The sequence below is a fragment of the Lithobates pipiens genome, unplaced genomic scaffold, assembly GCF_037356315.1.
Source record: "Lithobates pipiens isolate NorthernLeopardFrog02 unplaced genomic scaffold, aLitPip1_a1.2 Scaffold_22, whole genome shotgun sequence".
Lineage (NCBI taxonomy): Eukaryota > Metazoa > Chordata > Amphibia > Anura > Ranidae > Lithobates > Lithobates pipiens.
In genome coordinates this window covers 172,378,167-172,450,255 of record NW_027507784.1, presented here as the reverse complement: position 1 = coordinate 172,450,255, position 72,089 = coordinate 172,378,167, and the positions used below count along the sequence as shown (strand labels likewise).

At 46.6% G+C, this 72,089-nt stretch overlaps 1 protein-coding gene across 1 annotated transcript; it reads left to right on the top strand.

Annotated features, from left to right (window-relative positions):
- The first annotated feature begins 42,956 nt into the window (after positions 1–42,956).
- On the top strand, positions 42,957–60,541 carry CUNH2orf69 (chromosome unknown C2orf69 homolog). The gene is made up of 2 exons (XM_077448651.1): positions 42,957–43,233; positions 52,868–60,541. The coding sequence occupies exons 1-2, from the start codon at positions 42,997–42,999 to the stop codon at positions 53,696–53,698; spliced, it is 1,068 nt and encodes a 355-aa protein (XP_077304777.1). The 5' UTR covers positions 42,957–42,996; the 3' UTR covers positions 53,699–60,541.
- Positions 60,542–72,089: the final 11,548 nt, after the last annotated feature.

The following is a 72,089-nucleotide window of genomic DNA, read 5'->3' as shown; positions in this document are numbered from 1 at the left end:
AGGGCAGGAGCAACAGGCTTGAGCCAAAGTGGGAAGTTGCAGAAGGTGCGTTCAATTACTTTAAAGGATGCACCAGACTTGGTTGAGTGGCTCGCTCAGCCTTACTCTTCTGCACCCTCCTCATCCTCTCGATCTGCACCCTCTTCTTCACTCTCTGCTATGTGCACCCCCAAAGACACTACCACCAACAACACGACCACCACCACCACCACCACATACCTTCCGCTTGAGTCACTGGAATTATTTTCCGATCCATATCAAGAGGACATTTCTGATGCGCAGCCACTCTTGGTATTGGATCAGGAAGAGGAGGTAGCAACAAGCGCTACTCAGCAGTCTGACGCCAGTACCCAGATCAGCCCAAGGAGGAGGTTGGTCCCCGGTGTTGCTGCCTACTCCGAGATCTCTACTTATAGCGGTGGGGAAGGTGACGTTGATGATGACGTGTCTAGTGATGTCACGTGGGTGCCCACAAGAGAGGAAGAGGAGGGGAGTTCAGAGGGAGATATGGACCAGCAGATAGGGAGGAGAAGCAGCAATGACTTACATTGCACAGCAGGGACAAAGCAGACTGCAAATGTATCAGGAGCGAGTCATCGACCATGTACGGTCACATCTGGCGCTCCCAGGACACCGGCACATGGCTCCGCAGTGTGGGCTTTTTTTAACGTGTCCGCTGCTGACAATAGCGTTGCCATCTGCAATCTTTGCAGTCAACGCGTTAGTCGCGGTAAGCCCAATACTCACCTAGGGACGACCGCCTTAAGAAGGCACATGAGCAGCCATCACCGAGCCCAGTGGGAGCAACGGAACACACAAAGCCACACTGCAGGCTCTCACCGTCCAGCCTCGTCTTCTACTTCTCCTTCTCCTCTCTCCTCACAATTGTCCTCCACTCCACCTTCCATCACGCCAAGCTCACATTTTTCTGCAAAAAGGCAGGCTTCCGTGGGCCTAATGTTTGAGCGTAAAAAAATGATGATGCCGGATAACCCTCTTGCCCAACGGTTGGCGGCTGGCTTGTCAGAACTCATAGCCCGCCAACTACTGCCATATAAACTGGTGGACTCGGAGGCCTTTCGCAAATTTGTGGCCATTGGAACACCACAATGGAAGGTCCCAGGAAGGAAGTATTTCTCAGAGAAGGGCATCCCAGAGCTATATGGCCATGTTCAGCGGCAAGTGAATGTATCTCTGGCACACAGTGTCGGTGCCAAGATACATCTGACCACAGACACGTGGTCTAGCAAACACGGGCAGGGAAGGTATATCAGTTTTACTGCCCACTGGGTGAACCTTCTGACGGCCGTCAAGCATGTAACCCGTGGCACCCGTGTAGATTTGGTTTTACCGCCACGGATTGCATGCAGGCCTGACTCTTCTTCTCCTCCTCCTACTCCATCCTCCTCCCTCTCCTCCTCAGCTGCCTCCTCCTTTTCCGCTGCTAGCGTCTCTTCCACTGCACCGCCCAAGCTCCCCAGAACCTATTCCACATGCCAGGTGAGATGTTGCCATGCCGTGCTGCGTCTGTTGTGCCTGGAAGCAAAGAGCCACACTGGCCCGGCACTCCTTTCAGCTTTGCGTTCACAGGCAGATGAGTGGCTAACACCGCTCAATTTGACAGTTGGTAAAGTGGTGTGTGACAACGGTGCCAATCTGCTTAGCGCATTGAAACAGGGCAAAATCACGCACGTGCCGTGCATGGCACACGTCTTAAACTTGGTCGTGCAGCGATTCCTTGTCAAATACCCTGGGGTCCAGGACATCTTGCGGCAGGCAAGGAAAATCTCGGCCCATTTCAGAAGATCTTACACGGCCATGGCTCGCCTTGCTGACATTCAGCGGCGACACCATCTGCCGGTCAGACGTCTTATTTGCGATTGCCCGACGCGATGGAACTCAACCTTCTATATGCTTGATAGGCTGCTCCAGCAGAAACGTGCAGTTAACGTCTACCTGTATGAACTCTGCGAAAGAAACGGTTCTGGGGAGCTGGGTTTTTTTTCACCGCGCCAGTGGCTGCTCATGCGCGACACATGCAGACTTCTGCGGCCATTTGAGGAGATCACCAAACTGGTCAGTCGCAGCCATGGCGCCATCAGTGACATGGTACCTTATGCCTTCTTTCTGGAGCGTGCATTGCGTCGTGTCATTGATCAGGCTGTGGAGGAGCAGGAGCGGGAAGATGAGGAAGTCGCAATGCTGGATGAATTCCCAGGGGGGGCTACTCTATCTGAGACAAGTCAACAACAGGAGTCTGATGAGGAGTCAGAGGAGGATGGTGCCGGGGCGGATGAGCAGGAGCAAGAAGAGCATGCTTTAAACCTTTCTGGGATCCCTGTTGTGCGAGGATGGGGAGAGGAGAATGAAGAGGACGACATTATCCTGGATGATGAGCAGGAGCCAGGCCACCACACCGCTTCCACTTTAGTGCAAATGGGGGCCTTCATGCTCCAGTGTTTTAATAGGGACCCCCGTATAAAAAGCATGAGGGTCAAGGACCAGTACTGGGTGGCAACGTACTTAGACCCCCGGTACAAACACAAAATGGCGGAAATGTTACCGCCGTCGCAGAGGGCTGTCAGAATGCAGCACTTCCAGGCCTTGCTTCGAGAAATGCTGCATTCTGCTTTTGCGTGCGCTGGCAGAGGAGCAATTCCCACTCCCAGAGAAGGATTTGCGGGTACCAATCCAACAGCGCCTGCAAGAAGAGGCCGGTTTGAAGATGTGTTGGTGACTTCGGATATGAGGTCATTCTTTCAGCCGACCCATCGACAGGTGTCATCCGGATCCAGCATCAGGGAACGCCTAGACCGTCAGGTGTCCGACTACATTGGGTTAACGGCCGATGTGGACGCTCTGAGGAGTGATGAACCCCTAGACTACTGGGTGGGCAGGCTTGACCTCTGGCCAGAGCTTGCCCAATTTGCAATCGAACTGTTGGCTTGCCCCTCATCCAGTGTCCTGTCCGAAAGGACGTTCAGCGCAGCAGGGGGGATTGTGACCGATAAGCGTACTCGCCTAGCTCACCACAGTGTTAACTACCTCACATTTCTAAAAATGAATGAGGCATGGATCTCGGAGGAATTCAACACATGTGACCAGTAGACCATGTATATGTCTATAAACTATTTTTTTAATCAAGCACACAGACCTTCTTAATTCATTTGGCTCACTTCCTTGACCCAAAAAAGCACACCGTACTATATGCCCCTACCCTCCTCTTTGAAGAGGTTGAGCGGTGTCATATTTCTACTGGGGCTGCTTATGATATCCCTGTGCTGTGCTGACTTCCTCCTGGGGGTTCTTATTATGAGGGGATCACACCATCCCTGTGCTGTGCTGACTTCCTCCTGGGGCTGCTTACGGTGCTGCTGTCAGTGCTGTATGTCACGGTGCTGCTGTCAGCGCTGTATGTCACGGTGCTGCTGTCAGCGCTGTATGTCACGGTGCTGCTGTCAGCGCTGTATGTCACGGTGCTGCTGTCAGCGCTGTATGTCACGGTGCTGCTGTCAGCGCTGTATGTCACGGTGCTGCTGTCAGCGCTGTATGTCACGGTGCTGCTGTCAGCGCTGTATGTCACGGTGCTGCTGTCAGCGCTGTATGTCACGGTGCTGCTGTCAGCGCTGTATGTCACGGTGCTGCTGTCAGCGCTGTATGTCACGGTGCTGCTGTCAGTGCTCTGTATTACGGTGCTGCTGTCAGATGCCTCTATCACGGTGCATGTGTCATTCCGGTATGTCACGCTGCTGGTGATCATCTCCTGCACCCTCTTCTTTGCCTACCCTGGTCCCTGACCTTCCCTCTCCTCCATTGCCTTCATTAGCTCCATAGTCCTGAATTGTTAGAACAATTTCCCAAATAAAATAAAAATGCTTGTAGTTATCGATCCCAAATTCACCTCATACATGTATTATGTCATTGTCCAGATGGTGGGACTACGTTTTACCCCCTAATAATTACCACGTGGCCGCAAATTCGACATGAAGGTTTGCAAAGTTCGCCTCCCATTGAAGTCAATGGGGCCCGCGGCGAACGTTCGGTTTCGCGAACGTTTGGGTCCGTTCGCATTTCGCGTTCGCGAAACGTCCCGTCGGAAGTTCGTCCATCACTAGCGCCCAGCCGGGCTAGGACTTTTATTTTTGTTGTACTTAGAAAGCACGGTGTTGCTGTATATTTTGTTTGCTGGACTGTTTGTACCACGAATAAACGCCAAGATCTGCTTTATAAATTCCAAGTCTGCTGTGAACTGTCTCCAAACACACCCTACCCCGGGAAGATCCCTTACAATATATATATATATATATATATATATATATATATATATATATATATATATATATATATATATATATACACACACACACACACACACACACACACAGTCAGTCTCGTATATATATATATATATATATCTCCAGTGTCTTCAAGGGATCCCACATCCATAGAAAATCAAGCAGTTACACCAGCATCAGGTGCTTGATAGCTGCTGCTGATCCAAGACTGATTCATTTTTATGAATGTGAGCCTATCAAGGGAGTCTGTGGACAGGCGCACTCTATGATCCGTTTCAAACCCTCCAGAAGCACTGAATGTGCGTTCAGAAAGAACGCTGCATGCAGGACAGGCCAGTAGATCAACTGCATATTGAGCTAGTTCTGGCCAGTTTTCCATCCTCAAGACTCAGTAACCCAGTGAAAGATCTCTAAGTCTGCTCATGCCCCTAGATAATCCTGCACCATGTAATGCAGACGCTGGCGATGGTTGCTTGAACTGATCAGACCTTGGTGCAGAGGACTGAAAAATTGTCTAAAGGCATCGGTCAGCCGGCCACCTTCTCCACTGCTCTTCCTCTGACTGAACAAAGCTGTCATGGTTATGCAGTAATCTTTGTCTGCTAACTTACCTCTCCTCCATGTGTTCACCTTTAGAGGCCAGCCACTCTCACCTGGATACTCAATCTCTCCTCAAAGCATGGCTCCACCACAGCCCCTATAAGGGAACTCTATATTAACTTGTTCACTGCAAGCCTGCCTTGCTGATCAACCTTTGCGTGTTTAGCTTTCGTGTGCATCTTGCTGTGTCTTCTACGTCATTCCAGTTACCGATCTTGGCTAGTTCTGGACTATCCCTGCGTGCTTGTGACCCTGATCTTTGGCGTGTTCTATGTTTATCCCTGTCTGCTACTGCTAGTCACCCCAACCTTTGGCTTATTCCCTTACTATCTCTGTCCTCGTGTAGCCTACAGTGGTTGTGAGCTGGGAGACCCTGGGGGTCGCGACCTGGAGCCAGTTGCAGCCCAGTCCATCCTCACCACTAGAGGCTCTGGTGATCACCTGCTGGCTCTTAGACTCCACGTACTAGGGAATATAATGCTCTCGCCCCTGTGGGATCCGTGTCTGTGTTCCAGTGGACCTGCCTTCCTTAACCACTTAGACTCCCATCTGCAGCAGTCAGCCATAGGGTCCACTACCTTTGAGGTGCACTCCTGACCCCAACAGTGTGCATCTGTCACCTGGCCTCAGGTGACCTGACAGAAGCCTCAGCAACACGTTGTCCAGCACCAGGAAATTGTAACATCACAGGGTCTGGAATTGCATTGCATAAACCTTTCTTCAAGGCCTCCTGAAGATGTTTCATCTTCTGCTCCCTCTGCAAAGGCAGGATGAGTGGATGAGTTCTGCAACCTTACCCTTGTAACATGGATCAAGAACGGTTGCCAGCCAGTAATGATTCCTTCTCTTTGATACCACAAATCCGAGGGTCCTTACACTGCATGGCCTCCCTGATTCTGCAAAGCCTGCAAAAGTTTCCAGAGGCATTCGATTCTGAGTCCTCTGGGTCAGTAAGGATCACATGATCCTTAACAACCTCCTTCCAGCCACGTACAACTCCTTGGATTTCTGGGGACTGAAAACCATCCCTTGATGACTGCTGCTGAGTGTTATCCTCCACGTCCAAGCTGACACAATCCTCCTCCTCCTCCTCTTCTTGCTGTGTGTTTGGCGGGCCTGCAGGAATAATATATGGATAAAGGGGGGCTTGAGAGGTAAGGAAGTCCTCCTCTTCCTCACACTGTTCTGCCTCAAGTGCCCTGTCCATTATTCCATGAAGCATGTACTCCAACAGGAAGACAAGAGGGACAATATCACTGATGCATGCATTGTCGCTGCTCAGTGTGCTCACCATCCTCGTGGCCTCATCAAATGGTGACAGGAAAGTGCATGCATCCTTGTTCAGTAGCCAAGCTCCCATGACCCTTTCCTAGTGCCATACTCACACAGGTACTCATTGAGGGCCCTCTGCTGTGTCTACAGCCGCTTCAGCATTGCCAACATTGACTTCCACCTGGTGGACATGTCACAAATGAGGCGGTTGGTGGGCAGGATGCATTCCCTTTCAATGTCAGCCAGCCAAGTACTGGCATTGTATGACCATTGGAAATTACCACAGACTTTTCTGGCTTGCCTCAGGAGATCTTGTCTGGGTACCTGCTCAAGAACCGCTGCACCACCAAATTCAGGATGTGTGCCAAACATGGAACATGGGTCAAGTGTCCCTGTCGGAGGGCAGAGACAAGGTTGGTGCCATTGTCGCATACAACCATTCCTGGCTGAAGCTGGCGTGGCGTCAATCACCTCTGAGCCTGCCCTTGCAGAGTTGACAGAATCTCTGCCCCAGTGTGGCTCCTGTCCCCTAAGCAGTGGTTTAACCTTAAACTACATAGAGGTAAGAGTGGCAAGGATGTGGAATTCCCTTCCACAGGCGGCAGGGGGCATTGATAGTTTCAAGAAAATATTAGATGAGCACTTGAATAACTGCAACATATATACAATGTAATACTGACATATAATCACGTACATAGGTTGGACTTGTGTCTTTTTTCAAACTCACCTACCATGTAACTATGTAACTCATGCACCGTATGGCATCTTTTTGCCTGAGTGCTTGCATAGCCCCTTGAACGCTTACAGAGCACCACTGGTTCAGAGAAGAAATCTGCAGAAGAGGCAATAGAGGAAGAAGAAGAGGAGGGGGTGAAGGAGAGAGCTGTGGCAGAATCATCGCTAGCATTTTAGAGGCGTGGTGGCGTAACAAGCTCCAACAATACTTAACCCTGTCCTGCATCCTTCCCAGCTGCCAGTAGAGTTACCCAGTGCACCGTGAAGGAAAGACATCCCTGCCGATGCTTGCTAGACCATAAGTCTGCAGTAATATACACCTTACTGCAGACCGTCCTGTCCAACAAGACAAAACATTGCCCTCCACATGCCGGTAGAGAGCTAGAATGGCCTTCCATGAAAAGAAAGTAAGTTTTGGTACCTGCAACTGAGGTATAGCACATTCTACAAAGGGGGCAGAGTCTACCAGCTGAAAAGGCAGTAGTTGCAGTGCTAGCAATTTGACCAAGCTGGCATTCAAGCGAGCATTCAGAAGGTGAGCATGTGAATGGCTAGAACCGAATTTCTTTTTAATGTTTAGGGTAGGAAAATTTCCCTGCTAAATTCAGATGGTAGTGTACTACTAGCAGATTGGCTGCAAGTACTTGGGACACCTATTGCTAGACCTTCATTTTTCTCAGTGCAGGTTTTCCAGTGGAATGGAGTAGGGTTGGAGATCCCAGATGAGGAGCAAGGAGAAGTCTGCATTTTTCTTTGATGTGTGTCTTTGGAAGTGCTGCTGCCGTAAGATATTGTAATTATGAATATAGTTCATTTATATTTATTTATATTTAATTAATATATTTAATGTATATTTATATTTAATGTATTTATATTTAACCACTTGGTGCCCACACTACGTCTATTGACGTCATGGGCTTTCAGTGGTTATACAGTGCCTTGCGAAAGTATTTGGCCCCCTTGAACTTTTCAAGCTTTTGCCAAATTTCAGGCTTCAAACATAAAGATATAAAATTTTTATTTTTTGTGAAGAATCACCAACAAGTGGGACACAATTGTGAAGTGGAACAAAATCTATTGGATTTTTGAAACTTTTTTAACTAATAAAAAAATGAAAAGTGGGGCGTGCAAAATTATTCGGCCCCCTTGCGTTAATACTTTGTAGAGCCACCTTTTTCTGCGATTACAGCTGCAAGTCGCTTGGGGTATGTCTCTATCAGTTTTGCACATCGAAAGACTGAAATTCTTGCCCATTCTTCCTTGCAAAACAGCTAGAGCTCAGTGAGGTTGGATGGAGAGCGTTTGTGAACAGCAGTTTTCAGCTCTTTCCACAGATTCTCGATTGGATTCAGGTCTGGACTTTGACTTGGCCATTCTAACACCTGGATATGTTTATTTGTGAACCATTCCTTTGTAGATTTTGCTGTATGTTTGGGATCATTGTCTTGTTGGAAGATAAATCTCCGTTCCAGTTTCAGGTCTTTTGCAGACTCCAACAGGTTTTCATCCAGAATGGTCCTGTATTTGGCTGCATCCATCTTCCCCTCAATTTTAACCATCTTCCCTGTCCCTGCTGAAGAAAAGCAGGCCCAAACCATGATGCTGCCACCACCATGTTTGACAGTGGGGATGGTGTGTTGAGGGTGATGAGCTGTGTTGCTTTTACGCCAAACATATCGTTTTGCATTTCGGGCAAAAAGTTCGATTTTGGTTTCATCTGACCAGGTCACCTTCTTCCACGTGTTTGGTGTATCTCCCAGGTGGCTTGTGGCAAACTTTAGACTAGACTTTTTATGGATATCTTTGAGAAATGGCTTTCTTCTTGCCACTCTTCCATAAAGGCCAGATTTGTGCAGTGTACGACTGATTGTTGTCCTATGGACAGACTCTCCCACCTCAGCTGTAGTTCTCTGCAGTTCATCCAGAGTGATCATGGGCCTCTTGGCTGCATCTCTGATCAGTCTTCTCCTCGTCTGAGCTGAAAGTTTAGAGGGACGGCCAGGTCTTGGTAGATTTGCAGTTGTCTGATACTCCTTCCATTTCAAAATGATCGCTTGCACAGTGCTCCTTGGGATGTTTAAAGCCTGGGAAATCTTTTTGTATCCAAATCCGGCTTTAAACTTCTCCATAACAGTATTATGGACCTGCCTGGTGTGTTCCTTGGTCTTCATGATGCTCTCTGCGCTTTCAACAGAACCCTGAGACTATCACAGAGCAGGTGCATTTATACAGAGACTTGATTACACACAGGTGGATTCTATTTATCACCATCAGTCATTTAGGACAACATTGGATCATTCAGAGATCCTTGCTGAACTTCTGGAGTGAGTTTGCTGCACTGAAAGTAAAGGGGCCGAATAATTTTGCATGCACCACTTTTCAGTTTTTTATTTGCTAAAAAAGTTTCAAAAATCCAATAGATTTCGTTCCACTTCACAATTGTGTCCCACTTGTTGGTGATTCTTCCCCAAAAATTTAAATTTTATATCTTTATGTTTGAAGCCTGAAATGTGGCAAAAGATTGAAAAGTTCAAGGAGGCCGAATACTTTCGCAAGGCACTGTATCTAAATGATGCCTGAGGCCACAGACATCATTCAGATATTGCCGTTTTCAGCCGACGTTTCCCTGCACCATAAGAATGATCATAGCGGCTGTTCCGCTGCTTGATCGTTCTTGCGGGCGGCGTGAGGGGACGCCCCCCCCTCCCGCCGCCCTCCGGTGCTTCTACCGACTCACCGTTTCCATCGGTGAGTCGGTCACAGGATCCGCCGGCCCCAGCAAGTAACCATAGAGACTTCCAGCGGACTAGATTGTCCCCGGAGTCTCTATGATCGTTCGGAGGCCGGGCGCGATGTTATGACGTCTGTTGGAATCAGACAGGAATTATTATTATACATCTACACCGCTGTTTGTACAGCCGAACTCAGCCATGTTGATGTTTGCATGACACATGTTTAGAATGTGTAGAGGAATGTGGCAGAATCTGCATATCAAAGGAGTTACCTTCAGCCCAAATGGTGAACACAAGCTTCAAAGAGATTGATGACAAAGACGGCCCAGGGCACATCAGATGGGACTGGCCACAAAGCCAAATATGGCAGAACAGTCAGTGATATTAGGAGGGCTGTCATGTGAACACTGATTGGTCCAAACCAAATGGGACTGGCAGTAGGGTGTGGTATGGGTGAGGTATGTTTAACAAAAAGGTTCGCAACCATGAGGTCTCTCTCTGTCCCTCTTTATTCCATCAGAAGACCCAGTCACGAGGATCGATAAGTATAAGGCTTAGATTGCACTGTGATTGTATGCTATGTATTATTGTAACTTCTATTAATACCTTATGCACGCTGTATTATTCCCTTGGGAAATAAATAAGATTTAATTGACCTTAAACGTGTATTGATTTCATAGCCAAGGGTGATAGCATTGTGATAGTAACAATAACATGTGCTTGGCATATTGATTGATAGCTAAACTATAGGGACTAAACAAAGGAATACATAACTGATAATAATAAGAATAGAGGGAATTGATCAGTTACTTCATTTGGCACCCCAGAAGGCGTGTAAAACGTATTTTTACACAGAATCCACAAAAATCTAAGGTATTTTTGTTTGAGTCCCTGTAAGCACAGATGCTCAAAGCCACCCAGAACTGGAAGTCATCTTTAGTGTGGACAAGATTAGCGCTGGCTCGCGAATTCTGAAACCACGCTTGGATGAGCAGGAGGATTCTGGGAGATATTCCACTGGTAGAACGGACGCGTAAAACCTGGTGAGAATTGTGACTGATATATATATATATATATGTACATTATTGTTGTGTTTGCTGCAGAAACTGTAACCAGAGGGCAAATTGGCGCACTGGCGAGATAAGGGACTGATCATCCCTGGTTATGTGATATAACCGCAGATTGACAGGATAAATCATACAATTTTGAGGGAAAAGTGGAAATATCCACGTGATTGTGAAAAAGCGGTCTGTCCCAATAGAAATTCCCTATGACCTGCTATCGGGTAGAAGAGCATTGAATAAGAGTGTGTTCTCCTACAGAAATTCGTGGGTAAACGGATTTGTATTTGTTGTTGTTGTTTTTTTTTTTTTTTGGAGTGGGACTACAGGTCAAAGCTAGCTTCTAAACAGCTTCCTCTATGTCGTTGTGTGCTTGGTATCTGATTGTTTAGTGTATTGCTAATGCACAGTGTTGGTTAGAGAGTGGCAGGAATTACCATACATCTTTGAGGAAAAAGTGGGAGAAGTATAGGTTTTTTATTTCTACACACGTGAGAGTGAAATAGCTCTGGTCCAATAGAAGACCAAGGCATTGATTAAGAGTGTGCCTTGTGTCTTGTATGCTGTAGAACCACAAGTCACTGGAAATTTAAACGGTTCGTATTTTTTTTTTTTTGTTGTCCATTTGTTATCTGTTTTCTTTTGTCTAAGCAAGATTGCTCAACCAGTTGGTGTGGATAGGCTAATTAGCATATCAATGGAAGCCATTGAAGGTTTCGTTAGCAAGCATGGTGGGATTAGATTTCAAATTACTCACAAAGGTAAATTAACATATCAGTTTAATGAACTTTTAAAACAATGTGATACACATAACAGTCGCATATTTAATACATCAAAAAAAGGCAGGAAACAGAGAATGGCCAATGCCTTATGCATGCTAATGAGAATGAAAGAAATTGCGGAACAAAAAGAATTAGAATGGTTTGCTGATAGAGAAAAAGTGATGGAACAGGTAAGGGATATATCAATCAGGATTGAAAAGGCTGATGCGGATGCTTGTAGTCGGATTAAACAATTAGTGGCTGAGAAATGTGTATTGCAACAGAGATTTGATGAATTAGAACAAACGTGTAAATTGAGAGAAAATTGCATTGCCTCTTTGAATCAAAGGGAGGCTGAGAATTTGCAGGTTATCACAAGGCTTAAGGCACAAGCAGCCATAATGGAATTATCCTCCAAGTGTGCAATAGTGGAGGTACCCTCCACACATGCTCAGTGTATAGAAAAGCCAGAAGTGAAATATGAAGAAAACCCGTATGCTATTATCACTGCAAATGATAGTAATGTGATGGGAATCGATGTGGAAGAAGCAAATAAAGGTGGGATAACTGCACTTGAAATTGACTCAGGAGTTGACACTTCGGATGACTCCTCAGACAACGAAAGTGTAAAGTCTGTGCATTCCAATCGCAGTAATATTATCCAGCAATGTGGATTTCCAGCGCCATATGCTAAAAAAATGGCCTATGCAGGGAAACCAGAACTAAAATGTTTTTTGTGTAAAAGGGGGGGTCACACTTCAAAATATTGTCGGGCGGCGAATAATGATATCAAAAGGAAATTATACCCGAAAACGACCCCAAGGCATCATGTGTGTTATTCAGCCAGGTGGGGTAGCCATCCACAGCACGGAACCAATAGTAATCAAACCCATTTCCTGTGTAAAACGCAAATGCGGGGTCTAGAAACTAAAAAGCAATATGTAGGACAGTTGTGTAGAGTCAAAATGGAGATAGACGCATGGTTACTCAAATATAGCACTGGGGGAAACAATGTTAGCAGAACTTAGTGAGCTGCAAGCATGGTAAGAATATTCTGGTCAATGTTTCCCGGCTATGAAAAAGGTTTGATGTAAGTTTCAAGTTCAGAATATGATAGAGGACCTGGATATAGATATACATTTTTTTTTTTTTTTTTTTTTGTTTTGTACTTTTAGGGATAAACCCCTGAATTGGTATTGTGGTTTTTCTTTTGTGTGGTTAAAAGATGTTTCTGTTATGAGGTTTTTTTTTAATCTTATGTTTCTTTACTCTTCTCTTATTGTCAGTCTTTGTAAACTTTTCCTGAGTATCCAATACTGCTGATTAACATAAGAATTGGGTGTAATCACTTGTGTGTTCCTTTTTCCAGAGACCAGGAAGGAGTTAAACTGGTTCGTATACAGACATTTGCATTTGTTTGCAGGTCTCTCAAAGTGAGAACAATGGGAAAATATAGCAGAACATGGGTTAGGTTATTGTAAATGCATAATCGATTATCACATGGTACCATGAGCTCATTAGTTAGTAATTGTTTGCAAACAATGAAAAATAAATAGTACTAAAAAGAGTTACAAATGAAGCTAAAATGTTGTGATGATACATATGCTTTGTTTTGTTTTTGTTTTCCCCATTAACTAATTGTATTTCAGATTGGAATAAGCACTCTTTGCAGGAGAAAAGTCCATGGATGGTGTTAACTAAAAGTTGAGTGTTTGTCATTGTTTTATGATGGTTGTCTTGTCATGTTGTTTGTGTGATCATGGCCAGATTTTTTTTTTTTTTTTTTTTAATTTATTTTTATTTTCATTTTTATTTTTTATTTTTTTTTTATTTTTATTTTTTTTTTATTTTTTTTTTCTTCTAAAAAATTTTTTGTTGATATTGGTTTAGTCCTCTATGTTAGTTATATTTTTATTCAGGTGGAAAAGTAGTAGGTCTAATCCACCTGAAAGGGGGGGAATTGACAATGCCTTCAGTTAGAACCAGTCACCTGAAAAGGGGTAGTGCATACATCGTAAAGATACAGATAGATGCATTGTTTTTTTTTAGTTGTAAAATTTGAAGTTTTTGAGAAGCAACACTGACGTTCAGTTTTAAACGTTTTTTGATCATACCATGGGGATCCATTTTACAGTGGGTGTAGCCTAAAGAGGTCATGGTTGTTTGGATAGTTTGGTCAGAGTTGCAGAAGCCAGGAATACTGAGGTCCTGGGCTCCAAGGAGGGAACTATAAGTAAACATGGTAAGCGATCAGATATTGTGGATAAGAATTTGATACTGCTCTTGTTTTTCACTTCCAGAATCCAAGTGGAGCGAGAATTGGAGAGGCTTCTGGAAGATGGATGACAGATGATCATCTGGCTGGCAGTTTGTCTGTGCCACACCATACCATAAATTAGTTCCAATACACGTCAGGAGAGAAGGAAAACTGAAAGATTCAGATTAATACCTGTTTCTTTCGTATGGACAATTTGGTGCTAATGCTGAATCTGAAAGACTGTGCCTAGCAAGAGAACTTGTGAAATATTTTTGCTGAAGTCTCTCCTGATGAATGCAAACATGTTATTTATACATGTGCAATGGGTTGGAGGTTGGGGAAGAGTTATGACACATCCAATCCGTCAAAACATGAAAATTTAAAATATGTGTTTTTTTGTTGGAAGGAGGAATTGAAAGAAGAAAGGTTTTAATGTATTACATGTATTGGTGTAACGGAGTTAATATGGTGCAGGTACCCAGGAGGCATACTGGCGCTTATGCATAATAAGGTAGCTGTGGATCAGACTAAAGGGTGCCAGGTGACACATCAATGGGGGAAAACTTCCTCGTAGGGGTGGTGTCTCAATCCTAGTGGTCCTAGAGAGAAGCTTTCGGTTACAGGACATGCGGGACACCAGAACTAGACACGAGGAAGATACGCCCGGTTGGTGTCTCACTTGAGAGGTTGAAACCCTGCACAGATAATGCCAGTAAATACACACAGGAGCATGCTCCGTTAAAATAAAGGAAATAAACGCTGGCTACCAGGGTACAGTAGGACTTCACCACATGGTGCTGCAACATCTCATGGTGGTTGACAAAACCTATCACCCTATATGTGCTGAGTATACACTGAATCAGGTGCGGTTATTGTACCAGTGACTTACTCCCAGAGATGAGAATGAGGTCCATGCAGGATGCTTATTTCTGAGGAGTAACCCGAAAGAGGAGGGATGTATTCAGCACTATATTGGGGGGGAACAATAGCTGGGATGGGTGTTGTTAATGGAGGGGACATCAGCCTCCTGAGGAACAAACTCACAGCCATAGCTTCAGAGAAGGAGCGTGACTTTGTTACCCCGGGAGATTGGTGGTATCCTTGATAACATTCAATGAAATCACAGAAGCACTCAGGTTAGAGTGGCTCCGGATTTTGTCAACCATGTTGAGAGGTTGGTAGGGAAGACAGAAACCTGTCATTGGCTCTGGCGCGCACTCTGTGGCAGGTGGAAATATCAGCCAACATCAAGCTGATTATACCGTCTCTGTATGAGGGGCAGTGGCCTGATGAGTTAGCGTCACCGCTCAGTAAGATTTTGCCAAAACACATTGCTTACACTAATCCAAAATAGTGGTCGAATGCCTGTATGGGTGGTACTAAGTTGGATTGTGAAAGGAGTTATGCTGTATGTTCTCATATACAGAAGTGCAGACTTGGTCTGTATATTTGGTGGCAGCAATGGGCTTACTGACTGGGGACTCTATCTTGTTGCATTTGAGGCTATATCACACATGTGATCAGAGAAGATGAACGCTGGAGGCAGGTTGATATTTCCCTTTGTCGGAAGCATGACCATGATGTCCTTGGTAGGCCAGGTCAATACATGGGGATGAACGAATAATGTTGGGAAGTTATTTCTCTCTGTATTCTGGATGGAGAGGTCATTGCTGGGAAGAAGGCACCCAGGTATTATTTAGGACATAGGCGAGTTTTTGTTTCTTTGTCCTAAAGAATACCGGTGTAGTGTTAGTCAAGGGACTAGAGGGTTCCTTGAACCTAACCGTAGGTAGAGGTGCATGGTACAATGGGCATGATCTCTGAAATCCAGGCACAGGGGTGGAATTGTGTGGGTTTGGTAATTGTTGTAAACTTATATGTGTAGTTAAGCGATATTTATCTAGAAGGGTCTCCCAGTTGTCTATGCAAGTTGAGGGACGATTTGACAGTGAGCTCTCTGTGTACAAATTGGAGACGTTGCTGCCAAGTCAGAGCCCTGCAACGCCGCTGCGAGCAAGCCTGCCTAATCCCGACCCGTATTTACAGTAAAAGGTTATAGGAGGTTGGGAGCGGGGTGCGGAATACATATATAAGTATATATTATGGTAATGAGTTGATTTATGTTTGTGGTAGAGTATGACCTATGGGTATTGTAGGCTAGTAATATGGGCAAGAAGGCCCTCCTCAAGACTCTGGGTCTGAAAGCTGGGTGATATGTTGCTCTGAATGGGTACTGGTGAATGGTGAATGAATGGGCACCCCTTGCCTGTACTGCCGTCCTGAAGATACCCAAGATACAGAATGGTGACATGGAAGCTGTCGCTGAAGAATGGTGGAGATGTGTCACTCAGTGGCAAAGCGGCACGTGTTGGGAAACATCACGTGGTAAAACAATTATGGACTGCTCCATAGGACCTGTTTCTGCACACGTTGAAAACACAGCGTGGTAAGACACTTGTGTACTGTTCCATAAGAGATGTCTCTGGAGCGCTCGTTGGAAACAACCACGCGTTACACAAGCTAAGGACTGTGCCACAGGTGCTGGTTCGGAAGCACATGTTGGGGAACCACACACGTTAAGACAGTTATGGACTGTTCAAAAGGAGCCGTGTCTGAAGAAGGGTGGTATGCGCCTTTTAGGCGCAAAGCGGCATATGTTGGAATCAGACAGGAATTATTATTATACATCTACACCGCTGTTTGTACAGCCGAACTCAGCCATGTTGATGTTTGCATGACACATGTTTAGAATGTGTAGAGGAATGTGGCAGAATCTGCATATCAAAGGAGTTACCTTCAGCCCAAATGGTGAACACAAGCTTCAAAGAGATTGATGACAAAGACGGCCCAGGGCACATCAAATGGGACTGGCCACAAAGCCAAATATGGCAGAACAGTCAGTGATATTAGGAGGGCTGTCATGTGAACACTGATTGGTCCAAACCAAATGGGACTGGCAGTAGGGTGTGGTATGGGTGAGGTATGTTTAACAAAAAGGTTCGCAACCATGAGGTCTCTCTCTGTCCCTCTTTATTCCATCAGAAGACCCAGTCACGAGGATCGATAAGTATAAGGCTTAGATTGCACTGTGATTGTATGCTATGTATTATTGTAACTTCTATTAATACCTTATGCACGCTGTATTATTCCCTTGGGAAATAAATAAGATTTAATTGACCTTAAACGTGTATTGATTTCATAGCCAAGGGTGATAGCATTGTGATAGTAACAATAACATGTGCTTGGCATATTGATTGATAGCTAAACTATAGGGACTAAACAAAGGAATACATAACTGATAATAATAAGAATAGAGGGAATTGATCAGTTACTTCAACGTCACGCCCGGCCTCAGTATTAAAATTAACGGTGCCGATCTGGCTAGGAAGCCAGGATCGTTTTTTTTTTATTCTTCCCAGCCTAGAGGTGAGATATGTCTTATTGACCCCATATCTCACTGTAAATATGTCCGATCATGCCATATTCCTATTACAAGGGATGTTTACATTCCTTGTAATAGGAATAAAAGTCATCAATTTTATTATTTTTTTTAAGTGTAAAACTAAAAAATAAAAATAAAATTAATAAAAAAACAAAAAAATGTAAAGCGCCCCTGGCCCCGTGAGCTCGCACACAGAAGCAAACGCATACGTAAGTCCCGCCCACATATGAAAACAGTGTTCAAACCACACGTGAGGTATTGCTGCGAACATTAGAGCGAGAGTAATAATTCTAGCCCTAGACCTCCTCTGTAACCCAAAATATGTAACCAGTAAAAAAATTTAAAGCGTTGCCTATGGGGATTTTTAAATACCAAAGTTTGGCGCCATTCCACGAGCGCGTGCAATTTTGAAGAGTGACATGTTGGGTATCTATTTACTCAGCGTATCCTCCTCTTTCACATTATGCAAAAAAATTGGGCTAACTTTACTGGTTTGTTTTTTTTTAAGCATGAAACAGTTTTTTTTCTGAAAAAAACGTGTTCGAAAAATTGCTGCGCAAATACCGTGCGAGATAAAAAGTTGCAACGGGTGCCATTGTATTCTCTAGGGTCTTTGCTAAAAAAACATATATAATGTTTGGGGGTTCTATGTAATTTTCTAGCATAAAAATTTGGAATTTTACATGTAGGAGAGAAATGTCAGAATTGGCCTGGATGCGAAGTGGTTAATGAATATATTTAATTTAACTTGTAGCTATGTAGGGTGGAACATAATATCTTCACAGGAATCTGTGGTAGACCAGACAATTTGGTGCCTAGGCTTGTATATACAAACAATGGGATCCAAACCTCATTGTTTTACACATACTCACTTCAAAGGATCCCATGCTGGGATATGCAATAAAGGGATACCAACTCGTAATCAATACTTAAATTCCCAGGAAAATTCGAGTTAAGCTCCTGCTCAGAACAGTCACAAGGATTTGCATTAAAGGGGGCTGACTTATGCAAAGTATAAGGATTGAAGATGTAGCCAGTCCTTAATCACGAATAGGGAAGCTCACCAATCAGAGCCACGCTATGCCAACCAATGAGGCATCAGCATGTGATGATATACACAGACTAGATGGGAGGGAAACACACACTTTTATGGGAGAGCAACCATCAGAATGGATGGAACCTTGGTGCAAAGGGTAATTATGGGAAAGGTCTGCATTTTACTTGTAAGCAACTAAATATGTTTGCAGATTAATGTTTTCAGGAATATACTCTGTATTCCTTCATGTAATTCTCTTATTTTAACCTAATATTTTCTTCCTTGCTGTGGACTATAGATAGATGGTTGTGTATTAGATTAGGCTTTCCACTACTCACCAATAAATGTTGTAATTGTGTTAAAGCTTTAACTCATGGTCTCTCATTTATGGGAGGTAGTCATATGTCTGGTCAAGCATGTGGTGCCCAAGTTGCTGCTGTTGTGGCCACTCTTCATCCGCTTCAGACATAGGTTGCAAACAGCAATGGTGTGATCTGCTGAACACGTGTCCAAAAAGTCCCACACCAAGGAACATTTCAAAATCAGCAGGGAGTCAGCAGCGCCCTGCACCTGCAGAGCTCTGCAGTGTGATGCAGTAGGGTGGCTTCCCCCCCGAGGACATCCTGCCTCATTGGAGTTGTGCCTCCTCCTCTATTCTATCAGGCACCCAATGTCAGGGTTGGCTTAAGCCCTTCCTTCTCTGGGCTGGCTGCTCAGCTGTCGGCTAATTGCCAGCTCTCATCTCTCTCCACAGTTACCAGCTGGTCCTGATCATGCTCATCTGACCTGCCTACTTAAAGCTGTCCAGCTCACTTCACCTCTGCCTTCGCTTGGTCACATCACAAGAAACCATCTCCTGCGGCTTTGTTTAATGACTGGCTTGCTGACATCCTTTCTGGCTCCTTATCCTGCTTGCTGTTGCTCTACTTGGATCCCTGACTTCTGGCCTGACTGATTACCCGATCTGGTTATTGAACTCTGGCCTGGCTGACTACTCTATCCGGTTACTGGACTCTGGCTATGCTTTGACTATGCTTTTTCTATTTACCTTTTTGTTTTTATTTAATAAACAAGTGTGATTTAATTGTACTTCTGTCTCCATCTGATTTTTGGTTTCTGTCACCCAAGTAGAATTAGTGACCTCATCATCCCCTCCCTCCTCGTCACTGGAGCAAACTTGGCACTATACTGCAGCTGGGGGAACATGACTGTCAGTTTCTTGGCCTTCTTGGGCACCCCCTCTCTCTAGGCTCACATATCTCCCTTCCTCAACCTGGGAACCAACATCGGAGCCTTCAAATCGCTTCGCTTCCTCCAGCAGCATGTACCCGAAACTGTGGTCAAATAGTTCGGGGGACTCTGCATGATGGTTGGGCTATGGAAGGAGTGACTGTGGACAAGGAGCCGGTGGAATAGGCCGCTTTGGCAGCTGCATAGGAGGGAAAACTACTCTGAGCCTGGGTGACAGAGGATGAGGAGGATGAGGACAGCTTTGTTATCCACTCCACCAACTCTTCTGCATGTTCTGGCTCAATAACATGGCCAGCAGAAGACCGTCCCCAAACACTTTTTAGGGACAATAACTTGCATATCAACCTTTAAAATTAGCAATTTTGATTTCTCCCATAGACTTTTAAAGGGTGTTCCGCAGCTTTCGAATTTGCCGCAAACAACCCAAATTGTTCGCTAATCGGCGAACAGATGAACAGCCAATGTTCGAGTCAAACTCATGTTTGACCTGAACATAAAGCTCATCCCTATTTATCACCAATCCTTGTTTCTACAACAACCCAACATTTTCAAAATCCAATTCTCATTGGGACAGGAAGTGAGGTGAAATCTTCTGAACAGGGGCACAGACAGCAAAACAAATGTTACAGGGGTGATGATAACCCTTTCCTATGTTATCCAAAAAGATTTTAAATAGGTTTTTTGGCTGGAGCTACACTTAGAAAATGTACCTGTTCCAAATTACAAACAGATTCAACTTAAAGGGGTGTTGCACAGAAAAAAAAAAACATTAAAAATCCTAAAAAAAGAAAAAAAGAAATTTGGAAAAAATACATTTTTTAACTCCCCTCTAAATGCCTGTTGCTAGGCGGTCCCTCGTAGTCTGCCTCCTTCAGTGCCTGAGCTGGTGACATCACTTTCCCTCGGCGCAGGAAGGGCTCAGCTCTGCCCCTTCCCTCCTGTCAGTCATCTGGGACACGTGACAGGTCCCAGATGACTGAGCGGCCTATCACGGCACGCAGCACCACTTGTGCATGTGCAGCGGGTGCCCGCCTGTGAAGCCACAGCCGGGTGCCCACAGTTGCAATGCCGGCGCTGCCGAGCAGAGGGGGGGGTCAAGCGGGGCTTCGATCCCCCGCATTGCTGCACCCTGGGACAGGTAAGCGTGCAATTATTAAAAGTCAGCAGCTGCAGTAATTGTAGCTGCTGACTTTTAATTTTTTCTTATGGAAACTCCTCTTTAAGAACAAACCTACAGTCCCTATTTTGTTTGTAACCCGGGGACCGCACATATACTGCTGCTGTTCAGCATATATAGGGCCTGGGGGCCCCACGCCTTTTTTTTAAATTTGGGTGTGGGGTTCACCTTAATATCCATACCAGACCCAAAGGGCCCATTAATGGGCTGGGGGGGCACATTACATTACAGCCGCAAGCAGGTTTAAATGACTTTTTTTCTTTTATAAATGTAATTTTGTGCAGGGACTGTTCTAAACACAGGAAACACGTGCCACTTTACAGGCATACTATAAACACCCCCCAGGTATGATATTTAAAGGAATATTTCACTTTTATTTTTTTCACTTTAAGCATTAATAAAATCACTGCTCCAGAAAAAAACGCAGTTTTTGCATTGATACATGTCCCCTGGGGCTGGACCCAGGTCCCCAAACACTTTTTAGGGCAATAACTTGCATATTAGCCTTTAAAATTCACACTCTCTCTTTCTCACGTTTTAGTCCCATAGACTTTAAAGGGGGTTCACGTGTTCGCACAAATTTTGGTATGTTCGCATGTTCTGCCACTAACCGAACTGGGGGGGGGGGGGGGGGGTGTTCGGCTCATCCTTATAGCAAAAAGTACAAAATATTGTGTTTTTTTTTAAATTGTTTTTTTTTATATAGCAAAAAATTAAAACCACAGAGATGATTAAATACCACCAAAAGAAAGCTCTATTTGTGGGAAAAAGGGATGTCAAATTTGTTTGGGTACAATGTCTCACGACTATGCAACTGTCAGTTAAAATGACGCAGTGTCGTATCGCAAAAAAATGGCCTGGTCAATGAGCAGCCAAATCTTCTGGGGCTGAAGTGGTTAAAGTGGAAGTATGCCCTAATACTTAAAATTCCCCCCTGCAATCATTATTGTGAGCTAAGTTCAGTCTTATGTCTCAAAATGAAAAAAATTCCAGTTTTTCTACCTTTATTTTGCAGAAAACAGTGCCATCACATGAGTTTGAATCTACTTCCTTCTGAGACTAAAATCAGCCAGTGGGTGTGGTTACTGAAAGCTAGTGACATCACTTCCTGGGAGGGATACTGTTCCAACACAGTCAGTGCAGCTGGAAGTGTTCTTGGGTCTCAGCCCACAATGATCATAGTAAGGCAACCACACTAAGGCTCTGTTTCCACTGGTGAACATAAAGTTTGGACACATAACGTCTCATGACAAGTCACAGCCCCATTGATTTTAATGGTAACCGTTATCATCTATGTGACTTTTAAAATAAACGACTTTGAAAAGGTACCTGTAATGCTTTGATGTGACTTTGATCCAGAGAGTGTAAAGTTGGATCAAAGCTGCACTCAAAGTTGCATCAAACACTCTAAATCGTGCAACTTTGGGGTTGCAATAGTGGAAATGTAAATGGGACCACATTGCCTGCCTGTGCGGATCTGTGGGGAGGCTTCCCGGAGACAGCAGCCGACAGCCATCGCAGAGCGCCGGCCTGTTTGTTTGTGAGGTGGCCTGATGGAGCCTGAAAGACGGTGGCTGGATTGAGAAGGTCCAGAGACACTCAGCGGGGAATCGAAGAACCGGATTAATTCAGCGAAGCGATACAGAGCGTCTGGCCCAGCTGACGGAGAGGCAAGCTACAGTCACCGGACAAAAGTGATCACGCGGAACTCTGATCCAGTTGGTGGGCAGGTTACGACCCACTGTTTGTTAACCTTTACAGCAGTTAGACTCACATACAGGCCTCACTGGAACCTGTAGTTCCACGGAGGCATAGCAGAGCAACTGACACTGAGCAGGCTTGAGGCCTATCTACCTTGGCGCCTCAAACGTTGTAAATAAGTTACTGGAGCTGTACCAGGAGCATTTCAGCTTAATCCTCCATGAACTTTGGATTACAAATACAAAGGAGTGACTTTAGCTAGCGAAGAAAAGAAAACCCTGGATTGAAGTACTTTAAGTGATGCCTCACATATAGCTTTTAAGCAAGGGGAGCTCCCAAGTATATATATGTATATATAAATAAACAGTTTATATTTTTTTATATTGGAACATATTGTGCTGTCGTCCTATGTGGGGATGACAGCACAATTTCTGTAACCACCTGTTTAAATATTTAGCAGTAAACAATATTTCTGGTTAAGTATCCAGTTGTGTGGCGCACTGTTTTTCCCCACCATGTGGAGCCAGTGGGTCCTGAGGGTATAATACAGGTACTTTGCATTGTTTTATATTGTACTGTATTACATTGCACCACAGCTGTGCCAAGGGGATTGAGCCAAGTTAGTGGGGTTTCTCTGTAGACTGCAGGCCCAATTCAAACCAGCAGCTCCTTTGGGGGTCAGTGCTACATTATAGTCTGTTTTTTTTCAACATTAGTATAAACATTTGGTACATTAATGTACTTGGGCAAAAAAATAAAAATGGCATGGAAATGATGCTCCAGCATTTGACATGTAGTTAGAAGAGCCCTGCTCAAAAGAGTTTATAATCTACAAGGGTAGGACACTAGAAATTGGACACATTCAAAATCACATTAGAAAATCAGGGATACTAATCAAGCTAATAACAACCATGACAAACCTTTTTGGTGATCGGAACTCCTTGCCCAAACCCCTAAAAATAATTATAATAATAATAATTATTATTATTATTATTATTATTATTATTAATAATAATAATACAAAATCCAAAAATGCAGCGCACAAACAAAATCGACACACACACTTATGTTTGGAATTAGCAGGAAGCTTCCATTTCATCTAAACCATTACATAAACTATATTAATATAATCAGTTGTAAATCTTAGGTCTAATGTACACAGGACGCTGAGGGAACCTCTTCTGAACGATTTTTTTGACAGCTTGAAACCGGCGTTTAAAAATGCCTGTTTAGCCGCGTTTGCATGCCACGTTTAGACGTGTTTGCATCTAGGAGCTTTTATTTAAGATAACATCATAAGACCCTCTCAAAGCAGAATTATTTAACTATTTCAGCCATTCTGTAAGACCAGACTGAGTAGCAGCTGCTGAAAGAGCAGAAGTGTATCTACCTCAATTTCGATGCTTTTTACTATGGATCCCATAATGAGCATATTTGAGGAAATGAAAAAAGCCAGATATTAAATTTCATGCAACTATGTTTGATCAAGTTGGGGTCAAGTTCAATGGTGGGGTCGTCTTGTTCAAATCTAACAACATATGGGTCAAATTCCAATTCTACTTTGGCTAACAGCAATGCTAGTGGTGTATTGGATTGGATCATGAGCTCATTAGGGGTATATAAATGGTCTATGAAGCATTACAAGCAATTACAAGTTTTTAGTGGTTTTTCATAATTTGCTAAAAAATAGGGCACCTTTAAAAACGATTCTAAACAAAAACGTGGCTAAATGTGGGTACCGCGTTTGGTGTCTGAAACGTTGGAAACTTTAGCGTCTGAACTCATTTTTTTGCCTTTAAAGAAAAGCCTCTAAACGCAACTGCCTACAAACGATATTAAACGAACCTGTGTTCATGTACACATAAGATAACATTGGATGAGTTCAGGGGCAGCTGAAAAAAGCAGCAAGTGCCTCTGAACGTCCAGCAGCAGTGTACATGAGGCCTAACATGTGAGATTTAAAAGTAACTAGAACAAGATAAAGGTCTGCTGAGGCTCACAAACAATAAACACATGGTCAGACTGGACAAAGACACAATTTGGAAACCATGCCCACAAAAACACTTTTGAGGGCCTTAATGCGAAACTATACCAGCAAACACATAAAGCAATAATCAAACCATGGCCTTAGTGGGTTGTGCATTATGCACCCCCCCCCCCCCCCAAAAAAAAATAGATCTGTTTGTAAAACAATATAAGAAATGCAAACAAAGATTCTGGCCTCTATAACCTAGCTAGGATTGCAAGGCTCTGGCCATGATCAGTGATACTAATAATTAAACTTGTATGTTGTTGGGCAGGTGGAGGGTACAAAACAGGAAATGACAACTTTGTGAGGACTGCTTTACACAAATTGTTGACAAAGCGCATTTGTCATTCATCATCAGCATACATCATTAAAATTTGTGTGCAGGATCACACCAGACTTATATATCCATATCTGCCCCAAAACAGTTGTTTGCAAACCCATGCTCGCTTGATTTATAATGTAATTTCTCGGGTTTCCATTATGTGGGGGTTCATGGGGTTCATAGCCTGCAGGTTGCACCATGGGGGCCCCCACCACCACACTACTATTGGCCCTCCTGGGGGCCCTGTTGTCCACCCTCTTCAGCCAACCGCAAAACACCAACCTCACCAGACCACACATGTCATTGGAAGACTGCCGCTCTATGGTGGGCAGATTTAGGAGGAGGGGTTGGGTGCCACTCTGTGATGGGAGGAGTCGGGAAAAAGGGCAGGGTGCCACTTTGTAAGGGAGGGGCAGGGTGGCTCTCTGTTTTTGGGGCATAGTCAGGAGACTGAAAGTGCATATGGACCAGCCCATCTCTGACATCAGAGGCTGAATTTGACAGCTGCACTTTACTTCATTGCAGCCGTACTTCTACCGGCTTGCCCAGCTATCCCTGGCTGTGCTAGATGTTACAGCACCCTGCTGCAGGTCCTGCCCTGCTGTCGACGTATAATCTAATAATTTGGGACAAAGCTCCTGTACTCTGGGACCATGGGAAAATGGTGAAAATGCGGGACAGTCCTGCCCAATCCGGGACTCTTGGGAGGTATGCCAAAGCTCAAACATATTTGTGTGTGTGTGTGCATGTGTATATATAGCAATACTGTCAGAAGAGCAATGGAGCACCTCCCCACTACAATGAATCAGCAGCCAAGCACACAGTTAACCCTTTGATTGCCCCTGTTAACCTCCTTCCATGCCAGTGTCATTAGTACAGTGACAGTGCATATGTTTAGCACTGATCACTGTATTAGTGTCACTGGTCCCCAAAAAGTGTCGGTGTCTGATTTGTCCATCGCAATATTTCAGCCGTCGTTGATCACCACCAGTACTAGTAAAAAAAAAATGTAAAAATATCCTATAGCTGTAGACGCTATAACTTTTGCACAAACCAATCAATATATGCTTATTGGGATTTTTTTTTATCAAAAACATGTAGAATACATATTGTCTTCAATAGAGGAAGAAATTTGATTTTTTACATTTTTTTTTACTGGATATGTTTTTTTTTTAATAGCAGAATGTAAAAAATATAGTTTTTTTTGTTTTTGTTTTGTTTTTTTCAAAATTGTTAGTCTTTGTTTTGTTTATAGTGCAAAAAAAACAAAAAAACGCAGAGGTGATCAAATACCACCAAAAGAAAGCTCTATTTGTGGGAAAAAAAGGACATACATTTTATTTGGGTACAGCATTGCACAACCGCGCAATTGTCAAAGTAATGCAGTGCCATGTCTCAAAAAAATGTCCTGGTCAGGAAGGAGGAGGGTAAATCTTCTGGAAGTCAAGTGGTTAAAATCCCCTTTCCGATGGTCTCTGTGTTGAACTCCATTACAAGCAATGGCAAGTGCTAGAGATCAGCCGTCTCTGTCTTAGCTGTTGGGAGATAATCAGCAGCAGGAAGGCAAGCAGGGCTCATAATTAGTGCTAGGAATAGGGATGAGCTGAACACCCCCCAGTTCGATTCGCACCAGAACTTTCGAACGGACCGAAAATTAATGCAAACTTTAGAACCCCATTGAAGTTTATGGGACACGAACGTTCGAAATAAAAAGTGCTAATTTTAATGGCTAATATGCAAGATATTGTCCTAAAAAGGGATTGGGAACCCAACTCCTGCCCCAGGGGACATGGGTCAATGCCAATTCTAGTTTTTTAAAACGGCCGTTTTTTCGGGAGCACTGATTTTAATGAAGATTAAAGTGAAAAAAATGTGAAATATTCCTTTAAATATCGTGCCTGGGGGGTGTCTATAGTATGCCTGTGAAGTGCCATGTGTTTCCCGTGTTTAGAACAGTCCCTGCACAAAATGAAATTTAACGGAAAAAAAGTCATTTAAAACTGCTTGAGGTTTTAATGTAATATCTGGTAATATTAATGAAAATCATTGAAAAAAATGGCATGGGTAGCCCCCCTGCCTCTTTGGGTCTTGTACGGATATTAAGGGGAACCCTGTACCCAAATAAAAAAAAGGAAAAGCCCCCAGGCCCTATATACTCAGAACAGCAGTATACAGGCAGTGCAAACAAGACAGGGACTGTGTAGGTTTGTTGTGTTAAGTAGAATCTGTTTATAATTTTGAACTGGTACATTTTTAAAGTGTAGCTCCAGTCAAAAAATCTATTTTTAAGCGTTTTGGAAAACATAGGGAAGGGTTCCCCCCCCCCCGTATAATTTTTTGGGCCGTCCGTCTTTTTTCATCTCACTTCCTGTTGTCTCCTTCCGTTTGCAAGTAGGAGACATTTGTAAGTTGGATTTTTGAAAGTAGGGGCCTGCCCTATATGCTCTACAGAAATGGGGGCCTAAGGTGTTGGTGTTACCACAACACTGTAAGCCCTCAAAGTGACTCTTGGTGGGAGCGCTGGAGCTCCCTGCTGTGAACGATTATATCAAGAATTGTAATTACATGCCATTGTTGAACAGTGGTAGAAAAATTGGGCCTTTGGTGGTTGTGGTGGTGGTGCTGGTGCCACAACACTAAAAGTCCTCACAGTTACTATCAGTGGGCGCAGGAACGGACCCTGCTGTGAAATATCATATCAAGAATTGTAATTACATTGCATCAACAATTGTATTACGTGCCCCTGTTAAACAGGGGGCTGAAAAATTGGGCCTTAGGCACTGGTGCTGGTGCCATGACACTGCAACCTCTCCCATGTACTCTAGTTGGAGTGCAGGAATGAGCTCTACTGCAAAGCATTGCATCAAAAATTGTATTACATGCCCCTGTTAAACAGGGGCTGAAAAATTGGGCCTTAGGCACTGGTGCCACGACACTGCAACCTCTCCCATATACTCTAGTTGGAGTGCAGGAATGAGCTCTGCTGCCAAGCATTGCATCAAAAATTGTATTACATGCCCCTGTTAAACAGGGGCTGAAAAATTGGGTTGGTGACATCACCCAGAACCAAAAGTGTTCTTCTAAGATATCAGCAGGATCATTGAGGAGGAAGAGGATAGTCAACATAACAGGACAGTCATTCATCATTAGCATAGGGAGTCTTGAAAGGATGTGACATTTAAAAAAAATTATTCGGTTACATCAGCTTCAGGTGCTTGGTAGCTGGTGGTCATCTAAGACTGATTCATCTTTATGAAGGTCAGTCGATCAACCGAGTCGGTGGACAGGCGCACCCTGTGATCAGTTACAAAGCCACCAGCAGCACTGAAGGTGCGTTCCGAAAGAATGCTGGATGCAGGACAGGCCAGTAGCTCAATTTCGGTGGGAAAGGTGTCCAAGTCTGACCTTGCCCCTATGTATTCCTGCACCATGTAAATCAGACACTGGCGATGGTTGCTGGTACTGATCATACCTTGGGGCTGCGGACTAAAAGATTGTCTGAACGCATCGGTCAGACGGCCACCTTCTCCACCGCTCCTTCTGTGACTGACCAAAGCCTCAGTAACACGTTGTCCAAGACCAGGAGTTTGTAACCTCCCAGTCTCTGGGAACGCGTTGCACAGACCTTTCTTAAAGGCCTCCCGGAGATGTCTCATCCTCTGCTCCCTCTGCGATGGCAAGATAAGGTCCGCAACCTTACCCTTGTACCGTGGATTAAGGAGAGTCGCCAGCCAGTAATGGTCCCTCTCCTTGATCCGAAGAACACGAGGATCCTTCCGCAGGCTTTGCAGGATCAGGGAGGCCATGCAGCATAGGTTAGCTGAGGCATTCGGTCTGGAGTCCTCTGGGTTACTTAGGACAACATGATCCGCAAACCACCTCCTCCCAGCCACGTAGAAGTCCACGGGTTTCTTGGGACTGTAAATCATCCATAAAAGACTGCTGCTGATGCTGAGTGCCAGGCTCCATACTGACACAATCCTCCTCGTCCTCTTCCTGTGTGATGGGTGGGACAGTAGGAACACTGTCTGGATAAAGGGGGCCTTGAGAGGCAAGGAAGTCCTCCTCTTCCTGCCTCTGTTCTGTCTCAAGTGCCCTGTCCATTATTCCACGCAGCGTATGCTCCAACAGGTGGACAAGAGGTACAGTGTCACTGATGCATGCACTGTCACTGCTCACCATTCTTGTGGCCACCTCAAACGGTGACAGGACAGTGCATGAATCCCTGATCATGCCCCACTGACGTGGTGAGAAAAAAACCGAGCTCCCCTGACCCTGTCCTGGTGCCGTAGTCGCACAGGTACTCATTGATGGCCCTCTGCTGCATGTGCAGCCGCTGCAGCATGGCCAACAGTGAGTTCCACCTGGTGGGCATGTCACATATAAGGCGGTTCTTGGGCAGGTTCACCTCCTTTTGGAGCTCAGCCAGCCAAGCACTGGCATTAAATGATGGGCAGAAATGCACACAGACTTTCCTGGCCTGCCTCAGGACATCCTGTAAGCCCCGGTACCTGCCCAAGAACCACTGCACCACCAGGTTAAGGACGTGAGCCACACAGGGCACATGGGTCAGTTGTCCCTGTCGGAGGGCGGAGAGGGGGTTGGTGCCATTGTCGCAAACCACCATTCCTGGCTTAAGCTGGCGTGGCATCAACCACCTCTCGGCCTGCCCCTGCAGAGCTGACAAAATATCTGCCCCAGTGTGGCTCCTGTCCCCCCAAACAAACCAGTGCAAGCACAGCATGGCATCTTTTTGCCTGCGTACTTGCGTAGCCCCTTGAACGCGTATGGAGCACTACTGGTTCCGAGGACAGAGCACTGGAAGAGGTCATGGAGGAAGAAGAAGAGGAGGGGGTGGAGGAGAGAGGTGTGTCACAATCAGTAGTAGCATTTTGGAGGCGGGGTGGTGGAACAACCTCCAAAACTACTGAACCTTGTCCTGCACCCCTCCCAGCTGCCAGAAGAGTGACCCAATGGGCCGTGAAAGATAGGTAACGTCCCTGTCCATGCCTGCTGGACCATTAGCCAGTGGTAATATGCACCTTACCACTGACCGCCCTGTCCAGCGAGGCAAGGACATTGCCTTCCACATGCCGGTAGAGAGACGGAATCACCTTCCGTGAGAAAAAGTGGAGTTTGGGGACCTGCCACTGAGGAACCGCACATTGCACAAACTCACGGAAGGGGACAGAGTCTACTAACTGAAAAGGCAGAAGTTGAAGTGCTAGCAATTTAGCCAAGCTAGCATTCAACCGCTGGGCATGTGGATGGCTGGGAGTAAACTTCTTTTGACGGTCCAGCAGCTGGGGCAGGGAAATTTGCCTGCTACAATCTGACGTGGGTGTACTGCTGGCAGAGTGTCTGCAAGTACTTGGCTGTGACACACGTAATTCTACACCTTCATTCCTTTCAGTGCAGGTTTCAGAGAGGACTGAAGGTCTAGTGGGGTTGGAGATCCCAGCTGATGAGAAGCAAGGAGAGGTCCGCTTTTTTCTTTGGTGTAGGTCTTTAAGGTACGCTTGTCAACTAGTTGCATGGCAGGTCAACATATGTCTGGTCAAGCATGTGGTGCCCAAGCGGCTGATGTTTTGGCCACGCGAGATACACTTGAGACATATGTTGCAAATAGCAGCAGTGCGATCTGATGCACTCGTCTCAAAAAAGGCCCACACCAAAGAACTTTTGGAATAACGCGCAGAGGCAGCGCCCTGCACAGGCGGAGCTCTGTGGTGTGATTCATTCGGTGTGCTGCCCCTAAGCTGGCCCCCGGAGGGCATCCTGCCTCGTTGGAGATGTGCCGCCTCCTCCTCCTCTCTCCTATCAGGCACCCACGTGGAGTCAGTGACCTCATCATCCCCTCCCTCTTCCTCACTGGAGCAAACATGGCAGTATGTACCCAACACTGTGCTCAAACAGTTCGGGGGACTCCTCAGGAGGACGTGGTGGGTCTAGGGAAGGGGTGACTGATGATGACATTGAGACGAGGGAAGAGGATGCATTGGCAGCTGCTTTGCTAGTACCCTGAGTCTGGGTGAGAGAGGATGAGGAGGATGAAGAGGGCTTGGTCATCCACTCTACCAAGTCTTCGGCATGATGCGGCTCAACACATCCAGCTGCCGAAAATAAGGACCACGTGCTGATGACGATGCACGCGTCCACGACCAGCACTTTTGTCTCTAGACACAGAGCCTGCTTGCCCTCTTTTATTGGCTCATGACTGTCTGCCTCTCCTTGTTGGCCTTCCAGACATAGTAGTGGCGTGCAGGGAGATGGGAAAACCAGCAATTGGGTAGTGTATATTGTGCTGGAGGCACACAACACCCACTAACTCCTGCAGATGCCTGTATGATAGAACACTAGCAATAAAGGGTAGATACAGGTGTATACTGTGCTGGAGGCACACAACACCCACTAACTCCTGCAGATGGCTGTATTTTAGAACACCAGCAATAAAGGGTAGATACAGGTGTATACTATGCTGGAGGCACACAACACCCACTAACTCCTGCAGATGGCTGTATTAGAGAACACCAGCAATAAAGTGTAGATACAGGTGTATACTGTGCTGTGCTGGAGGCACATAACACCCACTAACTCCTGCAGATGCCTTTATTATAGAACACCAGCAATAAAGGGTAGAAACAGGTGTATACTGTGCTGGAGGCACACAACACCCACTAACTCCTGCAGATGGCTGTATTAGAGAACACCAGGAATAAAGGGTAGATACAGGTGTATACTGTGCTGGAGGCACACAACGCCCACTAACTCCTGCAGATGGCTGTATTAGAGAACAACAGCAATAAAGGGTAGATACAGGTATATACTGCTCTGGATGCACACAACACCCACTAACTCCTGCAGATGGCTGTATTAGAGAACACCAGCAATAAAGGGTAGATATTATAACAGTGGCGACGAGGATGGGATTTACAAAGTGTCTATCAGTCTGAGAGAGAGACAAAGACATTGTGGATTGTTACCTGGATAAAAGCAATCACAGATCCCAGCAGGAAAATGTCATTGATTGGGACATTAAGTGAATTTGATGGAGAACAGACATCCTGGAGTTCCTGGGTGGAGAGACTGGAACAGTATTTCAGTGCAAATGGCATCCCAGGTGAAAGGCAAGTAGCAGTATTTCTGACAGTGGTCGGTGCTCAGACATATGACACTCTCAGGGATCTCCTTTCCCCTGTAAAACCAGCAACTAAGACATTGGCAGAGCTCCTGACACTGTTAGAGGGTCACTTCCAGCCTAAACCACTAGAGATTGCAGAAAGATTTCATTTTTATCAGAGGCAGCAGCAGCCAGGTGAAGAAATTAAAGCTTATGTGCTCGCCCTTCGCAGACTAGCCTCTACCTGTTCTTTTGGGGAGTACCTACCTACTGCACTGAGAGATAAGTTTGTCATGGGACTGAATTGTGACTCTAGCCAAAAGAGACTGTTAACAGAGAAAGACCTTACCCTTGCAAAGGCAATTGATATAGCTTCAATGATGGAAATGGCTGTGAAAGATACAGAGGAATTGAACTCTCAGGGCAGAAGAGAAGAGGTGAAACAAGAAGTTTTCAGAACAGCAGTCAAGCCCACAGTTGCAAACTGGAAATACAGACCTCCACCAAGCCGGGGGTCAGCTTGCTACCATTGTGGGAATACAGACCATGATCACAAAGTCTGCAGGTTTAAGGATCAGACCTGTCATAATTGTGGTAAAACAGGACATCTGAAACGAGTTTGCCGGAGCAAGAAGGTGCGAGATAAACAACCTCTGAACCCCAAGACAAAGACCTATATGGTGGGAAGATATACATCACCATCTGAGTCAGAGGATGAGGAAGTGCTCCACAGTTTAGACATACATCATATGCATTCAGCACCCTCTGCAATGACTGTAGAGGTAACCATTGAGGGAAAGAAACTAAAGATGGATGTAGACACAGGAGCAGCAGTTTCAGTTATCACTCAGAAACAATGGAGACAACTTCAGACCCGAACAACTGTCCGCCCAACGCCAATCAAACTGCAGACATACTCAAAGCAGATACTCCACCCACTGGGTTATGCAAAAGTGCAGGTATTGTACAAGGGTCAGACAAAGAGACTGCCATTATATATACTAGAGAATGGGGGACCCCCTCTCTTTGGGAGAGACTGGATTGCTCACTTTGGTATGCCAGACATCACCATAAATCCCTGTAACACTGTGACAATTCCATTAGGAGATAATGAGGGATGGGTGGTGTCCCTGAAGCAGCGGTTCCCAAAGATCTTTGATGACCAGTTGGGGAAAATAAAGCATGACTGTGTGAGACTCAAGCTGAAACCCAACGCCCAGCCTAAGTTCTTCAAAGCTCGCACAGTACCTTTCGCACTCCGAGCAGGAGTGGAAGCAGAACTAAGTCGGCTGGAGGAACAAGGTGTCATCTCAAAGGTAGAGCACAGCGAGTGGGCATCACCTGTTGTACCAGTGAAGAAAGCGAATGGGGACTTGCGCATTTGTGGCGATTTCCGCATGGCACTGAACTCCCAACTGGAAATAGACCAGTACCCTCTACCCAGAGTAGATGACATTTTTGCCTCTCTTGCAGGGGGTCAAAAGTTCACCAAGCTTGATCTCAAACAAGCATATTTACAGTTTGAGGTCCATCCTTCTTCCCGCAAGTTTCTGACCATCAACACCCACAAGGGACTGTATGAGTACAATCGGATGGTGTTTGGTGTAGCCTCTGCCCCAGTCATTTGGCAACGGAAGATGGATGAGATTTTGGCGGACATTCCTTTCACTCAGTGCCTGTTAGATGACATGCTCATCACGGGACGGACGGACCAGGAACACAAGCAAAACGTGGAGCTTGTGTTGGAAAGACTCCAAGAGCAGGGTCTGAAAGTGAACTTAGCAAAATGCCAATTCATGGTGCCAAAATTGGAGTTTTGTGGCCACCTTGTGGATGCAGACGGTATACACACCACAGAAGCCAAGGTTGATGCCTTAGTCAAAGCTCCTGCCCCAACCAATGTCCAGCAGCTGCGATCATACCTTGGCTTGCTGAACTATTACCACAAATTTCTGCCAGATCTGGCACACACCTTGTTTCCGTTGAACAAGCTTTTGGAGAAACACTCCAGATGGGACTGGTCGGCTGCATGCCAACGCGCTTTTGAAGTCTCTAAGCGGAAGCTGTTGGCGTCACGCATGCTTGTTCACTATGACCTCCAGAAGCCTCTGACCTTGGCTTGTGATGCCTCACCCTATGGTCTGGGGGCTGTACTGTCTCACATCTTACCTGATGGGTCAGAAAAACCAGTGGCATTTGCCTCCAGGTCTTTGACAAAAGCAGAAAGCAATTACTCACACATTGACAAAGAGGCTCTTGCGCTGATATGGGCAATTAAGAAGTTTCATCTTTACCTGTATGGTAGGGAATTTACCATACTGACAGACCATACACCACTCCTTCAGATCTTTAGCCCTGACAAAGGCATCTCTCAGACTACTGCGGCCCGCCTCCAACGCTATGCCCTGTTCTTGGGAGCGTACAGTTATAAAATCCAGTATCGCGGTCATGATGCCAATGCTAATGCGGACGCAATGTCCCGACTGACAGGGAGGTCAATGGACTCCTCTCCACCGGTCAAGAGTTGTCGTTACACCAGCCTGTCCTTCTTGTCTTCTGGGGAGATAGCAGCCCATACAGCCAAGGATACCTTTCTGAAAACAATACTCTCCTGGGTACGGTCCGGTTGGCCTGCAACCGTCACACAGGATTATGAACCTTATTTCCGTAGGCGTATGGAATTAACTGTGGCTGGTAACTGTGTTTTATGGGGAGACCGAGTGATCATTCCACAGACCCTCCGGAGACACATTCTGGACTTGCTACATACTGGTCATCCCGGGGGCACACGTATGAAACAAAAGGCCCGAGGCTATGTGTGGTGGCCAAACTTAGACTCGGATATCACAACATATGTGAATGCTTGTGCTGGATGTGCACAAACTGCAAGAGACCCTCCTCGAGGGTGCGTCCAGCCCTGGACTTGGCCCACGGTTCCTTGGTTTCGAATACACTTGGACTTTGCAGGTCCGATCAGAGGACACACCTTCTTGATCATAGTGGACGCCCATTCAAAGTGGCCTGAGGTAATTCCTGTTACTCAGCCAACAACTAAGGCAACAGTTTCCATACTGTTACATCTCGCTGCTACATTTGGATACCCCAGAGAAATCGTCACAGACAATGGTGCACAATTCACCAGTCAGGAGTTTCAGCGTTTCTTGACTGCCCACAACATCAAGCACAAGTTGACCGCACCTTACCACCCAGCTACAAATGGTCAAGCAGAGCGGTTTGTGCAGACTTTTAAACGCTATTTCAAAGCTACAGTGGCTACAAGTAAACAGCAGTCCCTGTCACCCCAGCAGCTGGACTCCTTCCTTTCTGCTTACAGAAACACACCACATGCAACCACCGGGAAAACTCCAGCAGAACTCCTTCTGGGTCGGCAGCCATGGACTGTTTTGGACATGCTCCGCCCACAAACAGTCCAGGAACATGTACTGCAGTCCCAAGACAAGATGGTCAAACACCATGAGATCCCCCGATTCACAGCCCAACAAAAGGTATGGGCCCGATCTTATGGGGCTTCCAACACCCGTTGGCTTCCTGCTATCATTGCAGAGACTTTGGGACCCAAGATGTATAGGGTCTGCCTGGAAGATGGTTCTATTTGCAGAAGGCATGCGGACCAACTGCGCCCTCGTTTTCAACTGCATGAATCCCTGACGCCGGCTGAACCACCAGTGTTGCAAGGAACTGCTCCCAGCGGATCAGGATGCATTGGAACTGATGATTGGGGGGACTCTCATCTTTTGAACTCAGCTCCAACAGAGCCCTCCAGCCCTGGTCCGGAGGTTGGTTCACCCACTGAGCTGGGGGATCCCTTCTTGGCACCGCCAGTGCCCATTCCAGTCGACCCTGTTTCCTCCGATCCCGAGTCGATGGGTGCCCGCCCTCAACGACACTGTCGCCCTCCTGACCGGTTTCAGCTTCAAGACCGGTTACGAGACTTTCGACGGGGCCGCCGAAAGTGATCCAATGACATTGTATCCCTGCAACTGTCCCTGGAATCTTGCTCTCACATCTGGATGCAGGAAAAGTCCTGTGCATCTCCTGTGTTTGGAGGACTGTTATTGGACAGTTATTAGTTAATGTTTTGTGCCTTTTCTCGTTTTTTTTGTTTGTTTTTTTGTTTTGTTTTTTTAGGGATGGATGGAAGGTGTTATACCTGAAGGGTTCCACATGTACTGCCACTTTAAGGCTGGCTCCACCCAGGAGTGATGCCAAGGGTCAAGGGGTATGGTAGCCATCTTGGACACATGTAAGAGCCTAATAGATGTACTGTCCTGAGATGCATGTTGCAGTGTACAGTGAGTACTGGCAATAAACTTCCATTGTTCCAGACCAGAGTCTTGTGTCTCTCACAACACAGAGGATATAACAGATATAGGTGTATATTGTGCTGTGCTGGAGGCACACAACACCCATTAACTCCTGCAGATGGCTGTATTAGAGAACAACAGCAATAAAGGGTAGATACAGGCGTATACTGTGCTGGAGGCACACAACACCCACTAACTCCTGCAGATGGCTGTAACAACAGCAGTAAAGGGTAGATACAGGTGTATACTGCGCTGGAGGCACACAACACCCACTAACTCCTGCAGGTGGCTGTATTAGAGAACAACAGCAATAAAGGGTAGATACAGGTGTACACTGCACTGGAGGCACATAACACCCACTAACTCCTGCAGATGGCTGTATTAGAGAACAACAGCAATAAAGGGTAGATACAGGTGTATACTACACTGGAGGCACACAACACCCACTAACTCCTGCAGAGGCCTGAGAAAACACACTACACAAGGCCGCCGCGCTGGTGTCCTTATATTGTGTGGGGCGTGTACTAAACCCCCTGAACTATAATTGGCCACAGGCATCCTGCCTGTGGCCAATTATGGCTCTCCTCGTTGCTGGCACTGTGATTGGCCAAGCATGTGGGGTCACAGTGCATGCTTGGCCAATCATGAGCCAGCAATGCACTGCGATGGTGCAGTGCATTGTGGCCCGTGAGTGCCACACAAATTTGGCGCAAGCGGCCCACAGAGTTCTGGCTTCGCCGAACGGGCGAACAGCCGGTGTTCGAGTCGAACATGCGTTCAACTCGAACACCAAGCTCATCCCTAATCACCACTGGTGTTGTGGGAGTACAGTGGTATAGTCGGTGGTTTGGTGGAGCTAATAGCCTGCCGTTAGCCATGTTATTCGAGTCGGCTGTGGAGAGCTTAGGGCACAAGCGGCCATCTTCGTGTGCACGCACGCCACGCCCCCTGGGAAACACTTTTTGAAAGATAAAACGTGCATTTTATATACAACTATATGGATCAGACCAAAATCAGGGACAAATGAGGAGGAACGAGGGACAGAGGGACATTGCTCCACATCAGGGACAGTTCCACAAAATCAGGGACAGTTGGGAGGTATGCAAGTGACCAGCTCTGCCCTCCACATCATTGGCAGGCAGAGCTGGGTAAACAGTACACATGCACAGTGTAAAATATGAGCAGCAGGAAGAGCCCTGGGAGCGGGTGTCTGGCAGCATCCCTCATGTTTCAATGATCCGCAGTGTGAGCTGTCAGTGGCAGGCCCCGCTCTCCACCTAGGGTTGCCACTTGTCTGGGATTCACCTGGACAGTTCAGGTTTGGAATCTTGCATCCTGGTTTCAGACTGCCTGAAACCCGGACACATTATTCAGACTGGACTATGGCTTCCCAGCAAGGTTGCTGGCTGCAGTTGTCTAAGCTGAGAGTGTGTGTCACACTTTCTTTCATGTTGCCCAAAGCCAGCGCTAACAATTTCCCCTCCCCCACACAGACGGGAGAGGAGAGAGGGCTTGATCTGCACCCCTTCCTCTCAGCCCTACCCCTCTATGTCTGCCCACACTCCTTAGAAAAGGGAAGTGGGGGCTGAAATTTGAAGTTCAGCAGCTTCAGATACATCTGGATGAGAGGTGCTGACTGCCAAGGGGTGAGTGAGCTCACCATCCATCTATGTATGTGACGGAAGTCTCCCCCTTCTCTCTCCTGGCTGAGTGAGTACACTAAGGTAAATTAGGGTTCTCAGAGCACCCCTTACTTTAGAGTTCCCCTTTACACCAGAAGTCATAGGTGTTCCCCCTTCAATCTGAGTATTCTCCGTCCATCAGAGTTCTCAGTGTTCCCTCTTAGATCAGGGTTCCCAGAGCATCCCTTATGTTAGAGGCCCCAGTGTTCTCCCTTACATCGGAGTCTGCAGAGTCCCCCCTTAAAGTCAAAGGGAACTGTGAGTTATGATGTAAAAGGGGAACTCTGTGGACTCTTGTGTAAAGGGTGACTTTTGTTATTAACTTCATATGATTAGAAATGTTATTTAATAGCAAAATATATGTATAGTTTATACTACAAAACAAAATTGCTATGCGCTACTAAAGTGTTAGGGTTTGACTTCAAGAAAAGGTGGCAACCCTATCTCCAGCTACTGGAATCTGCTACAGGTAGAGTTGCCACCTCATCCCTTTAAACCCGAACACCTTTGAATTACACAGGTTCTGAGTATAATCAAATGCAGATAAGGCACCAAGTGAGTTAAGATGGAGATGCCAGCAGCTGATCCGATGGACGGATCGGTCTCGGGCGGCCCGACACCACGGGATCACTAGACAGGTAAGTGTCCTTATTAAAAGTCAGCAGCTACAGTGTTTGTAGCTGCTGACTTTAAAAAAAAAAAAATCTTGGCTGAAACGCCCCTTTAATTACCACCTTAATCAGCCACAGAACTTGTGTAATTAATATATGTTCAGGTTTAAAGGGATATGGTAGGAGCCATAGCTGCAGGGTGACAGTATGCTCGGTGTAATTCTGTCAGATTAGGTGACCCGTTTTGGTAACAGAAGTGACGTTCCGTCCCCGCCATCTTGCTGCACCCAGCACTCCTCCACAGTAATGATACACCAAGAGGGGAGCAAGCGGGCATCTTGTTACACCCACCAGAGTTTTGCATTTCATAGTTATTTTTAACAGGAAACAGAGCATATATGGTGAAATACAGCATAGTTGCCAACATTGTAAAAAATAATTTCAGGACACTATTTTGGTAGTAGGCGGAGTTGTGTTATAATTAGGGGGCGGGGCATGCAGTTATAGGTGTGGCGCAGGAAAAGGATAAAATGCGGCGAGCGCAGTGCGCAGCGGCAAAATATGGGCGTGGTTTATGTAAAATAGTGAGCGTGGCTTACATGGGCCGTGGATCAAGGGGGTGTGGTTAGTGTCTGAGATGAAGGTGGGATGGAGAGGGAAAGGGGGGGGGGGGGTGGAGGGATGGAGGGACAGCAGCCCCCTGATCCTACACCACAATAGCAATGTGTTTTCCAGAGTTTGACAATCAGCAGATAAAGATACTCCAAATAGCTGGTGTTAGCGCTTCAATCATCCCGGCGCCATGATTGTTATGGTGTCAGGATGATTGAAGCACATTATTTCTATTATTACATTGTAATATGAAATTAAATCATTCAACTCACCATAATGCCGAATCAGTGGGAGCCATGAGCGCGTCACTAGCCACGTTGCCTGCCACCAGATGCCATCAGGTGCCCCATCAGAGCAGCCTTCCTCACATCTGGTGTCAATCAGAGCAGCCTTCCTCACATCTGGTGTCCATCAGCGGAGCCCCTCCTAACATCTGGTGCCCCTCTGACATCCAGACTCTGACTGCGCCCCTCTGACATCCAGACTCACTGGCGCCCCCTCTGACATCCAGACTCACTGGCGCCCCCTCTGACATCCACAGACTGGTCCCCTCTGACATCCACAGACTGGCCCGCTCTGACATCCCATCCACAGACTGGCTCCCTCTGACATCCCATCCACAGACTGGCCCTCTCTGACATCCCATCCACAGATTGGCCCCCTCTGACATGACATCCCATTCACAGACTGGCCCCCTCTGACATGACATCCCATCCACAGACTGGCTCCCTCTGACATGACATCCCATCCACAGACTGGCCCCCTCTGACATGACATCCCATCTACAGACTGGCCCCCTCTGACATCCCATCCACAGACTGGCCCCCGACATCCCGTCGTTCACGTTGCTGCGCGGAGACTAACTTTGAACTGTGGCGCCGCCCACTGCACTTTACACACACACACTGGCAGTGGGGGTGGGTGGTGCCACAGGTTCTCTATTGAAGACCAGCTTCTGGTCTTCTTAAAAATGGCGGCCAGCGGAGACATTGTCTCCACCAGTAGTGGACCTCTAGCGGCCGGCGGCCGAAAAACTGGAAATTTGAATTTCCCGGGACAAACCGAATTTCCCGGGACAAATGTCCTAATCCCGGGAATGTTCCGTGAAATTCGGGACCGTTGGCAACTATGAATACAGTATTTGGAAATCCATCGGACTTTTTACACGTTGAATTGTAAAAGTAGTGGTGTTCTGTGACATTAGCAAACCTGTGAGATCAGCAGGTCTGTCGCTGCTTTTAACTCAACATCTAAACAGCTCGTCAGATTTCTAAATACTGTACTTCACCATGCAAGCTCAGCTTACTGTTAAAAATAACTGTGAAATGCAAATATCCGGTGGGTGTAACAAGATGTCCGCTTGCTCCCTTCTTGGTGTATCATTACTGTGGATGAGTGTGGGTGTAGCAAGATGGCAGCGAAGGAACGCCACTTTCATTACCAATTCTGACGGGTCGCCATTATTCCGTCAGATATGGTGACCTGTCGGAAATGGTAACGAAAGTGACGTTCATTTGCCATCATCTTGCTACACCCACACTCCTCCACAGTAATGATACACCGAAAAGGGGGTGTAGTGTCACATTTTGCTGCCTATCACAGGATGCTGCGGAAGTGACATTGTTGCGTACTGCGCATGCGCGATGCGTTCCAAACACTCGCGCCGTGCGTTCCAACATAGTTTCGGCAATACAGTTCAGCGAAACCATCACACAATGTTACGGAAGTGATGTTACACACAACACAAACACTGGGCCGTTCGTTACAACACTAATACTTCCCTTGTTACCTAGTAGGTTTTGCATTGCTGGGACTTGTAGTGCCTATCCTGAGCTACATGCTTCAATGTTCAGTGTCCTCATCCCTATCCCCATGCTTAAATGTTCAGTGTCCTCATCCTTATCCCCGAGCTTCAATGTTCAGTGTCCATCCTTATTCCCGTGCTTCAATGTTCAGTGTCCTCATCCCTATCCTCAAGCTTCAATGTTCAGTGTCCATCCTTATCCCCGTGCTTCAATGTTCAGTGTCCTCATCCCTATCCGCGAGCTTCAATGTTCAGTGTCCTCATCCTTATCCCTGTGCTTCAATGTTCAGCGTCCTCATCCTTATCCCCGATCTTCAATGTTCAGTGTCCTCATCCTTATCCCCATGCTTCAATGTTCAGTGTCCTCATCGAAGCAGGGGGATAAGGAGGACACTGAACATTGAAGCTCGCGGATAGGGATGAGGACACTGAACATTGAAGCAGGGGATAGGGATGAGGACACTGAACATTGAAGCTTGGGGATAAAGATGAGGACACTGAACATTGAAGCTTGCGGATAGGGATGAGGACACTGAACATTGAAGCTCGGGGATAAGCATGAGGACACTGAACATTGAAGCTCTGGGATAAGGATGAGGACACTGAACATTGAAGCTCTGGGATAAGCATGAGGACACTGAACATTGAAGCTCGGGGATAAGGATGAGGACACTGAACATTGAAGCTCAGGGATAGGGATGAGGACACTGAACATTGAAGCTCGCGGATAGGAATGAGGACACTGAACATTGAAGCTTGCGGATAGGGATGAGGACACTGAACATTGAAGCTCGGGGATAGGGATGAGGACACTGAACATTGAAGCTCGCGGATAGGGATGAGGACACTGAACATTGAAGCAGGGGGATAGGGATGAGCACACTGAACATTGAAGTTCGGGGATAAGGATGAGGACACTGAACATTGAAGCAGGGGGATAGGGATGAGGACACTGAACATTGAAGCTCGCGGATAGGGATGAGGACACTGAACATTGAAGCTCGGGGATAGGGATGAGGACACTGAACATTGAAGCTCGCGGATAGGGATGAGGACACTGAACATTGAAGCAGGGGGATAGGGATGAGCACACTGAACATTGAAGTTCGGGGATAAGGATGAGGACACTGAACATTGAAGCAGGGGGATAGGGATGAGGACACTGAACATTGAATCTCGCGGATAGAGATGAGGACACTGAACATTGAAGCACGGGGATAAGGATGGACACTGAACATTGAAGCTCGGGGATAAGGATGAGGACACTGAACATTGAAGCATGTAGCTCAGGATAGGCACTACAAGTCCCAGCAATGCAAAACCTACTAGGTAACAAGGGAAGTATTAGTGTTGTAACGAACGGCCCAGTGTTTGTGTTGTGTGTAACATCACTTCCGTAACATTATGTGATGGTTTCGCTGAACTGTATTGCCGAAACTATGTTGGAACGCACGGCGCAAGTGTTTGGAACACATCGCGCATGCGCAGTACGCAACAACGTGGCCCAGTGTTTGTGTTGTGTGTAACATCACTTCCGTAACATTATGTGATGGTTTCGCTGAACTGTATTGCCGAAACTATGTTGGAACGCACGGCGCGAGTGTTTGGAACGCATCGCGCATGCGCAGTACGCAACAACGTCACTTCCGCAGCATCCTGTGATAGGCAGCAAAATGTGACACTACAGGGGCAAGTGGACATCTTGTTACACCCACTGGAGTTTTGCATTTTACACTTATTTTTAACAGTAAGGTGGGTTTATATAGTGAAATACAGTACTTAGAACTCAGTATGAATGTTTAGATGTTGAATTTTAAAAGCAGAGGTGTTCTGACAGATTAGCAAACCTGTGAGATCAGCAAGCTTCCCACTGCTTTTAAAATTCAACATCTAAACAGTCAGATGGAGTTCTAAGTACTTTATTTCACTATATAAACTCACTTTACTGTTAAAAATAAGTGTAAAATGTAAAACTCCAGTGGGTGTAACAAGATGTCCGCTTTCCCCCTTCTCATGTATCCTTGCTATGGAGAAGTACGGGGTGTAGCAAGATGACAGCGACGGAATGTCACTTCCGTTACACATTCTGACAGGTCGCCTAATCTGACGGAACATCGGCGCTGATAACTTACAGCGAATAGACTTGTCTGCACACAGGCAGGACTGATTACATGCGTAGCTTAGTGAGAGCGCTGAGCTCGGCGCGCCGCCTGCTGCTCCACACAGTGTCCGGACTGATCAGTATGTGTGCGGGGGCGAGCGCCGCGTCCACCGACCTCCCCGCATTGTACACACTGACGGCGGTGGCGGGAAGTGAGCCCAACAAGTGTAATGATCTCCTCTTCTCCTTTCCCCGGGACCGAGCCCAGAGGCCGCACCATGTCATCTATTTCCCAGGGGACGTGCAGGTGAGAGGACGGTGACCGTGGTGCGCTGGTGAGGGGACGGTGACCGTGGTGCGCTGGTGAGAGGACGATGACCGTGGTGCGCGGGTGAGGGGACGGTGACCGTGGTGCGCTGGTGAGAGGACGATGACCGTGGTGCGCGGGTGAGGGGACGGTGACCGTGGTGCGCGGGTGAGGGGACGGTGACTGTGGTGCGCTGGTGAGAGGACGATGACCGTGGTGCGCTGGTGAGGGGACGGTGACCGTGGTGCGCTGGTGAGGGGACGGTGACCGTGGTGCGCTGGTGAGAGGACGATGACCGTGGTGCGCTGGTGAGGGGACGGTGACCGTGGTGCGCTGGTGAGGGGACGGTGACCGTGGTGCGCTGGTGAGAGGACGATGACCGTGGTGCGCGGGTGAGGGGACGGTGACCGTGGTGCGCTGGTGAGAGGACGATGACCGTGGTGCGCGGGTGAGGGGACGGTGACCGTGGTGCGCGGGTGAGGGGACGGTGACCGTGGTGCGCTGGTGAGAGGACGATGACCGTGGTGCGCTGGTGAGGGGACGGTGACCGTGGTGCGCTGGTGAGGGGACGGTGACCGTGGTGCGCTGGTGAGGGGACGGTGACCGTGGTGCGCTGGTGAGAGGACGATGACCGTGGTGCGCTGGTGAGGGGACGGTGACCGTGGTGCGCTGGTGAGAGGACGATGACCGTGGTGCGCTGGTGAGGGGACGGTGACCGTGGTGCGCGGGTGAGGGGACGGTGACCGTGGTGCGCGGGTGAGGGGACGGTGACCGTGGTGCGCGGGTGAGGGGACGGTGACCGTGGTGCGCGGGTGAGGGGACGGTGACCGTGGTGCGCGGGTGAGGGGACGGTGACCGTGGTGCGCGGGTGAGGGGACGGTGACCGTGGTGCGCGGGTGAGGGGACGGTGACCGTGGTGCGCGGGTGAGGGGACGGTGACCGTGGTGCGCGGGTGAGGGGACGGTGACCGTGGTGCGCGGGTGAGGGGACGGTGACCGTGGTGCGCGGGTGAGAGGGCGGTGAGCGGGTGAGAGGACGGTGACATGGTGCCCATTGTGTGCAGGTGAGAAAAGGGTGACCCTTGTGTGAAGGCCAATGACCCCTTCATTTTATCCCTGTGTAGATGGCAGAGAAAGCTTGGTGTCCGGTGCACACAAGTAAAATTTAGGATCTGTTCCATCTGATCATCTTTACAGGTTCATCTGACCTTTTCCTAACTACAGGTGCAGCTCAAAAAAATTTGATTATCATCAAAAAGTTTTACAGTTTCACAGCCTTATCATTGCCGCCTGTCAGTGCCCATCAGCGCAGCAAATCAGTGCTTATTAGCGCAGCCTCATCAGTGTTACCTACCAGTGCTGTCTGGCAATGCCCATCAGTGCAGCCTCTTCGGTGTCCATCAGCGCCACCTTATCAGAGCCTATAAGTCAGGGCTCGAGAAACCCCAGGCGCCAGGTCGCATTTGCGACTAGAATTAGTGACCTGGCGCCTGGGGTGGCACAGCTGGGGGGGTATCCTATCTCCATGCACCCCACACCCCCGGCGTGATCGCGTTGGGCTGCGCCGCCGGCTGGTAATTGAGGCCGTGGCTTTGAGGCCTTCTGTGGTCCTATGCTTCCGTTGAGAATCTGGCGCCCTCTTGTGGTGGCCATTGGTATGACAACCAGCAATGCTAATGGAGCTTCTCCTGCTTGTTTTCACTGCCCGCCTATCTCCTTCCCTTTACTTAGAACCCCTAAACTATATAAATATATAAAAATATTTTTTTTATTCTAACACCCTAGAAAATAAAATGGCGGTCGTTGCAATACTGTCTGTCACACCGTATTTGCGCAGCAGACTTACAAGCGCACTTTTTTTGGGAAAAATAATGTATTTAATTAAAAAAATAAAACAGTAAAGTTAGCCCAATTTTTTTTATATTGTGAAAGATAATGTAACGCCAAGTAAATTGATACCCAACAGGTCACGCTTCAAAATTGCGTCCGCTCGTGGAATGGCGACAATCTTTTACCCTTTCAAATCTCCATAGGCGACGTTTAAAAAATTCCTACAGGTTGCATGTTTGGAGTTACAGAGGAAGTCTAGGGCTAGAATTATTGCTCTCGCTTTACCAATCACGGTAATACCTCACATGTGTGGTTTGAACACCGCTTTCATATGCGAGTGCTACTCACATATGTGTTCGCTTCTGCACGCGAGCTCGGCAGGACAGGGCGCGTTTTAAATTTTTTCTTTTTTTTTTTTTTTCTTTTTTCACTGTTCTTTTAAAAAACAAAAAGGTGTCACTTTTATTCCTATTACAAGGAATATAAAATCCCTTGTAATAGAAAAAAGCATGACAGATCCTCTTAAATATGCGATCTGGGGTCAGAGAGACCTCAGATCTCATATTTACACTAAAATGCAATAAAAAAAATAAAACATTTTTGTAACTCTTCTTTCTTAGATCAAAGGGAGAAACTTCTGTGTGAGAAAAAAATCCAGGCAGTCTGCCAAGTTTTTAAACTACTTGTAAATGCAGGAAGATTAAGGCCTCATGCACACGAGACGCAGTTAAACGCGCGTTCAGATACAGTTGGACAGTTTTTTCAACTGCCCCTGAACTCATTCAATGTTATCCTATGTGTCCATGCACACAGTCTCGTTTTTTTCCGTTTTTATGCAGTTGCGTTTAATCTCGTTTTTCCAGAAGCAAAAAAATGCGTTCAGAAGCAAAAATTTCCACGTTTCAGACGCAAAACGCGGCACCCGCGTTAAGCCGCGTTTGCGTTTATATGCGTTTTTAAAGGTGACCTTTTTTTTTTACATTAAAAATCTCAAAAATGATTGCAAATGATGAAAAACCATTAGAAAAATATTTTAAACAATTGCAATTGCAAGTGGACAATCCACAACTTGTGGCAAGTGACATGGCAGGTGGCAAGTGACGTGGCAAGTGGACAATCCACAACTTGTGGCAAGTGACATGGCAGGTGGCAAGTGATGTGGCAAGTGGACAATCCACAACTTGTGGCAAGTGACGTGGCAGGTGAAGTGGCAAGTGACGTGGAAAGTGGACAATCCACAACTTGTGGCAGGTGACGCGGCAAGTGACCTGGCAGGTGACGCGGCAAGTGACCTGGCAGGTGACGCGGCAAGTGACCTGGCAGGTGACGCGGCAAGTGACCTGGCAGGTGACGCGGCAAGTGACCTGGCAGGTGACGCGGCAAGTGACCTGGCAGGTGACGCGGCAAGTGACCTGGCAGGTGACGCGGCAAGTGACCTGGCAGGTGACGCGGCAAGTGACCTGGCAGGTGACGCGGCAAGTGACCTGGCAGGTGACGCGGCAAGTGACCTGGCAGGTGACGCGGCAAGTGACGCGGCAAGTGGAAAATCAACAACTTGTGGCAGGTGACTGGCATGTGACGTGGCAAGTGGACAATCCATAACTTGTGACAGGTGACGTGGCAAGTGACGTGGCAAGTGGACAATCCACTTGTGGCAGGGGACGTGGCAAGTGGACAATCCACTTGTGGCAGGGGATGTGGCAAGTGACGTGGCGAGTGGACAATCCACAACTTGTGGCAGGTGATGTGGCAAGTGGACAACCCACAACTTGTGGCAAGTGATGTGGCAAGTGGACAATCCACTTGTGGCAGGTGACGTGGCAAGTGGACAATCCACAACTTGTGGCAAGTGGACAATCTACAACTTGTGGCAGGTGATGTGGCTGGTGATGTGGCAAGTGGACAATCCACAACTTGTGGCAGGTGATGTGGCTGGTGATGTGGCAAGTGGACAATCCACAACTTGTGGCAGGTGGCATGGCAGGTGATGTGGAAAGTGGACAATCCACATCTTGTGGCAAGTGACGTGGCAGGTGATGTGGCAAGTGACGTGGCAAGTAGACAATCCACAACTTGTGGCAGGTGATGTGGCAAGTGACGTGGCAGGTGATGTAGCAAGTCACGTGGCAAGTGGACAATCCACAACTTGTGGCAGGTGATGTGGCTGGTGACGTGGCAAGTGGACAATCCACAACTTGTGGCAGGTGATGTGGCTGGTGACGTGGCAAGTGGACAATCCACAGCTTGTGGCAGGTGGCATGGCAGATGATGTGGAAAGTGGACAATCCACATCTCGTGGCAGGTGATGTGGCAAGTGGACAATCCACAACTTGTGGCAGGTGATGTGGCAAGTGACGTGGCAAGTGGACAATCCACAGCTTATGGCAAGTGATGTGGCAAGTGGACAATCCACAACTTGTGACAGGTGACGTGGCAAGTGATGTGGCAGGTGATGTGGCAAGTCACGTGGCAAGTGGAAATCCACAACTTGTGGCAGGTGATGTGGCTGGTGACGTGGCAAGTGGACAATCCACAACTTGTGGCAGGTGGCATGGCAGGTGACATGGAAAGTGGACAATCCACATCTTGTGGCAAGTGACGTGGCAAGTGGACAATCCACAACTTGTGGCAGGTGATGTGGACAATCCCCAACTTGTGGCAGGTGACGTGGCAAGTGGACAATCCACAACTTGTGGCAGGTGACGTGGCAAGTGGACAATCCACAACTTGTGGCAGGTGATGTGGCAAGTGACGTGGCAAGTAGACAATCCACAACTTGTGGCAGGTGATGTGGCAGGTGATGTGGCAAGTCACGTGGCAAGTGGACAATCCACAACTTGTGGCTGGTGACGTGGCAAGTGGACAATCCACAGCTTGTGGCAGGTGGCATGGCAGATGACGTGGAAAGTGGACAATCCACATCTCGTGGCAGGTGATGTGGCAAGTGACGTGGCAAGTGGACAATCCACAACTTGTGGCAGGTGATGTGGCAAGTGGACAATCCCCAACTTGTGGCAAGTGACGTGGCAAGTGGACAATCCAAAACTTGTGGCAGGTGACATGGCAAGTGACGTGGCAGGTGATGTGGCAAGTCACGTGGCAAGTGGACAATCCACAACTTGTGGCAGGTGACGTGGCAGTTGGACAATCCACAACTTGTGGCAGATGACGTGGCAAGTGGACAATCCACAACTTGTGGCAGGTGCCGTGGCAAGTGACACGCTAAATACAAGTACACTGGGATCCCGACTGTTTTTCTACAGGAGACCCTATACCTAGCCAGACTGCAGATAGCCCGCACCTGGTTGCGCTCTGCGCCCCCCACCGCCCGACAATGGAAGGCGGCTGTCAATGCCACTCTCCCCTATAAAAAACTGCTGTATATGCATAGAGGCTGCCCGAGCAAGTTTGCCAAGCTGTGGGATAAATGGATGGGGGATTCAGATACATGTACCGACTAGTGTAGTCTGTGGTCTGTACGCCTCTTTACACCTATCCGGGTTCGGCCCGGCGAGTCCGGCTGTCACCGTGGTTGTAGTTGGGCTCCCCGCCCTCATAATAATGATTTCCTGCTCCTCTCTGCAAATTACTTTGAGTAGAATGTATTATGGCTCGGCATATGATTCCCAACCTCTGAGTTCCTCTTTTCCCCCCATATCTGAACACACTATATTGCCCCTTGTGTTTTATGTAACGTGCAATCTGTAAACAAAGAACCCCCCCCTCCTTGTGTTTTTCAGCCTGTGGTATTGTTAGCAGCTGTTTTATATCCGTATATTTGGTGTATGTTGCACCCCATATGTGTTACTGTTATCCTATGTATTTTGTATGCTCAATAAACGTTCTTTTTTTCAAAAAAAAAAATACAAGTACACTGCAGCTCTCACAGCTGCTGCTACTCACTCTGGTCTCACAAAATTGCTGAAATAGTTAATAATACAGTTTTTTTTGAGCTGGGGAGGGTCTATGATAGCTTAACTAAACGCTTCTAGACGCCCTGTTTTTGAATCCATTATCAGCCGTTTTCCTCTTTCAGCAAATTACCGTAAAGGCCATTTTCGGCCGATATGTTGCTGTAAATAGGAGTTTGATGAATAACTGCGCAAATATTGTAACTTCAACCATTTTATTCCCCAGGGTTTGTGTGGAAAAAAGTTATAAAAATGTCATGGGTACACTGCGGCATGACCGTGCAATTGTCATTCAACGTGTGACAGTGCTGAAAATTGGCCTAGGCAGGAAGGGGGTGAAAGTGCCCAGTAGGCAAGTGGTTAAAGCTTAACCAGCCAAGACTCATTTCATTCACTAGTGCCATGGAAGTCAACGCTGTATAAACTCCATGTAGCCTCAGCTGCATACAGTATACAGGGCTGTGTTCCAGCAGTGATACGGGGACTGCCAATCCTGTTCCTGGGACAAAATTGAGTCGGGCTGAAAACTGCTCAGCCATTCACAGGAAGTATTGTATTTTTATAAATAAATTCAAGGTTTCAACTGATTGGCTTAGGTGGAGAGGCGGGCAGTTGATGGCAAAATCCCCACCTTAGCCAATTTGAGGAGGAAACCTTGTTTCTCTTTTGTTCATTGATGGACACAGCTCCTTTAATCCTTGACCTTAGGGTTATTGTGCCACCTTCAGGAGCAGAATGTGTAAAACATGTAAAAACAGCAAGACTGCAGAGCACTGCCCAGGGGGTGGTCCCTCTGGCTATAACCCCTCACCCTGCTTCCTACAGCTCAGTTTTTTTATGCCTAGTGTAGGAAAAGGACCTGGCTCCCTGAGGGGACCATTGGTCCTAGGATTTTTTTCATTTTTTTTTTTTTTTTTCCTACAAATTTTTTTTTATCCTGTGATCTACTATCCAACAGCCAGCTGGGTTACAGGCTGGATAATATAGATCTTTGTAGTTTCCCCAGCCTGGTCATCGAATGTGAGCAGACCCTAGCTACGTGCTGGGTCAGCCACGGCATGCCCCTTCTGCTCCAGGGGCAGCCGGAGAGCTATATGACTGGGCTACTGCTGTCTGTCAGTGTGCCGTGGCCAGCAGCCACCCCATACTGCTCGGGTGATGGGTCTGTGGGGGAATGCGTCCAGCAATCCTGACAGGAGGGGTAAGTACGGCTCTCCCTGCCTTGGCAGGATTAAGCAGCTGGGAATTCCCTGGGAGGTTGATTATGGGGTCCTCACTCTTCCTTTCCTCTCTCCCTATTCCTCATTCCCTCCTCCCCCTGCTGGGGCCGTTGTGTGACTGGGCATGAGGTGCGGTGTATGTACTTAGGCCGGGGGGGCTCTGAGGCTTGGCAGGGCTGCGTTGGCTGTTGGGGTCCATTTTGGCCTTTCTGCCCCCCCTTTTTTTTCTTTTTTCTGCGCTGAGAGGTGCTTGAGTAAATTTACCTCAGGAGAGGCTGCCGCGCGGGCCAGGGCCATTTTTCTGAGGCCACGGACATTTTCCTGTAGTCTATGCAGTGTATGGGCTGTTAGCCATTTTCTAGAAGGTTCACCGGCCATTTTCTGGGTGATTTTTGTACAAGGGCGGCCATTTTCTTGTAGCCTCAGCGTGTTTTTACCTCTAGTGCTGGGTCTGTGTACTTCAGAACAGCGTGGTTTTCGCTCTGAGCACTTTGTGACTGAAACAGTGCAGAGCAGTCAGCGGCAGCACTTGGTCAGGGTGGTGGGTCCTGCGGAGGGGCCCCTCAGTCTGTGAGCAGCTATGAGGGTGGGATTTGTGTATCTTGCCTTAAGTCCCTAAGTTGTGACAAGCGAGTGAGGGTCAGCATGGCATCAGAAGCTGGCGCTTCTTCCCCAGACATCCCTCCTATTGCAACCGGCTCACCTGCAAAAAATGCAGTGCCTATGGACGCTTTTACGGCGGTCCTGGAGACCTTTGTTTACAGGGTGGAAGCGGCATGTGGGTGCAAGGGGGTAAAAAGCGCCCCCTGCTACCTTGTCTTCTGAGGAAAGCTCTGATTCAGGCTCGGGTCCCACGGTGAATGGCGGCCCCTGTTCTGACGTGTCAGAGGATGTGGACCAGGACCGCTCAGACAGTGAGAATGAATCTGTGTCTGGGTTAGCGCAGGAAAAAGCGTTAGTAGGAGCACTTATCGCTGCGGTGCAGTATACAGGATGCAGCAGGAACCTCTGCTGAGGTGGCGGCCCCTTTTCGGTTCCGCAAACCAGCCCGCATGCCTAAGATGTTTCCGTATTTGAATTATTTTCATAAGTTCATCTACAAGGAATGGGGAAGTTTGCAGTGGGCCTTTTCAGTCCCAAGAAGAATGGCGGTGCGTTACCCCTTTGAGGAGAGACTCCTGGAAAAAATGGACGTCTCCTCCGCTCGTTGACCCTTCCCCCGATATCAGCATAAAGGAATGCATTTGTTTGGGCCAGCTTGGTCCAAACAAACTATTTATTTAAAGTCCAAAGTATTCCTGGAGTTCAACTTTAATATCAGTGTCATTGTAACTGACAAGTGGTGCACTCTTTGCATCTGAAGGAAAAGAAGTTTAATTTCCACATATAGAACAGCTTTTTCGTCTAAATTGAAATGGATAACTATTAATATTTATTAAAAATGAAATGTAGATTGTTGATCCAGAGAGTATACAGTTGCCTAAGGCACTTGTCTGCTTTGGTGCATTTTAACATGCATTATGGCAAGGCAGCCTATTCATTTTAAATGAGCGGCCAATGAACCAAAGTGGACAGGAAAACAAACCTGCGCTATTTTTTTTTCTCTGCAAACTACAATCCAAGGCAGTGTGTTTCCCAACACTGTACACTATTGTGAAAGGTGTAGCGTGTTGCGGCACTGCAATGAAAAGTAGTGAATTACAGTGCTGTACACTACAATACAAGGTAGTGCATTGCAGAGGTTCACTTCAATGGCACCCCAGTGCACCAGTACACATAACATGCCTTGCGCAATATGCACAATGGTGTCAAAGTGCTCATATTGTGTTTTCTCCTGTTGGAGCAAAATCAGACAATGCTTCCCGCCCCCCCCCCCCCCCTTTGTTTTTTTTTTGTTTAAAACCTTTTGGATTAACTGCAGGCTTATAATGTATTTTTTTGTCTTTTAGCTGAACCTTTTTTTGGCCTATGTACTATATAAACGTATATACTGTAAATGTTTCTCTTTAAAGGAACTGTAAAGTTGTTTGTTGTTAAAAAAAAAAAAAAAAAGTTATACTTGCCTCCACTGTGCAGCTTGTTTTGCACAGAGTGGCCCCGAACCTGCTCTTCTGGGGTCCCTCGGCGGCTGTCTCTGCTTCCTCCCGCAAGTACTTCTCACGTTCATACGAGCTCCCTCACATGGTGAGAAGCACTTGCGGGTGCGCTCCCATGATACAGCCGGCGGGTATAGTCGCTCGCTGTATCACACTGCCCCGCCCCCCCGGTGCGCCAGGTCATTGGATGTGATTGACAGCTGTGCTGCTTTCAATCCAGCCAATCAGCAGCCAGGCTGAGTGGCGAAGAGGACGTCGGGGGCGAGCGCGGGACTTTCGAGGGGTCCGGCAAGTAAAACGGGGGGGGGGGGGGGGAACTGGGGGGCCGCTGTCAGAGATGTTTTTTCACCTTAATGCATAGAATGCATTAAGGTGAAAAAACATTTTCCTTTACAACCCCTTTAATCAGTCACCGTATTTATTTTAGTTTCCTATTCAACACGGGACATTTTTCAGTGCTAGCAGTAAGGCTTGATGAATGTTCTAAAGGTCAACCAGATGGCCTTTGATTTACAGGAGCATGTAAAGAACCTATAACCCAGTTAATAATTACTCCTTTTTTTTAATGTCACCTGCAGAATTACCGCAATGTCATGGAAGGCCACTCTGAAAACTTCCGATGGAAACGGTGGAGTCTTGAAGATATTGCAACTATCCTTTCTCAGCGCTTCCCTTCCAGTTACATATGGATTGTAAAACCTTCTCGCATGCATCTCCACAAATTCAGCTGCTATGACAATTTTGTGGAAAGTAACCTGTTCGGAGCCCCTAAACACAATGTGGAACTGATGGCTATTAGGCAACTTCATTCCTTGCTCACTAATGCTTTCACTGTAGCACAACACCTTCTGATATCTCAGAGTAACAAGTATGTTGTGAACAGTGACCACGATCATTCTGTGAGCCACACAGGTTCTGCATATTCCACAAATGGCTGTCATTCAGAAGAAGACCATGTTAATCATTGCGCCAAGGACTCGTCTGCTTATCTCGGTTCACCATCTGTAAAGGAGTCCCTGTCCTTCACTGTGATCGGATTCAGCAAAGGATGTGTTGTACTAAATCAGCTTCTACATGAACTGCATGAAGCTAAAAAAGATAAAGAATACAATACATTTGTAGGCAATATTGAATCCATGTATTGGCTTGATGGGGGGCATTCAGGAGGCATCAATACCTGGATAACCTGTCCTGATATTTTGAAAGTATTTGCTCAAAGGCATATTGCAGTTCATAGCCATGTGACGCCTTACCAAGTTAGTGACTCTATGCGCTCCTGGATTGGGGAGGAGCACAGGAAGTTTGTAGAGCTTCTGAAAGAGTATAATGTAATGGTGAATGACCAGTTACATTTTGCCTATGAAGCACCTTCTTTGGATAACCATTTCAGAGTTCATGAAGTTTTCTAGATTAATCTTTGGAAACGCAGAGCTCCACTTCAAATGTCAAAGAGCACACACCGCTCCAGGCAAATCTTCAGGTGCGAATGGATAACGGGTGCAGACCCCGGCTCTCCACCGTCCAATGCAAATAAAATGAAGAAATTTCCAGAAAACTTGCTTGATGTACCTTTATTGTCACAAGCGTATCAGACAAATACAGGACAGGCCGCTATCGATTGTGAAATGTTATCTGCTTGTCCTGTGTTTGTCTGATAGGCTTGTGACAATAAAGGTACATCAAGCAAGTTTTGTGGAAATTGAGTGCGACCATTTCTTCATTTTATCCACTTTAAATGTGTTTGCAGAATATTTGCAACCCTTCCATATCGGATCCTTCTAGTGTATTTTTTCTTAGAATTTATGGAAAGCTCACTTGGGTTAACAACACAGGTAGGTCGGTTAGTGAGCCAAGCTGGAGCTGTCACAACTGCATTAAAGCTGGCGGGGAGAGTTGATCAAGTACTCTACTCTTCCACTCCAGCCAGATTTGGGCAAAATATTTGGGTGGACCTCTGCTGTTACTAATGATAAATTCAGGCATGCTTCCAGTAATGTGACCCAAGTATGTATGTATATGTATGTATATATATATATATATATATATATATATATATATATATAATATATATTTTTTTTCCTAGTTAAACTTTGTTGTTTAGTTACAAGACTAAAACATTACACAGTCAGCGATTTTTTTTTTTTGGAGCACATGCCTGGATTCTGCATGCAGTGCTGGATAATCATATGCTTATTTAATGGTGTGTAGACAATATAATATATAACCAAAGGTTGTGATCCCACCACTAAATCTCATCACTGTTTAGCAGCTTGCTACAATTTCATGTGTTCTATCAGATACAGTAGCCTTTCCATGTTGCTGTAGAGCTTGGAGGGTACAGATTGAAATAACTATAGAGACCTTACTAGCGGTAACGATTGATTATTAAAATGATTGTGACTGCAATTCTTGCCATTTAGCTAACACAATTGTTGAGATCGATAGTAAAATTCATGTTATGAAGAACTGTTTGTAACTAAAATGGCCACAGAACATAATCTGCAACTTTTTCTGAGATAAGACTTCTTGTATTTATTGCTGAAGTTTTATACAGCTTTTCTTGGACCAATGTAAGTGCCATACCCGTCTTATCCTCGTAGAAACTGGAAATCACTGTAGTAGTCACCGCTAGTACAGTGATCACTGCTAGCTCCCAGGTTTCTCCCAGGAGAAAGCTTTGTACTTTGTCAATGAAGGTAAAGCATTGTCTGAATGAGGTGGAAATTGTGACCCCACAGCCTGCCTCTCTACCTCGTTCAGAGAACTTTTTTTATTCATTGAAAATGTGCGAATTGTTCTCTCATTGGCACTCATGCCAAGTAAGTAACCTATGTTCTCTAAGCAGCAAGACAGCCACTTGGCATGGGATCCGGAACAAAACGGCGATCACTGTTGTGTCTGCTACAATTATTTTCAGCTTCTAAGAGTATTTCACAGGTATGCCACATTCATACTAACATTGGTCCAATGTACCAATTGGACCAATGTAACTGCAAAAATATCCACAATCTAAACTTTAACTGCAGGAATTAAAATCTCTGGCCATTCTTTTAGTGGAGGGTAGTGGTCAGAAAAGGATAACTTCACTAAGGCTCTGTTAACACCTAGGTGTTTTGTTTTCTGGCAGAAAATTGCACTTTTTTTTTTTTTTTTGCTGCGTTTTAGTACAGGTCAAAAGGTCACCAATGCAAAAAGCAAAAAAACGCCTATAATCTGGCAAAAAAGAATCTCGTGAACGTTTTTGCGCTTCAGGCATTTTGCTTCAGATGACAAAACACTCAGATGTGAACAGGGACCAATGAAATGAATGGGATTTGTCTTGTTGGGCGTTTTTAGAGCCTAGGTGTGAACAGAGCCTAAGGCTGAATTCGCACCCAAGCGTTTTCAGCTCATAAGACACCTGAAAAATCCAGACAACATCCGATTCATTTCAATGGCTCCTGGTCATATCTGAGCGTTTTGTCACCTGAAGCACAATGCCTGAAGCTCAAAAAAGAACACAAGCTTCTTTGAGGCAGATTACAGGCGTTTTTCTGCTTTTTAAATTGGTGACCTGTGCAAAATCGCAATAGAAACGTGGAAACGCTCAGGTGTGAGTGCAGCATAAAAGCGCATTTATGCTTGAATTGGTTTTACTTGGGAATATCAGCAACTTCTCTTACAATTAGGTGGGAGCTTTTATTTTACCATAAAATCCACTGCCAGGTTTTATGAGGTTTATATTTGTTGTAAAAACTTGTAATCCTTGTCTTTCATATTTTGTTACATAAGTTAGTATAAGCTGTGCCTATAAGCTTTGCATATCTATAACATTCCGACTTCTAGTGCTCCCCCCCCCCCCTTTTTTTTTTTTTTTTTTTTTTTTGTTCCCTTTCTTCTTTACAGTTTGTTTTTCAGGCTATAAATGGGGTCCTAGGGGCGGGTCCTGATGTGTATGTGGTGCTCAAGTATCTGTGTTGTCTGTAGTACCCAGAAGATGACTTTTTACCTTTTTAATATTCTGGCCAAAAAAACACTGTGACTCTGGCTTTTACTACTAACACATTTTTCAGACACTTGTGTGGCATTTGCACAAGCAGAAAGAGCTAACTGTACACATTTGAGTGCTTTATTTATTTGTGTCTTAAAGTGATTCAAAAATGTGAAGGCAAAAATGTTATTTGTTAAAAATAACAAACATGTCCTACTTACCAGCTATGTGCAATGGTTTTCCACAGTGCAGCCTGATCCTCCTCTTCTGGGATCCCTGCTTGCTCTGGGGCCATTTGTAGATGTTCGCTCTCAAGCTGGCTCTGTGTTCATTGACACACACAGCGCGGCTCAGCCACGCCCCCTGTTCTCTCTTCATGGTCTGTCATTGACAACAGCAGGAGCCAATGAGGAGAGAGATTGCTAGATCAATATTGGGCTCAAGTATATAGAAGGGGGCTGGGGGGATCCGCATGCAGAAGGTTTTCTTTACCTTAATGCATAGAATGCAATGAGGTAAAAACCTCTGTTTTTCCACACATTCCCTGTTATTTGACAAAAAAAAGCCTAAAAATGCCATCTTTGACCCAAATGGTTATGAAAAATAAAATTTAATGATCCTTTTAAACTTCTATATTTTCTTTAACACTGTTTAAGTAACCCTTGGGTAAACATCCTTGTGGTTGATCAGCTATGGTCTTGACCAGTAATGATGACTATTGGTATCTGCTTTATGAAGTACGGATAATGTAATTTTTGGAGTGGACAAACCTTTTTGTTTTAGGTTTAATTCACCCCTTTTGTGATAATGCTAAACAAACATTCTTTTATATTGCTTGTTTTAACTCCAGTGTATGGTATGGTTTACAAAATAATAAAAGTGAGTGTGGGTAATAACGCACGTTTGGGCCTTATCAGAGCAGCGATCTTATCTCTAGTGAGAATTAGCCAGTGACAGAATCTCTTGACTATGCAGAAGGGGACTCCTTGCTTGTCCAGCTGGCAACAGAATGGCGCATGAGGTGAGCGGTATACTGCCTGCTTGTGTCCTTAAAAAATAAAAATGATCCTGCCACTGGTGATTTTCTTTCCAGAGGTAGGATCACTAGTATGAAATAGACCTAAAGTATAATCCAGCAAAAGTGTTAGGACATGCTGTAGTTTTCACATGTTCCCATTAAAAGTGCCAATCTCTCTGGTAATGCCGCATTACAATAAAAAATTTATGCTAGGCATAACTATGTTGAATATTTATGTTCCTTAAAGGCTAGTTATATGTTTCGCAAAAAAGTAATAAAAGTACCCATATTGATTAATAAATATGTGCATTTATTATTTGCATTGGAGCCTGCAAAGCATTGAAGTCCCAGTCAGAAGATCAAGGGTGCAATGCACAGGGTCCTGTAGACTATTCGTCCAGCCGTAGGTCCGTACTGAGGTTTAGGCCTTCACTTACAGGGGTGGAGGAAGTTGCACTGGATGTTGCTGCACTTTTGCTCTACCGAGTACTATGAGTCCTTCTGCCATGGTGGCAGCTGGGACTTGTTGTTTTTTTACATTCGTAAACTGCTGTGAATGATGCAGCAAATCAAAAAAAGTATTAGTCTGTGGGACCCCTCCCCCAAATTCTGTGGGTATGGGTTTAATATAGAACTTAAAGAGGAAGTAAACCCTGATGGGTTTACTTCCTCTTTTTTTTCCCTGCAAAGGTAAAGCATAATGGACTACTATGCATCGCATAGTAGCTCATTATGTGTCACTTACCTGACACAGGAGCCAGCGAAGTCGCCGCTGATCCCTGTAGTCCGCCGCGTCCATCTTGCTGGTGGCGTCTCGCAGCTCCGACCAATGACAGTGGCGAAGCCGTGATGACGTCACTCCTGCGCATGCGCACGGGAGTCGCGTCTCGCAGCTCCGACGCTGCCATTCGGCGAAGCCGCGATGACGTCACTCCCGCGCATGTGCACGGGAGTCGACAAATTAGGCAAATCCATTCTTGGACTTGCCGCATTTCGTGCGCCTGCGCGCCGCTGTCTACGGCGCATGCGCCGTAGACAGCGGTGCCCATTTTCGGGCAAATATCTCCTAAACCATATAGGTTTAGGAGATATTGCTTGGACCTACAGGTAAGCCTTAATCTAGGCTTACCTGTAGGTCAAAGTGGTTTGAAGGGGTTTACTTCCTCTTTAAGGCCGGATTCACACCGATGTGAATTGGATGTGTTTCCTTGCTTCCAATTTGCATAGCAGGAGATTGTGACAGGCTCTGTGGAGTCAGTTCACACATCTCTGCAGCGGATCATGTGCGAATAGCACAGGAGTCCTGTGCGTCTTTTGGTCCGATTCAGGCCGAGATCGGACCTGAAACTGTGAATGGAGAAGTCCTGCTGTGACTTGGAGTGTGCTGCAGTGTGAACCCAGCCTCTGTGTTCAGTTAGTTATTTTCAAAAACCTCTAAAAAGACTCCAAATACAACTGATTTTCTACTGAATATTCTGTTATTGAAGCTTGAGTTAAAAAGTAAATGTGTCTTGGAATGTTTTTGAAAACCGTTAATCTTGAGTTATGTACAGTTTTGATCTTAAACTAACATGGATCTAACCTGAAAGAAGAAGCATAAGCAAAAATGTTTTTAGATTTGGAAAGATTAAGTGAGGGTTCTAACCCCTGTCAGTTTTTTGCCATCTGTTTCCCATTGGGGAGATTTGTTTACTTTTTGTCCCATAGCAAAAACAGGAAGTGGGAGAATCTCTTGGGGACAACCCAAAATTTGTGTTTTTTTTTGTTCCTTTTTTTTTCTATTCCCTTTCCACTCTATCCAAAATCAAAAAAAAAAAAAAAAAAAAAAAAGTTTTGCCTATAGTTGTATTTTAACATAGTAGTGCATTTTTACTGTTTTTCCTTTTCTACCATTGTCACCCGGACCTATCCTGCTGAGCATATACCCTGTTTCCCTGAAAATAAGACCTAAAAGGACTTTAACTAGAGGCTTATTTGGGGGGTAGGGCTTATATTGCAGCCATCACCGACAATCACGCTAGGTCTTATTTTCGGGGAAACAGTACTACTTCTCTAAAACAAAAATGTCCAGAGATTTTCATTGTGTGGTCAGTTGGCCTGGTGCTGCATTGTCTGGTTGGAATTTTGTTGCTGTGCTAGAGCAGTGTTTCTCAACCTTTTTTTTTTTTTTTTTTTTTTTTTTTTTTTTTTCTTCTTTTTTTTTTTTCAGTCAAGGCACCCCATTCTAAAATGTAAAAAATAATTCTAATAGCTTTACATAATGCAGCACTATCCACACGTAGGACACCCAACGTTAGAGGCGATTTATTCTTCCAAAGCAAATACACTTTTGCACACTGGTACTGACTAGTATTCCAGTGTTTCTCTTCTCCCTCTATCAGTCAACTAATGTCACTCCAGTGCTGAGGGAAAGGGGCACAGGAGGGTCAAACAAGAATACTATGGAGGTAACCTACATCCTCCTTATTAACTGATGACATCATTGGTTGTTAGGATGCAAGTGTCTATAAAGTCAGTCATAATAATGCACAATGAAAACCCATGGCTTTGTGCAACTAAAGGGCATGCTTGATCCACCTGCTGGCTTGTATACAATTTCTAGGCATTTTACCAAGGCACCCTGGTTGCAAAAGGCTGCGCTAGTGTATGTATGCTGTGGCTACATTCAGTTTCAAAGTAAGCCAGTCGGACCACAGACCAGATTTCCAACTAAGGCTCGAGTCGCACATGTTTGGCTGTGGTTTGCAGTCAGTTTTTGAAAGGAGTCTGGTACAGCTTTGTTCACCGATGCAGGTGCAATTTTTACTTGAATTTGCACCTGAACTGGACCTAAAAACGTGCAAGTCTCTTTTTAAGAATGGACCGCGGCTGCCCTGGGCATGTGTGAAATATTGCAAACCAGTCCTTGCATATGTTATGCAACTTAGATGCAGTTTAAAAACTCATCCAATTCGCATGTATGCAAACATGGCCCAGCACACAGGATTTCAGCCAGAGCGCGGTATGCTGCTGGGTCAGCCCTCTGGACATCACTATTGTACATGCGTTTATACAGAAGAGTGGGTAGAAAAGGATAAGCCTACTAAAGTGCACCTGTACTATGAATTTACAGTATTTTCTTCCACCATTCCATGTTTTCTTTTAACAGCAATATGATTGGAAGTTTACTTCAAATGTTTATGCTGTTTAGAGTATTATGTTCTGTTCTTTTAGGAATGAACTAAGGTGTCCTGCTAATGTTAACAATAAAGTATGTATAAACAATATAGTACTTGCCTCCTTTTTTATCAGAATTGTTTATTTAAAGCCGTACTAAACTGTGTTTTGTTTTTGTGTTTTTTTTTTTTAGTTTTTTTATTTATTTATTTTTTTTTTTTAACCTGCAAGGCAAAATTGTAACGTGCTAGCAGGCATCGCCTACTAGCACATTATGTGAAACTTACCTGAAAACTAAGCCCTCTAGCGGTACGCTGTCACTGCTGACAGGGCTTTCTTCTTCACCCAGCCTTCCTTCGGGGTTGGTGGGCTCCTGTCCTGTGATTGGACAAGCCGCAATGACGTCATTCCTGTGCATACGCTGTTCACAGCACAGGGCTCTACAGCAATGGCATGGTATATAAATGATTATTCTGGCCAATGAAATTAACACCCAAGCGCCTGACGCCTATAAATGTACTTTAACGTGTTGCACACTTTTACAAGCGCCAGTCAATTTTTCTGCCAAAATGCTGCTGCCTGGAGGGAAAGGCCTTTAGAGTTTCCAAAATGCCCTCTGTGCATAAGGCTAATAGGTAAAGTGTACCAAATGTAAATGTATTCAAAACAATCCTTTTGCTGATTTCAGGATTCCCCAAAAGCTATTTTCTCTTTCGTTCATTGACGGACACAGCTCCTTTAATTCTTGACCTTAGGATTATCACACCACCTTCAGGAGAGGACTAGGCAGAACATGTAAAAACAGCAAGACTGCACAGCACCGCCCAAGGGGCAGTCCCTCTAGCTATATCCCCTTACCCTGCTTCATGCAGCTCAGTTTTTTTCTGCCTAGTGTAGAAGGACCTGGCTCCCTGAGGGGACCATTGGTTCTGGGAATTTTTTCTGCAATTTTGATCATGTGATCTACTATCAACAGCCGGGCTGGGTGACAGGCTGGATAATATAAATCCTAAACTCCCCAGCCTGACCATCGAGCGTGAGCAGACCTTAGCTATGCTCTGGGTTGGCCACAACATGCCCTTTCTGCTCCGGGGCGGCCAGTGAGCTATATGCTCCGGGGCGCGCACATGACAACAGCCACCCCGTACTGCTCGGGTGATGGGTCTGTGGTGGAATGCGTCCAGCAATCCCGACAGGAGGGGTAAGTACAGCTCTCCCTGTCTCGGCAGGTTAGAGCAGCTGGGCATTCCCTAGGAGGTCTCTCACGCTCCCTTTTCCTCTCTCCCTATCCCGCTTTCCCTCCTCCCCCTGCTGGGGCCGCTGTGTGACGGCATGAGGTGCGGTGTATGTACCTGGCAGGGGGCTGCGCTGGCTGTTGGGGTCGTTTTTTTTTCTTCACTGCCCTTTTTTCCTTCGCTGTGAGGTGCTTGGGCTATTTTACATGAGAGGCCGCCGCTTGGGCCGTGGCCATTTTCCTGTAGTCTTATGCAGTGTATGTGCTGTAATTTTCCAAAAGGTTTGGTGGCCTTTTTTTGTTTTTGCTAGGACGGCCAATGGCCATGTTCTTGTAGCCTCAGCGCGGTTTACCTCTAGTGCTGGTGTCTGTGTACCTCAGGACAGCGCAGTTTTTACTCTGGGCACTTTGTGACTGACGCAGGGCAGAGCGGTCAGTGGCAGAACACTGTCAGGGTGGTGAGTCCTGCGGGGGGGGGGGGGGTCCCTCAGTCCGCGAGCAGCTAGGAGGGTCGGATTTGTGTACCTTGCCTTAAGTCCCTAAGTTGTGGCAGGCTAGTGTGAGGGTCAGTATGGCATCTGAAGCTGGTGCTTCTTCCCCAGACATCCCTGCTATTGCAACAAGCTCACCTGCTAAAAATGCGGTGCCTATGGACGCTTTGTCGGCGGTCCTGGAGACCTTTGTTGCCAGGGTGCAAGTGGCGTGCGGGCGCAAGGGGGGTAAAAAATGCACCCTGCCCCCCCCCCCCCACACTGTAGAAGAGAAAAGAACTTTTGGAGGGATTGGGAAATCAACAATGGCTTTTTTTTTTATATATATTTTTGTGGACGTTACTTCTACCTAATTTCTATTTAAAGTGGTTGTAAACCCTTACAAACCACTTTGACCTACAGGTAAGCCTAGATTAAGGCTTACCTGTAGGTCCAAGAAATATCTCCTAAACCTATATGGTTTAGGAGATATTTGCCTGAAAACAGGCACCGCTGTCTACGGCGCATGCGCCGTAGACAGCGGTGCGCAGGCGCACTGAGCGCGGCATTCTCAACGATGGAGCTGCCGCGCGTGTCGGCTCCCGTGCGCATGCGCGGGAGTGACATCATCGCGGCTTCGCCTAATGACAGCGGCGGAGCTGCGAGACCCCACCAAGAAGATGGATGCGGCGGACTACAGGGGACAGCGGCGACTTCGCTGGCTCCTGTGTCAGGTAAGTGACGCATAATGGACTACTGTGCGATGCATAGTAGTCCATTATGCTTTGCCTTTGCAGGGAATGAAAGAGGAAGTAAACTCATCAGGGTTTACTTCCTCTTTAACATATTAGTAAAATTTGTATATGGCACTGGGGATGCGTATTTTTGAGTGCTGTAGGGTATAGTCCATCACGTATGGTATAGTGAGCGGTTGTATATGCATTCTAACCACTTCCCACCCCTAGGATGTCATATGACATCCTTGGGTTGAAGTGGTGACATCTGACTCATGCCTTCAGCTACAAGCATCGTTCAGATATCTGTTTTCAGCTGGCGATTCCCTCTATCTTAATACCACCCTAGCGACTATTTGGCCTCTGGATTGCTTTTACAGGCAGCGGGAGGAGACGTTGTCACCCCCCCACCCTGCAATGCCTTTACGGGCGTTCCCATGCAATTTGAGAAGTTGGACGGTCCCCAGCCATCTCTATGACCCTGGGAGGCCCGCAGGAGCGGCGCAATTCCGAGGCCGTCATATGACGTCCACCCAGGATGGGAGATCCCATCTGTGGCCGTCATTTGAAAATGGCCCGGTATTGAAGTGGTTAAATCCTCTGCCCATCGCCCAGAACTGCATGTCTGGGGCATCGGACAATAAGAATTGCTCATGCCTGATGCCAAGAGAGACAATATTTAAAAAAAAATGTTTTGTTATAAGATTTTGCAAATAATTTTTTTTCTCCTTTACTGATGTGCTTTGATAGGCTGCACTAATGGGGTGGCAATGAGGTTGGAACTGATGGGCAGCAATAGGCAGCACTGAGGTGCCACTAATGGGAACTGGCAGGTGGCACTGATGGGCAGCATTGGCAGGTGGCACTAACTGGCAATGGCAGGTGGCACTAACTAGCAATGGGTGGCACTGATTGGCATTGGCAGATGGCACTGACAGGTGGCACTAACTGGCAGGTGGCACTGGCAGATGGCATTGGCACTAACTGGCACTGGCAGGTGGCACTGATTGGCAAGTGGCACTGACAGATAGCATTGGCAGGTGGCACTAACTGGCATTAGGTGGCACTAACTGGCATTGGCAGGTGGCACTGGATGGCACTAGCAGGTTTCACAGCCGATAGTGTAACTGTGAAACTGAATGCTCCCTGCAGTGCTGCACTGTGTGAAACTGTATGGAGAGAGAGGAGCTGACACATTCAGCGTGATGTCAGAGGTGGGCGGAACCCGGCAGCTATCCAGCCAATGATTGGGCTGCTTAAGAGAGGGGAGGGGCCACATACAGGTATCGCCCTACCCAGATCCCATCGGCTGGTAATGGAAAGCTGGGTCCCGCCCACCCCGACATTCAGCCTCAATTTTGACAGCTCCTCTCTACACAGTTTCACACACTGCGGCGCTGCTCTGACAACAGTGTGTGGAGAAGGGAGGAGGATGTCAGAGGCTGCTGAGCTACTCTCTTCCTGCTCCATCCCGACTACCAGACAGTGCTCTGTGTCTGGAGGCACCAGACACAGAGCAACAGAGGCACCTGTCGGTGACAAAAACCCAGGCGCTAGGGCACAATTTCTAGTCGCAACGGCGACTGGGATTTGTCGAGCCCTGTAATATATATATAAAATATACACACACTATATTTATTTATATACGTTCACTTTATTGCTAAAATTACTCTGAAATTCAAGACGTAGATGGGGTGTAGTAAGATGTCCGCATGGGTGTTCTATCAGATTACGGCTCCCCATCAGATCATGAACTGTTTGGAACACATAGTGCTGTGGAAGGCATGTTGGAGCGCATGCGCAGTAGGTATTTCTCTATGTATTTCTTTACGTTCACCGACTGACAGCTCCTCTTAGACCATTGGTTGTTACGCCACCTTCAGGCGAGGACTAGGCATAACATGTTAACATGTAATAAAACTAGAACTTCTAGTTCCGCCCAAGGGGCGGTCCCTTAGGTAACAACCCCACAGCCTCAGTTTTTTTCTGCCTAGTGAAGAAGAAGGACGTAGGAACCCTGCGGGCCCATCGGTCTGTGGATTTTTCAGCAGAAGCTTTGCTTTTTGCGCAAGATTAAAGATCCTGTGATCTGCTATCAACAGCCGGCTGGGTGACAGGCTGGATACTCTTATCCTTGTAGTCTCCCCATCGAGCGTGTGCAGACCAAAGCTCCGCGCTGGGTCAGCCACGACATGCCTTAGCATATGACCAGGCTACTGATGTCTGTGTCAGTGTGCCGGGCCAGCAGCCACTCCGTACTGATTGGAGAGTGGGTCTGTGATGGAATGTCTTCCAGCTCTTCAGGACTGGTAAGTACAGCTCTCCCTGCCTTGTTGGGGCTGAGCAGCTGGGCATTCCCTGGGAGGTCGATTCGGGGGTCCCTCACCTCCCTCTCTTCTCTCCCTGTCCCTATCTTCCCTCCCCCCTTCCCTGTGGGGGATGCTGCATGGGCTGCTGAGCAGTGTGTGTGCCATAAACAGGGGCTCTTCCAGGGGCTCTCACCTGAGGGGGGCTGCGCTGGCTGGCTGTGCCCTGGATCTATGTAGGTCTCTCCATGGAGGTGTCTGGAGGCTGTGTCTGTTGATCGCTGCAGCGCTGTTTCACCACCATTTCTCTGCTTGTTTTTCACTGTCCCTTATGGTATACAGTGCTCGGTGGCCATTGTTGGTGTGACCAAGGAGCAGCTTGCTCTGTAGTCATTTTCCTGTAGTTCGGCTGCCATTTTCCTTGTAATTATGTCCTTTATACTGGATGCTCGGCGGCCATTTTCTTGAAGCCTGAACAAGTTTTTGGTCAGTTTCAGCACCATTCAAAGCAGTTGGACGGCGCAGAACCAGGCAATTGCAACCGGTTCAACTGCAGACAGTGCAGTGCCTCTGGACACAGAGTCGGCGGTCTTTAATTCCTTCATTGCCAAGATGGAGGCGGTGCGTGGGCGCAAAGGTGGTAAAAAACTGCCCCTGCCCCCTTGTCCTCCTGGGAGAGCTCTGACGCAGACTCGGGCCCTGCTGAGGCAGGTGACCCCTATTCTGTCATTTCAGATGACGCTGACCAGGACCGATCGGACCGGGTCTGTGCGCGCTTGTTGGAGCACATATCACAGCTGTGCTTGATACCCTGAAAATTCAGGAGCCAGCAGATCCCTCTGCTGATGTAGCGGTCCCCTTTGGGTCCCATAAGCCAGCCCGCTCACCTAAGGTGTTCCCGTATCTGACTTATTTCAGTAAGTTCATTTACAAGAAATGGGGTAGACCGCAATGGACCTTTTTCCGTCCCCAAATACATGGCGGTGCGTTACCCCTTTGAGGAGAGCCTTCTCAAAAAGTGGTCGGCTCCTCCGGTCGTGGACCTCCCAGTATCTAGGTTAAACAAAGTAACCACGATCCCGGTAGAGGGGACTCCTGTCTTTAAGGACCCCACGGACAGGAAGGAAGAGGCAGTGGCTCGTTCCTTGTTTATGGTTGTGGGGTCAACAATGCGACCAGTACTGGCATCTGCACTTGTGTCGCATACACTCACTGAGTGGGCAAAACTTTTACACCGTGAATTGGGAGAGCAACAGGCCTCTCCTGTCTGCGTGGAACTAGCAGACCAATTAGTGCAAGGCCTTAAGTACATTTGTGACGCAGCCCTGGACACTCTCCCTCCGTTGTCCAGGGCTTCGGTGGTGCTGAGGCGCTGATTTGGCTAAAATGCTGGTCTGCTGACCAGGCATCTAAGAAAGCCCTTGAGATCTTCCCTTCCTTGGCAATGGCTCTTTGGAGCCTCATTGAATGACATTCTAAAAAAATGCCACAGGTGGTAAGAGTACACTACTCCCACAGGCCAGGAAGGCTAAGGAGCCACGTCATAGGCAAGGGCCCTCATTTTCCGCTCACAAACGGCTTTTTCGTCCACCTGGAGCTTCGGCCAAGCGTCCCCAGCCCAACAGGACGACCTCTGAAGGACCAAAGCATCCCTGGAACCACAAGCTTGTGAGCAAAAGTGCTACCGCATTAAGGTTTACCCCCGCCCGCAACACGGGTGGGGGGTCGCCTTCGGGAGTTTGCAGCCCGGTGGGCCTCTCGGCTGTCTGACCAATGGGTCTGCGATCTGATTTCCTCAGGCTACAAGATAGAGTTCTTCTCTTGGCCGTAAAACAGATTCTTCCCCTCCAGCATACCCGTACTCCCGGCTCGCTGGGAGGCCCTATTGGGGGCGGTTAGGGACCTGCTGAGACGCTGGGTGATAGTACCTGTTCTGGAATTGGAACGTTTCCAGGCTCAAACCTGTTCGTAGTCCCCAAAAAGGAAGGGGTACATCCAATCTTTGACCTGAAAGCCCTCAATTACTTTGTAAAAGTACAGAGGTTCAGAATGGAATCAGTTTACTCAGTAGTCGCTGCACTCCAACAAGGGGACTCCCTGGCGTCTTTGGACATCCAGGATGCGTACCTACACATACCCGTATGCTTTTGGCATAAGAGGTTTTTGTGATTAGCAGTTGGGGAAGCCCAATACCAGTTTATGGCTGTCCCTTTTGGTTTGCCATTGCCCCCCCCCCCCCCCGAGTCTTTACTAAGGTATTGGCTCCTGTTTTAGCACTGCTGCGACAACGCGGGAACGCGATCGTGGGTTACCTAGACAATCTCCTCCTGAGAGAATCTTCCGCCTCAGAGATAGAGGCGGATGTGGCGATCACCATGCAGACCCTGCAGGAATTTGGTTGGCTGTTGAACCTAAAAAAGTCAGTGATTTTGCCGACTCAGCGTTTGGAGTACCTAGGCTTACTGCTGGACTCCTTGGAAGCGAGAGTGTTTCTCCCTTCTGACAAGCTGCAAACTCTCGGAGCTGCGTTAAAACTGTTTATGAACCGCAGGTGGTCGTCACTACACTTCTGCATGAGAGTCCTAGGGCTCATGGTGGCCTAATTCGAGGCAGTACCGTATGCCCAGTTTCACACCAGAGTCCTGCAGAAGAAGATTTTGACAAAATGGGACAAATCTCCATTGTCCCTGGATCGACAGATTCAGGTGAGCCAATTAATCAGGGATTCCCTGCTCTGGTGGCTGAGGTCCCCGGTACTCTGAAATGGACAGTGATCAATACAGATGCCAGCCTAACTGGCTGGGGTGGAGTAATGGGAGTTCATTCGACCCAGGGCCTCTGGTCGGTGGAGGAATCCAAGTTGCCGATCAATCTGCTCGAACTGAGAGCGATCAGGCTATGCCTCTCCACATGGTCAATAAGACTTTGAGGGCGTCCGATCAGGATCCAGTCAGACAACGCCACGGCGGTAGCATACGTCAATCACCAAGGAGGAACAAGAAGCTTGGCCACCGCACGGGAGGTTGCTCACATCCTTTAGTGGGCAGAGCGACATGTACCGGCCCTATCGGCCATTTACATCCCGGGAGTGGAGATCTGGCAGGCGGACTATCTAAGTCGCCAGATGCTGGACCCAGGAGAATGGGCGTTGCATCCGGAGGTGTTCAGGCTACTGTGCCTGCGATGGGGCACACCAGACGTGGATCTTCTGGCCTCCTGTCTCAATCAGAAGGTGCAGAGATTCATGTCCAGGACAAGAGATCCTTGGGCAGATGCGTCAGACGCTCTGGTGGCTCTGTGGTATCAGTATCAGCTGATCTATGCCTTTCCTCCGCTGAAACTGTTACCACGTCCGCTCCGCAGAGTGTAGGCTGAGGGGGATTCCAGTAGTACTGATTGCCCCATTGTCCCTGGTACGCAGACCTAGTGCGCCTGGTGGCAGACGCCCCTTGGCAACTGCCATTGCGAGAAGACCTTCTGTCTCAAGGTCCGATTCTCCATCCTGCTTTACCATCGCTGGTTTTAACGGCATGGCTATTGAGAGCCAGGTGTTGAGGAACCGGGGTCTTTCAGACTCGGTGATCCCAACTATACTGAGAGCACAGAAATCTTCTTCACAAAAGATATATCATCGTACCTGGAAGGCCTACCTCTTCATGTGTGAGGAGAAAGGATGGTGTCCGCGCTCCTTTTTCTATATCCAGGATCCCGCTGTTTCTACAGCAATTAGTAGAAATTGGCTTTAAGCACCATTAAAGGACAAATATCAGCTTTGGCTGTCTTTTTTCAGTAACCCCCTGGCGTCTCACTCTCTAGTGAGCACTTTTGTTCAAGGGGTCCGACATGTAGTTCCTCCGGTGCATCCACCATTACCCCCGTGGGATCTGAACCTGGTGTTATCGGCGCTTCAAAAACCACCATTTGAAAATATCAGAGAGATCCCTCTATTGACTTTTTCCCAGAACGTGGTCTTTCTAGTGGCCATTAATTCGGCAAGGAGGGTTTCAGAACTGGCGGCCTTATCTTGCAAATTGCCCTATCTGGTTATCCACAAGGATAAGGTGGTGTTGCGTCCGCAACCTTCTTTTCTGCAGAAGGTGGTTTTGGCGTTCCACATCAATGAAGACATTGTGTTACCATCTCTGTGTCCTAAGCCGACACATCCTAAGGAGGTGGCCCTTCAGGCCCTAGACGTGTATTTGTCTGCTACGGCTCCCTTTTGGAAGACTCCTTGTTTGTTTCGGTGGCTGGTCCGAAAAAAGGCATGGCGGTCTCGTTGGCCACCATTTCCAGGTGGATCAGACAGATTGTAGTACAGGCCTACGAGTACAGGCAGTACCTTTAAGTAATGCACTGTTGCATTTGTTACCGCAGTTCTGGTCTGGTTTGGAGGTAGTGCCGCTTAGTTGAGGAGCACCCTGTTTTTTTGTGGGTAAAAAAGTTTTGGTTATTCCCACACACTGTCATTTTTGTGGGTAAAGTTTATACTAGTTCTCACATGCCATTGTGGGTGAAGTTTTATGCTGTTTTACCACCCCTCGTTTTGGCACTGCTTGGGGACATCCTGATGGTCTAAGAGAGGAGCTGTGTCAGTCGGTGAACGTGAGAGAAAATAGGATTTTTTGTACTCACCGTAAAATCCTTTTCTCTGTAGTTCACTGACTGACACAGCACCCACCCCTCCTATTTTTCTCTACGTTATACTGCTTGTTGACGTACTGAAGCTGCAATGCAGGCTGTGGGGTTTTTACCTAAGGGACCGCCCCTTGGGCGGAACTAGAAGTTCTAGTTTTATTATTACAGGTTATGCCTAGTCCTCTCCTGAAGGTGGCGTAACAATCAATGGTTTAAGCTGTGTCAGTCGGTGAACTACAGAGAAAAGGATTTTACGATGAGTACAAAAATTCCTTTTTTTGGTCGCAACATGACTTTCGTTACAAGATCTGATGGGTGGAGGTAATCTGATGTAAACACTGCCAGCTTTATGTTTACCTGGAAAACAGAGATCTTCCCTTTTTTTTTTTAACTCTCTTTGCTTTCCAGAGTAGATATATCTGGGGTCTTTCTTGTAAAAGGAATAAAAGTACTTACAAAAAAAAAAATTAAGTGACAGTGTAAAAATAATGAAAAAATAAATTTTTTTTAGAGCGCCCACATCCCCTCGTACTCGCACGAAGAAGTGACGGCATACGTAGCTTACGCACACATATGTGAACTGCATTCAAACCACACATTTGAGGTATCACTGCAACAGAGCAAGAGCAATAATAACAATGGTTTGACAAAGGTTTGCCCCAATAACACGTAGCCACGCTCTCCTCCTGGAACCTACCTGTATTGGTCTTGGCTCCAGCTTGTCTCCAGTTCCACCCTGCTGGCCAACCACTACACATCTGGACCTCCATCTCCTCGCTCTAGCCTATCAGCTGACTGTTGCATACTACTGCCGCCTTCTGCATCGTGGCTGACCTGCCACCATCCACGGCACCTCTACAGCCAGACCAACATCATCTTTCAGCGGCTCCTACAGCTCGATCCTTGAGACCCAGCCGCAGCCCTGCCAAGCTCTGCAGTTCCTCTCTTAGGAATACATGGTTTTAACTAAAATAAATTCAATGTAAATGACAATATTTACCAATATCCTTGTTTTTATCTGCCAGTAACGCAATGCATTCAGATGGTAGCGCTTCCCACACCTTCTTCACACAGATCATGATGTTTTCCAATCCTCCTTTGGGCTAGCTGCAGCCAGACTCCAAGTGCCTGCCACTATCTCTCCATCACATCGACTCCAATAAAACTTTTTCCAAGAACCATGTGCCAGTCCCTATCTCGCCAACCTCCCTCTACTAGCACCATAATTCACTTCTCTTCCTACATGACATGTTAGGTATCTATTTACTTGGCGTAATATCATCTTTCACATTATACAAATAAATTGGGGTAAATATATATAGATTTTTTTTTTCATTTATTAAAAGTGTTTTTTTCCAAAACAATTCCATTTGAAAAACTGCTGCTTAAATACCGTGTGACATAAATTGCAACGATCGCCATTTTATTTGCTAGGGTCTGTGCTAAAAATATATATAAAATGTTTGGGGGTTCTGAGTACTTTTCTAGCAGAAAAATTATGACTTTTTAAGGTAAGAATGCCAGAATTGGCCAAGTATCAAAGTGGTTAATATTATTGGATTGTATATATATTGCATACTTAGGGGGGCTGATATCTATTTATTTATATTTTGTTGTACTGATTATTTAGGGGGATAATATACTCCAGCCGCCTTGGGCAAAGGGAATCTAGGGGGGGTGAGCTCAGGGAATTTTCAAATTAACATGTACTAAATGCAGTTTAGTTGATGTGCATTGACATGCATTTTTAACACATTGCATGGTATGAAAAAATGAGGAGCCAAAATATTGTATTTTCCCTAACCCGGATCTGTGTGTTGGTAAACTGGGCCTATTGGAAACCGCTTGTATTTCAGCTTGTCATTGAGCAATGAAACCCACTACAGATGGGTTACCCAAGCTGGCTATGTACCAGAGTAGCACAGGTGAGGACCACCAGCTGAAATCTTCCTCACCATTAGTTGCACCTATTCAGCGAGCCCTTTTATACGGCCATCTGCTGGTGGGAGGTGTATGCCAGGTGGACAAATGTACCATGTCTACAAATTACCCCTTAAGGGCCTGTTCACACCATGCCCACAAACATGCGGCTCTGTGCAGTGCGATTTCAGCCCATTTAATTTGAATGGCTAAAATCACAGAACATCAAAGTAGTGCGTGAACTACTTTTTAAAATGCACTGCAACCGAATTGCAAGGTACAAAAGTACCATGTGATCTGGTGTGAGCAAATGCACTGCATCTGTGACCTGCATTTGGAGAGTCCTTAACTTTCTAC

Coding starts and splice junctions, on each gene's coding strand:
- CUNH2orf69 (XM_077448651.1), top strand. CDS start 42,997: ATGCGTAGCTTAGTGAGAGCGCTGAGCTCGGCGCGCCGCCTGCTGCTC. Junction 43,234..52,867: donor ATTTCCCAGGGGACGTGCAG/GTGAGAGGACGG, acceptor TGTCACCTGCAG/AATTACCGCAATGTCATGGA.